Source organism: Haplochromis burtoni, unplaced genomic scaffold, assembly GCF_018398535.1.
Source record: "Haplochromis burtoni strain Fernald_Lab_line unplaced genomic scaffold, NCSU_Asbu1 Contig_294, whole genome shotgun sequence".
NCBI lineage: Eukaryota > Metazoa > Chordata > Actinopteri > Cichliformes > Cichlidae > Haplochromis > Haplochromis burtoni.
The window spans coordinates 147,294-203,315 of NW_024582655.1; the positions used below are offsets into that span (position 1 = coordinate 147,294).

General features: G+C 40.9%; 4 protein-coding genes across 5 annotated transcripts in view; 3 read left to right on the forward strand and 1 right to left on the reverse strand.

Moving 5' to 3' along the window:
• The window catches only part of nudt9 (nudix (nucleoside diphosphate linked moiety X)-type motif 9), a 7,067-nt gene extending 4,806 nt beyond the window's left edge, over positions 1-2,261 (forward strand). The window contains exon 8 of the mRNA XM_005940805.3: positions 433-2,261. Coding sequence (XP_005940867.1) covers positions 433-578 — 146 coding nt within the window. The 3' untranslated portion in view covers positions 579-2,261. The remainder of the gene's footprint in view (positions 1-432) is intronic.
• Positions 2,262-3,900: 1,639 nt separating this feature from the next.
• On the forward strand, positions 3,901-10,217 carry si:ch211-11k18.4. The gene is made up of 12 exons (XM_005940809.3): positions 3,901-4,187; positions 4,877-4,988; positions 5,882-5,975; positions 6,231-6,285; positions 6,500-6,640; positions 7,046-7,206; positions 8,044-8,142; positions 8,270-8,415; positions 8,754-8,925; positions 9,008-9,120; positions 9,251-9,335; positions 9,542-10,217. Exons 1-12 carry the CDS (start codon positions 4,070-4,072, stop codon positions 9,599-9,601), a joined length of 1,356 nt encoding a protein of 451 aa, XP_005940871.1. The 5' UTR covers positions 3,901-4,069; the 3' UTR covers positions 9,602-10,217.
• A 1,836-nt stretch (positions 10,218-12,053) lies between these two features.
• Positions 12,054-21,175, forward strand: rabep2 (rabaptin, RAB GTPase binding effector protein 2). The gene is made up of 12 exons (XM_005940810.3): positions 12,054-12,326; positions 15,650-15,805; positions 16,192-16,274; positions 16,347-16,697; positions 16,869-16,964; positions 17,054-17,152; positions 17,470-17,583; positions 18,310-18,388; positions 18,500-18,511; positions 18,608-18,762; positions 18,926-19,042; positions 19,810-21,175. Exons 1-12 carry the CDS (start codon positions 12,278-12,280, stop codon positions 19,912-19,914), a joined length of 1,416 nt encoding a protein of 471 aa, XP_005940872.1. The 5' UTR covers positions 12,054-12,277; the 3' UTR covers positions 19,915-21,175.
• Positions 21,176-22,033: 858 nt separating this feature from the next.
• atp2a1 (ATPase sarcoplasmic/endoplasmic reticulum Ca2+ transporting 1) lies at positions 22,034-42,723 on the reverse strand. 2 transcript variants are annotated; one of them, XM_005940812.3, is made up of 26 exons: positions 42,569-42,723; positions 42,340-42,476; positions 41,306-41,323; positions 40,784-40,866; positions 37,685-37,789; positions 35,456-35,594; positions 34,780-34,860; positions 34,604-34,689; positions 31,535-31,690; positions 31,263-31,404; positions 29,926-30,092; positions 29,748-29,836; positions 29,563-29,665; positions 29,340-29,471; positions 27,420-27,545; positions 27,078-27,296; positions 26,847-26,958; positions 26,542-26,765; positions 26,236-26,456; positions 25,916-26,118; positions 25,676-25,761; positions 25,369-25,502; positions 24,032-24,149; positions 23,697-23,814; positions 23,168-23,215; positions 22,034-22,325 (listed from the first exon to the last, which is right to left on the reverse strand). In XM_005940812.3, the coding sequence occupies exons 2-25, from the start codon at positions 42,455-42,457 to the stop codon at positions 23,211-23,213; spliced, it is 2,985 nt and encodes a 994-aa protein (XP_005940874.1). In that variant the 5' UTR covers positions 42,458-42,476; positions 42,569-42,723; the 3' UTR covers positions 22,034-22,325; positions 23,168-23,210. The 2 variants fall into 2 exon arrangements, with proteins under 2 accessions (XP_005940874.1, XP_005940873.1); XM_005940811.3 differs by lacking the exon at positions 23,168-23,215.
• Positions 42,724-56,022: the final 13,299 nt, after the last annotated feature.

A 56,022-nucleotide genomic window follows, 5' to 3' on the forward strand; every position in this document is an offset into this window, starting at 1 on the left:
ACGATTTTGATAGTCGACGTAATCGTGACTAGTCGACAAATCGTGGCAGCCCTAGTTACCAGCTTTGTGTTCATATGTAAACACAAGAAAAGACCATACATGTGTCTTGAATAGGATAGGGATTTGTGTAGTTGACTTTAGGCTAAGGTTTATATTGTTAGCTGGTAATAATGTGGTGATGTGTTTCGGGTCATTTTACAGAGTAACGCGATAGTAATGTAACAAATTACTTTCTTCATTAATTAAGTAATGCACTGCAGTATTTTGAAGAAATGTAACGAGTAATGTGTAATGCATTCCTTTTTTTTTTTTTTTTTTTGAATAATGACTCCACCACTGGTTACATCCAGCTTTTAATTACAGTCTATGTTCTCAATACGTTTGCAAGGTGTTTTGCAGGGAAAAAGTGAAATCTCTTTGTTTTAACGTCAGGTAACAGCGTGAGTGAGCTGCCACTGGAAGCTGGTGATGACGCCGGACAAGTCCAGTGGGTTGACCTTGACTCATCTTTCCCCCTTTATGCGAACCACTCCCATTTCCTGGAGATTGTTGCCAAAGAGAGGAAAGCGCACTGGTAGCTAAAAACGAATGAATGCTTTAAGAGAGAAGGAAACTTAAAAGCCTTACAGCCCCTTGGTGTGGTGAGAGGGCTCATCAACTGAAGTAGCATGGCATTTTATGTGAGCCTACTCACACTGATTGATGTACAAAACCCTAACACATATTAATTTATATTAAAACTCCCAAAGATGTACTCTGCAGTTTAAAAGAGATAGCCTGCTAAGCATGCTGTTTGAGATACTAAAAGAGAACTATTGTACATTTAGATTAAACCCTTTGACTGACTGCTTCCAAGATAGTAAAAATAAGCCTGTAAGAACAAGAGGAAGCACAGATTATGCTAATGTATTCAATGCTAACAAGTATCACATTAACCAAACACAATGATCTCCCGAACATAACAGTACTACTAAATTAATGGAAGGGGAGAAATCAGAATAAAGAAGTGGAATCTGGCTTTGATCTTTACATGTGAAAAGGATATGATGATGGTGATGCGCAGGAGCAGACATGGTTTCGAGTGGCAACAGACGGTGGATGTAAAACAGCATTTTGCAATCAGCAGGCTGCCTTTCCAAATGTACACATCAAAACGTGTCATCTCACAGGTCGGGAAACTTATCAGGGAGGCAGTGATGAATTATGCATGAAAGATCTTGAAATCTGTGTGAGACAAACACTAACACCTCTGTTATTTAAAGGTACTGCAGAATGGAGGGTCCCAAAATGAATTGAATAAATACATCATTAATTATGTCAATAATGGGTTCAAATTGGAAATGCATTAATTGTTTTTTATTACATGTTTTAAATGAAACTCTATTTTGAATGATTATTTTGTAATAAGTTTATTATTTTCAATTTCAAATAATTAATGACAAATGTCAATAATTATTTATTCATCTATTTATCTCATTTTTTTTTGCACTCATGTCTTCTATTCTCAACAACCAAAAATAATTATTTATAAAATCCCGTTAGGAGTGGCAGCTGCTTTGTCTTCAGAATGATTTTCCATATTTTACAAGGTATGATATAATTTCTTTTTCCTCTGTGTACCAAAACTGGTGAGGACATCAGTTGGGCTTATCAAGCATTAACCTTAATCAAATTAGGGCCCCAAGAGTTCCAGGAGGCACCACAAATCCTATAAAACTATTTTATTTGCTCTCCGACCACAATGTCACCCATGTAAGGGCCAATTCTGCTGTTTAAATTTCACTTCAGTAAGCATATGATGCACTATAGGCCTAAAATTATGGGCTGGATGACAGCTTTTTGGCAGTAAAATTCTGCACAAACACTTTAATTATTGGTATCATTAATTGCTCGTCTTAAAGCTTTACAGGTTCTGTAAAGTATTTTTTTAATATAAGGTGTAATGTGAAAATTAGCAGGGGTTTACTTATGAAACTTGCACTGATTAAAATTATTATTATTTTTCAAATGTTTGTCTGCATAACTTAAAAATGTACATTGTTGTGAAAGCGTGAGTTCAATTGTATGGGTTTCCTCATTAAATATGCACCATTATAAAGTAGTTACTGTGTGCGCAGCGTCAGCTGGTTTCAGCTCACACAGTCACACCAGAAACAGTTTCCTTATATGTTTTTGTTTGTGCCATTGAGAGCTACACCAATGTTTCATGTGTACTTTGCATTCTATTCATGTGAAAATAAATTCCCACATATATTAAACAAGTTAAATGTGTTTGCCTCACACTGTGTTGCTGTGTGCACTCTATGTTGTATGCGCAGTGATCCCTTTTTCCACCAACATAGTAGTGCAGGCCCTCACAGCTTCTAATGGTTAGTACAAACTGATGTTCCAACCATTTTATTAAGCACGTATCCAATTCAGGGGTGGAGCTAGAGCTTAAACCTATAGCCAAATAATGACTCCAATTCTAAAAAACATGGGGATGCTGTATAAAATGTAAATAATAACAGAATGCAATGATTTGCAAATCTTATAAACCTGTATTTCATTCACTGTAGAACAGAGAAAACATATCCACGCATCATTTTATTGTTTCATGTAAAATATTGGCTCATTTTGAATTTGATGGCAGCAACATGCCTCTAAAGAAGATAGGGCAACAAAAAGACTGGAAAAGTAAGAGGAACTAAAAAGAAGCAACTGGAGGAACATTTTGCATTTAGGTTGAGTGACAACAGGTTGTGATTGGATATAAAAAGACTGTATTAAGAAAAACATCTTAAAGTTTCACCAATCTATATAAAAACTGCATCTACAAAATTAAGGAGTAATTTAAGAAAAAAATGTTCTTCAATGTAAAATTGTGCATTCTTTAATACTGTATCATTGACAGTACATGATATCATCGGAAGATTTTGAAAATCTGGAGAAATCTCTGTGTGCAAGGGTCAAGGCCAAAAATCAATCTTGGTTGCCTGTGATTTTCAGGCCCTCAGTGCACTAGATTTAAAACAGATATAATTCTTGAATAATTCTTGAATGAAACGGGCTCAGGAACTCGTTCAGAAAGAAATCATCGTCTGTGAACACGGTTCACCAGACTATCCAAAAATTTAGGTTAAAGCTAAAAAGAAGCCATATATGAACATGATCCAGAAATACTGCCTTTTTCTTTGGGCCAATTCTCACTTAAAATGGACTGGGCCAAAGTGGAAAACGTCTTCTGTGTTCGGACTAATTACAGTTTAAAATTCACTTTGAAAACATGGAAACTACATCATTTGGACTAAAAGTAGTAGCTGTACCATCTGGCTTGTAAACAGCACTCAGTTCAAGAGTATATAATTGCTTATGAAACTGACAGCTTTCACACTGGAAAGGTCGCATACAGTTTTTTAGAGTAACACGTACTCCCACTCCCACTCAGAATATATCCTTTTCAGAGAAGACCTTGCATAGTTCAGCAAGACAATGCTTTGATTTAATCCAAGGAACTTCTTGGTGTGAGTCGACAGTGTTTTTAAAAATCCAACCAAAATGTCTGGACCACAAACATGTCTACATTAATTTGCACAGAGCCCCACAAAATAGGGATCAGGTATCCTTAAAAGTCTTTTTCTGCTATTACTAACATGATGCTTACAAATTATTTTTACATTCAAGGTGCAGCATGTGTGAACGTAAATGTCCTTGGCTTTGAAATACTCGTTTACTTATGTTTTTAAAATTGCAGATATAACTTGCTGTGGTTTTAAACACAAGGGAATCTAGTTTAATTATTAAAGTTTCCCTAATGAAATGTTGTGTTTATTAAAAAACAGCTCTACATATCATATGGTATGTCTGTCTAACCAGGAAATGTTTGGCGCTTCCCCTCAGACATATTCCAAACTTCATTACCCATAATCCCGTGCAACAAAAGCCGCCCAAGCTGACGACGTGGCCAAGGTACAGACCGGGGCGATTCAAACGAGGCAGACCGGCTTTGTTTGTAGCTAGTTCATTGAGGTGGAATTCATATGCTTGCTGAAGTTTGTGTGAATCTTTTAATTCATCACTGAGTGTAACGATGTCCGGGAAAATCAAGAGCCGAAGTGCTGCAAACTCAGACTCGATAACCGGCGGTGTGTCCTGCGATGAGCGCATCTTGCGGGATTGTCATGAACTGTACACGGATCCTGACAGCGGTGAGTTGGCTGACGTACAACTCGTGGAACTGACAGCATCTCACCTGACGCCTGCACCTTTCACCTGTTTGATATTAAAGTTGATAAAACAAACTCTTTGCTGCACCGCGGGGTAGCTAGCTAACTTTGTACATAACGTTAGCCTTTCCCAAAGCACGGGGAGCTAACCGTTAGCTGAGTTAGCTAGTGAGGATTTTATATTTGCTGACGATGCGACTGTCAACATTAATGCTGGTTAAATCAGTCACCCACTGATGTGACACTCTGTTTGCTATTAATAAGTCAGTTGCATAGTTGTAATGTAACTTCAAATATAGGTTTACAAGGCACACTTCTGGATCTGGATCTATCTCCAGTATTGGCAGCACAGGGTTATCCTGTATATTGAGAACGTGTGCAACATTTCAGCTTAAAACCAGATCTGCCAGTTGACTCATACATCTCGCTGATATATCTCAAAGATAATGACGAGACAAAATGCCAAGTGAAAAAATGTGAATGACGAGAGAAAGAAGACTATCACCTAGTTAAATGGCTTCCTTTGAGTAGTTGAGAACTTTGATATTGTCCTTTACATGCCAAATGTCACTTATCATTTAGATCTGCTCATCCCAACACAGCACCATGATTTTTCTCCTTTCCCACAGAAGCTAATAAACCATCTGTGTCCTACTCTCTGTTATATTCAGGGTTGATCACAGTGGCCGAATCGGTTGGTGTGAAGTTGCTGCCGCCCAGAAAAAAGATCACAGTGCTGCTGATGGGGAACCACTCTGCTGGGAAAAGCTCCTTCATCAACTGGTAAATATATACTATGGATAAATATTTGCACAAGTGCAAATAGGTGGCAGATTATTAACCACTTATCCAACTGACAAAGTAATGGAAATCTGGTGTCTGGGATGAGGAGACTTCTGTGTTAAATCTATGCCGTAGGTACGCGTAACCGCAAAATCCTTCCGCAACCCTACACCTTCAGGACTCATAGATGTTAGCAATTTCCTGGAAGGAGATTTTCCCAACCATTAAAATAGATATTAGGGAATGTGAAAAAATGGAGGAACTTGACGGGCAAATATGTTTAAAACTGAAAATTGGAAGTAGGACTCAGGAGGGACAAAGTCTCAGGTGTTTCTGTTGTGGCATCCACTGCATATAAAACACTGGGACATAACTGCATAACCTAATATAAAGCATTGCAATCATTACCAATTGTAATGACAGCAATGGCTTGCAGAAGTTTAAATCAGCTGTTAGAGGGAACTTGGTGTTCATCCTATTTCTTTCCTGATGGGGATGTTGTGCTTCATGTTAACCATGTGCCCATGTACAGGGAATCGGTGCACAACTCAGAGTAAACTCAGTGCCAAGGAACAGGCACTGGAGGCCCTCATCAGACTAAAACCTGACCAAGGTGCCTGTTGGCTTTCCTTTAATTTGTTGCCCAGTTGCACAGCAGTCAGACTGAATAAAGCGCATGTGTGTGTATCCTCTGAAATTACCAGTATTTAAAGAGTTACAATTACTTCTAAATGTTCTCGGATCTTCATTTGACTCATGTCTGAATCTGAGTTGACTAAATTATCCTGTCCATCTTTATCAGTGTCTTTAGCATTCAGTTACGCCCATCATTCTGGTTTTTATACACTATTCAGATTAGCAATAATCAAGATCTTTCTGTTCTTATTGTTCAGGTACGTGGAAGAGCACATCCAGCGCACTGGAGTAGCAATTGAGACCCAAGGCTTCAGCTTTGTTACAAGTGGACGCAAGAGAGAGTCTCTCACAGTAAGTGCTGCAGTCCATTTTCTGTTTTTGAGACAGGGCTATGGGTGTTTTCAAAAGGCACGTCTCATTCCCACCGTGAGCCATTTCATCTTTAAAATGTCAGCTGTCTGCTCCTCGTAATAGTGATTTATTACTGTGGATTAAAATGAGTTCGTCTTTTGTGGTTTCAATGTTCTTGGAGTACCTGATGTCCTGTTTTGCAAACTATCTGTGACAGATCTACTTCTGCTTTATTTATTTATTTATTTATTTTAGGGAAACGCCACCCTTCATCTGTATCCACACTTCAAACCTCTGCAGGAGTTTAAAGGTGAGAGATTTAATATGCCCAGAGATTTGCTATGGACAGTGTTTTGGCAGTTTGCCGTTTTATTGGAATTCATTTAAAATGATTTGTATGTACCAACAAACAAACAAAAAATGATTAAAGCGCCCAGTTGAATAGAAAGAGAAAACCTTTTAGAGTAGTAGTTCTTATTAATGCTAGGCACTCACTGTAACTGTGTTTCTGAATTCTTCCCCAGGTGTCTCAGAGTACTTGAGCACAGAGATCTGCACGTCTCGACAGAAACGGTTCAGCTTGGTGACGTTTGTTGATTCGCCAGGCTTGGTGGACGGCGATATGAAGTATCCGTTTGACGTGGACGAGGTCATCCTGTGGCTGGGTGGGTTTCTGCTGTTGTCTTGTGGTAGTTTTAAGCAATCTTCTTTTGGTAATGCAGAAGGAGAGCGGTAGCTCTGTGAAACCAAAGATACCTGAAACAAACAAAACTAAAAGCACACTCAATTTGGAGTCATTTAGATGCTTGTGGGCCTCTCCATTATAATGAATGACCAGTCAAGTTTTTATCTCTTCATTAGTACTTTTAATTTACCCTAGTGAGCTTTGTGAGTCAGCTTTGCATGCTTCGACACATCTTTAAGCAATTTAAGTTCTTAGTTTGACTAAATAACAGGGAAATAGAAATTCCACACTTGTTGGGATTACGACCCAGTTTATAATGCGATGAGAATAAATCCACAGGGTTTCCTCAGTAGTAAATAATGCCCCTTTTCACTGTCGCTCTCAGGTGATCTTTGTGACCTAATTCTGGTCTTCTTTGACCCCATGGGTCAGGCTCTGTGCAAACGCACCCTCAACATTGTGGAGAGCCTGAATGAAAAGCATGGAGACCGGCTGCGGTTTTACCTGAGCAAGGCTGACGAGGCCGGAGGAGAGTCGGACAGACAGGTACGTATACTAGCAGCAGCTTCTGTAGGAGAGTCAACGCTTTGAACAAACAAAGTTACATCATTCTCTTTGTATTAGATAATTCCTTCCCACACTCTGCAGTGCAGTTTCTAAGTATGCTGACCCGGTGTGTTTTGCCAGTCTAGCGAATAAAAAAAAACAACAACAAAAAAACCCCAAAACCTGCACTGGGTATGGAAAAATGATTGGGTGATGCTTTTGCTCATTAATCTTGCATTGAAGAACACCCCTCTGATTACTTTCAGGTTATTTTCTGTGTCACCAAGGTGGCTCCCTGTTCTGGAGCCTGGTTTAAAACTGTCTGAAGTGCCACATTTTCTTTCACCAAGGGATTTCTGTGAGTGCGACACAGATTCCCTGCCAAAGGGAACTGTTGTATATACGCAGCCTGTTGAGCCGTATCTTACCAAAGTTTGTTAATATCCATCAATACATTCATCCATCCACAGAAAAGGAAACTGATAAATGTTTTTGTGGTTGATCCTCATATGCTGCAAAGTCTGTTTTACGCTGATGAAATTGTAGCTAATAGAGCACAGATTTCAGACTTGAGTATATTTGTAATTTCTAATTTCATTTCGATCTGTTTAGGATTAGGATTTCCTAATTTGCAGTAAGATAATACTTGTTTAAACACGACATTGTGCAGTCACAGTATTCATGAGTAAGTGAATGGTGCATTTCTAACTTTGTTTGCATGACTAAATAACAGAAAAGCACCACATACAGTCGATAATCTCCCTATCAGTAGCAGAAAAATTGCATCTTTGTTCTGTCTCCTCCTGACTCCTGTGTCTTTTGTTACTGCTCTCTCAGAGGGTGATGATGCAGATTGTCCAGGAGCTCTGCAAGCGGCCCGGACTCAACAAGTGTGGGTTTGACATGCCCACCATCTACATTCCTAATCCAAATAAGGTAAAAGTGATTCTTTCATCTCATCTGTCTGCCTTCCTTACTCTTTCTACACACACACAATTCACCAGTTGTTATAGACTACTGTTTAGAAGAAAAACAATCCTCCTGTTTGTCTTCCTGCTGTCAGCCAAGCCGCTGCGTCAACCAGATTGAGGAGGTTTGTCGCACCATCGAGAAAACTATCAACCAGACGGTCCAAAACACACTCAACTCTCTGGAGAGGGACTGCGAGCTCATTGTTGAGGCTATCGCAGACAAGCTCAGTAACGACAGGTAACACAGAGGAGACACTCACTTTGTAATTCACACTGCACTGACCACCTCCTCTGAAAGGCCACTTTCACCTGCTCCCTTATTCACAAGGTATTGCCACAGCAGGAGGTTCCTGACACTGTTTTTCTTGCACACGGTGCCCTTTTGGCCAATAATTTTAACATCGATTTAAGAGTTTGTGCGTTCACGCCTTTTAATAGCCATACATTGAGCTTGAATTAAAGTGTAACCATAAAGTTTGACGGGAATCCTTCAGTAGGAGTGCTCAGAGGAACGTGTGAGTCATATTTTTGTTTGGAATTGCCTTCGGAGAATAACCTGACCATCTGTTCACGCAGGCAGACCACTGTTGAGAACCGACGCGCACGCTGCAAGAGCTGCTTCCTGACTCTGCTGGGTTTCAGCGTCCCTCTGGCTCTGATGGCGTTTCTGCTGCTGGGCGCTCTGTCCCAGGACCTGCTGGAGGCGGCTCTGGGCCGAGAGGGTACAGAGGCGCTCTCCCTCTACCTGGTCAGTGGCCAAGCACGCTCGTCATTCATAGTTGAAACTGTTGCATATGGTCTTCACATAAGGCTGCTCTTGTGTCGTGCAGACGCCCGCGGTGAAAGTATTTGACTCCCTGTCTGTGGAGCAGCGGCTTTATGGCTGCGCTGGGCTGGTGCTTCTGTCCTTCCTCCTGCTCATTATTGCACGCTTCATCTTCAGGTAGGAAGTTTCGCAGTGTCATCACAGCCTTTTAGACTTTTTCATCCATCAGTACCCGAGGCACTTGCATGTCCTCATGTTATTTGTTCACTGCGAACCTCATCACACTTCTCCCTTTGATTCTTTGCAGAACTCAACCCACTCTATCGACCAAACAGAAAAGGCAGCTGCAGGAGAAGCTGGAGTACGTGCAGGAGGTGGTCAAGACCAAAAAGGTAGTGTGTATGTGTGCGGATAGGGATGCACTGATCAGATATCAGTTTGCTGACCGCTCCAACCACACTAAGCCTAAGCAAAGAAATCTGTACAGGTGCCAGAACTGAAAAAAGTTGGATCTTTGCATCCCTGTATGAGTGTGACTGCTTCTGCTGGCATGAAGTGGATTATTTTGGGATTTTAATGGTTGATTCTCTTCCTGTAGAAAAAGCTGTATGAAGACTACCTACGCCAGAGCGTCAGCGATCACGACATGGGCTTGTAGAGACGCATGCACGCAGATATCCCCACTGTCACGAAGGACTAGACGATCACTTTTCCAAGATTCCACACCAGCCGCCGTGCTCTGCAGACCTCTTGGTGGTGAACCATCCAAGTTCTGGTGCTGTGAACTGTAAAGCCACTTTACCCATTAGATGATGTTATCTCTGTTAACCACACACTACCTGCAGATGAAATGAGCTGTTGTTACTGATGACTTCTTTGTAAACATTTTATATACATATATCGGTGCCTCTTCTCTGAAATGATTTCAGGCTTATACCACTTTAAGATATTTAAACATTTCAAAACTATTTATAATATTTCTGTATGAGACCTAAAGCGCTGTTTTGTGTGAGTCACTTTCTATGAGCTACTGTTTCTGAGGACCTTTACCAGCGTTTTTTACAGTGCTTGTGACTCGTTAATGAATCCATTTCCCATCATGAATGTCTGCAGGTTGTGTAGGTTGGCTCATATGTAGAATATCCAGATGTCTGCACGCATCTTGATGCTGCAGTAAGAGGTGTTACCTGTGACCAATCAAACCTTTTGTATTTTCTTTCTACGTCGTGAACATGTTTTAAACTTGAATAAATAAAAAAGCAATGTTCAATACATTAATGGATTATACTTTTTTTTACTTTACTTTTCTTCTTAAGCGTAAGGTTTAAGGATTTTATGTAATATTGTGACATGTTAGTGTTTTAAAGCTTTTTTCCTTGTGAACTTGAAGTTTGGACACAGATGATCTCTGTTTACAGTCCCAGTTTCTATTGAATGGAAGTCAGGATATGATGTCGTGTCTCGGTTTTGAATGTTTTGTTTTTGTAAGAACCTGTGAACAACAGTGCCAGTTATAAAACATCATCGCAACAGAACCACATCAGGATTCCAGATAAATACACCATAGACTTGTGTGGTATCAGCATTTTAAGTGGTTTCCAGCTTGTTTTTCTAGTATTTTTTTTTTTTTTTTTTTTTTTTTTTTTTTTTTAATAAAAGCAAAAACAGGAAACTACCATGGGATATTTCCTGTTCAGTTATGCTTTTGGTACCCAAAGGAAACAGGTGCTAGGAGACCAGAGTGCAAAGTTTTGCTCAGAAAATGTAATTTCCTCTTTTTAAAAGGTTAACCATTGGTTTGACCTGTGAATGCCACTTCGTCAGTGTAAAATAGTTTCTTGCAATTGTATGAATGCCTCATAATCTAACGGTGAATATGTTTCTGTTGCTTCCTGACATAATGTATGTCAATAAGTACATTGTAAGCCTTTCAAAAGAAGTCTAGTGTTACCATTTTGGGTCGTAGTCTTATTCTTTCGGTTGTTCCCTTTAGGCCTGCCTCCTCATCCTACCCCTAGTATCTTCCTCCTCAGTTACGCCAACCCCCTGCATATTGCTTCTTTCCTTCTGTCAAAAATCACCCTGACACATCTCCACCCACTCCACCCTGCCTGCAGTTCTTCACTTCTCTCCTGTACTGTCAGCTGCTTTGGATGGTTGACCCCACGTATTTAAAATCATCCACCATCACTACAGTATCTCTGCTCCTCGCAGCTTCATCGCTACACCACGTTAAAAAAGTATTTGCTCCCCTTTCTGATTTTTTTTCTTCATATTTGTGACATTTAAAGGTTTCAGATCATTAAAATCTGTTGAGCTGAGGAAGAAAATCGTTGATATCTGTCAGTCTGGAAAGACCCAAAGACTTCTGGGAAAATATTCTGTGGACTAACGAGTTGAAAGTTGAACTTTCTGGAAGGTTTGAGTCTTGATCGATTTGTGTAAAACTGACAGAGTATTTCATTGAAGCTGTGGCGTATTTGGTTATGGAGCAGGACTACAGTGTATTTACCAATACAGGTGTAAACCAAAGGTATTCGATTTTTTTAAAATTCGCCTACAAAGATCAGCAATCACCTGTTTATTTTCATTTCACTCATTTGAGTCTTTTCTGTAAGCACACCTGGTTTTTTGGTTTGACTTTGGTTAACTAACATTACCAGTATTCCTCCAGCAGAGGGTATACTTATTTTGTATAAACTCTGATTCATGTTTACAGTCACACTTACTTTGCATTCTTTCCTATTTCTACATAAAATGAATCAGATACTCCCACGGTGGCTTTTGCAGCTAAAAAAAACACATTTTTGTGAGATTAAAAGGAGCATTTAATCACCTCCACATAAAGTTGTCTAAGTCAGTTTGTTAAGACAATAAAGAGATAATAATCTTAATTAATATAATAAGTAATGTGTGTTTGATGATATTCTTGCATATGGACTGAAATGTGGATCAAGCTATGGTTCACTGATCTCCAGGGTCATAAGCCCGGGCATATCAGGATGTACAGTAAAATCTCCAGGGAGGAAGCAGCAGTAATAAAACTCAAACCTGAGCACCACGACATCTTGATATTAATGCGCATTTAAAAAAACCAGCCGAACTAACAGACTAAACACTGGAGGCAAACAGGGACAGGCATCTATGCACAGGAAGGAGGTTGACGTGTTTTCCGCAGGCTTAGACCGGGGAAAGTTGTTTCCTGAAGTTGACGCTGTGCTTATCATTTCCACACTCAAGTCCTGCTGCTTGCACAAAAATGATCAAGACGGATTTGCCACTGTTTTGATTAGCTTTTCTTCTCCCCCCTCCCCTGACATCCCTTCCTCTTCTGATGATGGAGCTGCCAGACGAGAAGATGAGCTCCAAGAATGAAGACACAGGTAATTAAAAAACAAAGCAAAACTTTAATCTGCTTCACAGCTAGCTACTATCACCACATTCACCATCAGTGTAAGCTACGAGGCGACACTGGCCGCTTTTCCGCTTTAAACGTAGTTAAGTATTCATTTTAACTTGTTGCTTGTCTTCAGCCGGAACCTGCTGTTGTTGAAGGGGCGCTGGGGAACGTAGCCGGGAGACGGCCTGTTAGCATTACTGCCCATAGAAATGAACGGACGATGCTAACCGCTGGCTAGCTCTGTATTAACAATTACTTTTGTCCTCGAAAAAAGAGGGAAAGTGGGTTTTAATGTTGTTTAGTTGCCACTTCAATCATACACATTGGTGTTATTGCAGCATTAGAGCTAAAACCACTAGGTAATTTATGACAAATGGTAAATATAACAATGATTATAGCCCTGAAAATGTAACTGAAAGTAAAAGAAGCCTTCATTAGCTGGCATTTTGTTAAAGTAGTCGTATTATCCAGTGCACACGATGTCACTGAAATATTATTACTTGCATTAAAGCATGAGTTTACCTTTCAGGTGATTTAATAAATAGTAGGAGGCAGCAGTGCACAGGCTGTTTTGCATTACAAAGTCACATAGATGTGGTGATGAACAGCGTGCGTGCCCTTGGAAAGCGCGTCGTGCGGAATGAAGTTCACATGAATGTACACCCATCTCCTGGTGTCCTTGAATGCAGCATTTGAGTAAGTTTACAAATCAGCTTGTAGGTGTAGGGTAAGTAGTAAACGTCAGTGCAACAAGTGCTTGCTGTAAATTTCTCAAGCAACACAGGTGTCCTACAAATAACTGTAACCTGTATGAGATTGTCTAAAAGTAGCAAAGTATAAAGTTTCACTCGTCCCTTTTCCAATGGTGCTGTAAGTTACTGCAAATTTCGGTATCGATCCCAATACCAAGTAAGTACAGGGCCAGGAGTGATACTTTTAATTTATAAAGGAAGCTAATGTAGAGGGGAGGAATGTGTTGAGGTATATTTTTTTCATCCTCCCTCCTTTCAAATAAAAAATATACTGTAAACTGAAGCTGTCTTAGAGATTGTAGAGAAATGCTGCTCATTTTTTTTTTAAGTTAATAAATACTTTTTAGGTTTGAGTTCCTGTGTGTGAAAGTGAGCAAGTTGTCGAAAGCAATTTAATACAAATAAAAGAATAAATGGTTAGACTGAAAGCTAAACTAATCAGTGATGTGGTCCAAGCCAGCCCCTTGGTCAAATCAGATGTTTTGTTGTTGATTTTATGTAAAAAGCCTGCAGCAAGACACTTTAAACATGTGTCTTCCTTCAGATGTTAATGCAAATATTTCATGAACTTACTTTTAAAAAATAAATATACTGGTGTTTACTACTGGAGTTTAGGTCTTTTACTGAGTACAACCACTTTGATTTCACAGATTTTACAGGTTACAGAAGGAGCCAAGTCCTGTAATTTTCAGACAATTTCAAGTTCTGAGATATTTTTAGGCTCAAACTATAGATTTCCAATAATGTGTAAGTCAGATATCTCTGCTGACTAGTTACTGTGGCCAGTTGGTTTTCACTTTCAGTTCCCTGATGGACTGAATGATTCGAATTCCAAATCTGTGCAGTGTTTCCTGTGTACTTCCACCCTATGCTGAACAGTTGTCAAAATACCCTTTTCATCAAACTGCTTTTTTTTTTTTTTGTTTGTTTCTTCAGACATTTGACCGAAGAGATAAGGTTTAACCCAATAGGTCCGGAGCAGCTGTGTCCAAATGACTCCAGCTTATGGAGATTTTTTGCATACTTCGGACATTGGCTTTTGTGACCGCGTCATAGATAAGGCTTCCTTTCCTCTTCCAGACCATGTTTTTCAGCTCTGTGTAGCAACAGTACAGCATAACCCACCCCTGTGTCAGCGAAACTTTCCTGGAAGTCATTATAGTCACGTCGAAGCTTTTCCTAATTAATAATAGTTGTCTGCATGAGATCGATCATCATTTACAGTTTTTTAAAGTTTCCAACAGCCAAAAAAAGTCCATAAAATAACTAAGTGAAAACAAAGAATAGAACTTATTAGGGCTGTTGGCATTAACGCGTTAACGGTGACAGCCCTAGATCTTATCGATCAAATGATTGATTTTTGTGTGCTCGAGCTTTAGCTTATTACACCTGCATTCATATAGCACTTTCTAAATGCCCATGCTTTTAGGACTAGATTCCAGAAAAACCAAAGAAACAAAAATAATTGAATAAATTCATAATTAAATTATGAAATTAAAAGATAAACAGCAGACCAAACAAATAGTGCATGAGCACACTCAGTTTTTGATTTGTTTACAACCTGATTTGTTTACAACAAGCAATCCTATTTGAGCTTTTGACCTAAATCAATTGAGCATGGATCAAGACATTATGAAACATGTAGTTCAAATGAATAGTCCATCAGCCGTTTCCTAACAAGGTTATTGTAGTTAATAAAGCTGAACAGAATACTCAAACTAGGAGGGGGAAAGCATTTTAGTCACTATAGATACGGAAATGTGGTCACATTTGTCTACACAAGCAAACTTGAAGGGTTAGGTACAGGGATGTTTATATTGTATGACTGTTTGTTTTGTGTGTGTGTATCCTCATGCACCTAGTAGCCCATGTTTGTTGAGTGTTAACAGAAAGGTTAGAGCACACTTTATCAGTTCCTAATGACGCTACTTGACTTATTTTAATCTGTGGTGACTCAGCTGAAGGTTAATGAGCTCATGATTATCTGATATTATGTTAAAAAGCTGGTGTCTAAACTTTTGCACATCCTGTAAATACTGCTTATTTTTCAGGATAATAAAAAATGACTGAGTTAAGTTTATTATTTGCTAGCTGAAAGAGAAATATTCATTTCATTTCATTATTTTTTTTTTTAACCTCAGGTTTTGATTCAGAAAAATCAAAATTTCTAACTTATCTCAAATCTTTGCGTAAAGGTGTATCTCCAAATTTGAGATTTGAGCCCTGACATCCAACTGCTAAAACAGATTTTCTTCTGTTCAGAAAAGCGAAAGTATATACCGTAACTGTAATTTGACATGTTGATAAAAAATAATTGTTTTTAAATTTTTGTGAAACGGTAAGCTTGAAATTATGATTGATAACAACAATAATTATACTTTCAGTTAAAAGCTCAAACATATAATCCATTTCATTGGACTAACCGTTACAGAAACATAAACTGTTTTAGGGCAGCTGTTGCACAGACCTTTCATTGGCTGGTGGTCTAATAAATTTGTTTAGCTCTAACTTAATAAAGGAAAAGCACAAAAATGTGATGTCCTGTCATTTTCAGAGACGAGCCTGCAGGCCCAGCTAGCAGACTGCAGAGCACAGGTCGAACACTGGCAGGGTGTGGCGACGATCTGTGAGCTGAGCAAACAGGAGGAACTGGCAGAGCTGCAAAAACAATGCGATCAAGAGATCCAGTCACTGCAGGAGGCTCTCAGAGGTCAGTGATTGTTGTGCGTTGGCCTGGCCTGGATTTCTTTGTGTGCACGGTGCAAAATATTGCATAAGCACAAAAGCCCAGATTTTCCTTCGTCTTTTTTTAAACAAATCTCCAAAAAACTAAAACTGGACATCGTGGGTTTCCCATATAAATTATTGAACAAGTTTAAATGTAGTTTCTGGCACTAATATTTATTCAGTAATTTGCTCCAAGGTAGAGCCAATAGCTTTAAGAAATATTGGACAAAAGTAGCGCAAATGGATGTATTTTTATGAATTTCTTTTTTTGAGTGTGATGAAAAACCGATTTTGTAATCGTGTTAATGTCCCAATAGATGAAAGCTGAACTCGCAGATTATCATTATGTGTTGTCACTTGTGTTTTCAGAGACAGCAGCTCAGTACGAGGCCAGGATAGCTGTTCTGCAGTCTCAACCTGTAGAGTGGAAGAGATCCAGTGGACCCCACATGGTCAGTGTGTGCCCGTGTTGCTTTTCCTCCTGGTGTCTTGGGCTCCCTTCATGTGATTTTTATACTTGTTAGATCAGTGGAAGGAAGGGAAGGGTGGATGCCGAACACGCGTCAGTCGTCAACAGTCTGACTGAGGACGAATCGGCGCCATCGACGCACAGCCATCCACCAGAGCTGGAGGCGGTGCCGGAGGGAGAAGGTGCTGCACTTACAACAGAAGGATATTTTTCACTAAGGAACTGTGACTCAGCCTCGTTGTCCTCTTTCTCCTTGGACACGCCGTCGCTGCCCAGAAAACACCACGCTCAGGACGACACTGACTCGCTGGTCTCCACGGGTACTTTGGTGCCTGAAGCCATTTACCTGCCACCAGCTGGCCACCGGCTGGTCACACACAGTGACTGGGACGCGCTCAATGCTCAGGTTTGGATTTAACCGTTTTTTTTAATTATTCTGCATATTTGTTGCGCTACTTCTTCAAAAAGCCCCCTAAAATGCTGTGTAACAGCTTCAATGTGAGCAGATTTAATGTCTAAGTAGCTTCCAGTCAGCACCTGTGGTCTAATGACTTTGCATTGTGGCTTTTTCGGTCAGTTGTCAGAGCTGCGAGGGGAAGTGAGTCGCCTGCAGGCAGAGAAGGAGGAGCTGGAGAGAGAACTGGATACCCAGAGCAACCACACGCACAAACAGGTACAGGAACATGCTCTGACTGTGTGTGTCTGTATGTATGTACATATCTATATGTGCATTAACGAGTGTATGTATATGTGTGATCTTAGGTATCAACGCTCCAGTCTCAGGTCCAGGCTTCAGAGTCTCTCCTCCAGGATTTGCAGAAATCTTTCAGCCAGTCACAGAATGCAGTCCAGAGCCGGCTGGTGAGTAACATGAAACACTCAAACAACATATAGTGAGCTGTAGATTTGCTGTTAGGTTGGTTTGGTCAACTTTTAACAGACCCAAGCGAGTTTTTTCCATTTGTTTACAGTATTACACACTCAGCTACATATTTACTAAACAGAAATTAACTGGCAGCGTTCATTTCCACAAACAACTCAAGTGTACGATGACTCAATCATCCATCACACTCTAGACTCCAGTGCTTGTTTGTACCATTATCCATGAAGCGATGTGAATGTTATTAGGATGGCAGGTTCCAACTTACATTTGTTTGTTTGCTTTGCTTTTGGTCCAGGCGGAGTTGTCCCTTTCTCAGAGGAAGATGTGCAATGAGCTTTCCAGACTGAAAGGAGAAGAGGTTGAGGAGGATGTACCAGACACCGGCTCATCCTTCTCAGCAGCACTACATGTACAGTCTTTGAGTTTTTATTGCTTAGTTTGCTGCAGCAAGCAACACTTGAAACTCGACGATGTTGTTATTTTTAAACGTGAAATTCAGCACAGACAGTGAAATATTTTTAGGACGTTTATGGCATTTTACACATTGTCAGAGAGCGAGAATGGAAACTCTCGAGAAGCTTGTCTGTCTGTTTGGATTTCCTCTTTGTGAAGTAGCGGCTTTCCTTATTTAGCGTAGTTGTGGCAGATCACTGGAAATATTTCAGACCTCTCACTTTGTCAAAGGAGCTTGCAAAGAAAAGCATCTGGACTTCTTTAAGTTACTTGAAGACGTTTCACCTCTCATCCGAGAAGCTTCTTCAGTTCTAAGGTCAAATGGTGGAGAGTCCCAGATATAAACCTAGTGGGAGAATCCCCCCACAGAGGGACAAAAGGACCCCCCTGTGCCTCTGTGGGGGGATTCTCCCACTAGGTTTATATCTGGGACTCTCCACCATTTGACCTGGATGACTGAGAACCTTCACAGACAGACCTCTCACTTTCACTTCCGGCATTTTAAGATTGTAGAGAGAAGTTTAATTTTCTGGCAGAATAATAACTGTGTTTGTTTAATGTGTATAATTAGCAGAGGTGGTGGTCAGGTTGTATGTGTGCTCGCCCGTATGCATTAAGACGTTTAATGTTTGCTTTTTGATGGCGTCAGTGTGACTTCATTTTTTAAAACTCTAACCTGCAGGGGGCGCACTGTGAAGAGCGCCTTCGCATTGAGATAGTCAACCTGAGGGAGCAGCTGGACACACGGACAGAGGAGAGCGGTCTGTGGATTATTTTATTACCTGTTGAATCTGCTGTGTTGCCTTTCTTGTACTTAAAGTTTTTTTTCCCTTCTCCATCTGCTTCCTTCTACTTGAAACTGATGTCATCAGAAGTTTTAGAGGGTGAGTGACCAGCTTATAGCTTTAGATTAGTAGGTCTTCTGATGGATGTATTTATATAATTTGTATTTTATTATACGTATTTTTTTTAATGTGCAGTGCAGTTTTCCAGTCTGAAGACCGAGACAGAGAAGATCCACGCTCAGAGGGAGCAGTTGCAGGCTGAGCTGCTGGCGTGCCGCACTGAACTGGAAGCCCTCCGGGTGGCGCTCTCTCATGTGCAAAGCACCAACAAGATCCTCAGCAGCGAGAAAGTAATTGCAGCCTGCTTTTAGATCTATAAGCTTTGTTGTTCTTTTGGTGGTTTGTTTTCATTTTCAGCATTCACCATTAGGAGCTTCCTTTTTTTTAAAGTTGAGAAATATTAAAGTCAAACAAACAGGGATTTCATGTAACTGTTATTTCTGTGTTTGTCAGGCAACTCTGAACCAGCAGTGTCTGGAACTGCGGAGCCAGGTGATCAGCCTGCGCTCTCAGGTCGACACCAGCCAGGCTGTGCAGCGAGACTTCGTTGAGCTCTCCCAGTCACTGCAGGTAAGAAACAACCATCAGTGGTCAGCTTAATCTGCCAGGATCAGTTGGGGATGAGGGGAGGGAGACGGGACAAAAAAACCACACTGTGGCGGAGAACCAGAGATGAATAATAACTAATGATTACATGCAGAGATGTGTATAAACGGAGCGTGAAAAAGGTGAGTGAAGAAGAAACACTGTGCACAGTGCATCATGGGAAGCCCCCAGCAGCCTAGAAATTTTGCAGCAAAACTAAAAGAATGCTGAGGGTCACCTGATCCAGCCCTAACTGTATGTAGAGAGGATTTAAAATCAATTCTGGATTTAACAGTGAGCTAATGAAGAGAAGCCAGTTTGGACGAAGGACTCCCTTTCTAGTTCCTTTCAGTACTTTTGCTGCAGTGTTTTGGATCAGTCATAGCCTTTTCAGGATTTTTTTTTTAAAGGACATCCTGATAATAATGAATTACAGTAGTCCAGCCTTGAAGTAATAAATGCATAAACTAGTTTTTCAGCGTCACTCTGGGACAAGATGTTTCTAGTTTTAGAGATATTGTACAGATGCACGAAAGCAGTGTTACATATTTGTTTAATAAGCGCACTGAAGGACATCCTGGTCAAAAAGTTCTTCCTCACAGTGTAACCGGAGGCTGATGAATTATCTGGTTAGACACCATGTTTCTGTGGTGATCTGTCTTATCTAAGAATAACAGGAAAACTGTTTACATCAGGATGCTGCACATCATCGACTTGCTGATTTTTATCTGCCTACTTATCTCCCCTTTAAGGTGAAGCTGGAGTTAATTCGGCAGGCAGAGAGTCTGGAGCAAGTCAAGGAAATCCTGGAAGAGGGACATGGTGAAGATAACTCCCCACCTGTGGACACCCCTTGAAATGCATTGGAACCAAAGAGATGAAACATCCCAAGAGTGACCAAGAAAGCTAACCATGGCTACATGAAACACAGAAGATCTGATGGAGTGACTGCTGGAACGATGCTGCTAGCACTCATGCTGCGACACTGGAAATACTCCTAAACGGAAACATTAGGTCTCGGGGAGGTTGGATTGGTGTCAATGAAGGAAAGTGGTGCTTAATGACCAAAGCAAAGTCTTCTCACACTCGCTCATGGTTTTTCTTTTTTTCCTTACGTCTAGTAACACATTTATTCCTGTACAAAGACATTTGTAAATATTCTGTGTTTGTATATCTGACACGACTCCAGTGAAACACTCAGGGGTCCAACACTATCAGTGATTAATATGCAACTTATCAATATTTTTGCATCTCTGTGAATAAGGACCTCTCTTGGCAGTGGATCGGGTGCAATAATGAACTGACGCCACTAAATCTGCAGCATTTAGATGTGACTTTTAATACTTATAAGGATGAATTTGCTCAGCGTTAACATTCCTGTTTTCACTAAAACCATATTAGCTTTTAGACTCAACATTCTGGGTTTTATGATTAGGAGAGTGTCAGTAAAGAAATATTAACGTGTAACTTTGACCATTTTATTTGGTGCGACTGCACATTAGAAACTGATGGCAGGTTGTCACATCTTTAACATTTAAGTTTATAATTAAATCATGTGGTTGAGTTTCTTAACCCTTGGCTTCAGAGCAAGTTTACCGGAAACTGAATGATGCATATCAGCTTGTTACACAGTGTAACTGCACACAATGCAGTAGGTTAGGAATTAAAATGTGATTTAATGTATTTGGAAGTTGTTGCTGCTCTTGAAATTGAAGCTAAACCTTCATCTCTACAGGAAAATCCCAGATACTCCAACAAAGATCAGATAATACTGTGACTTGTTTTATTGTATTAATGACAGCACAGCCAGAGTCACAGCCCAGTCTCTATCCTACACTTACACTTAATCAGATAACTATGTAAACCATCTGTGTATTTTAAAACTGTGGAGTATTACCTGACAATGATTACACTTCCTTGAACTGGATATTTGGTTACTCGAACATCCTGGCTGTGCCGGAAGCCCTTTGCTCCTAAATGTTAAGTCAGCAGGTTTCCCAGATTGATGCCACCCTGTTGTCTTTTAAACTGACCACATTATTATTTCTGTTGTGCTTTATAACAACCTGTGCAAAAAATAAATGTCGCCACTGGGAAGCGAGGCATGTCCTAAAGCTACCAGAGTGCTTGGCTGTCTGTACCTTTTACATCGCGGGCCACATACAGCCCTCTTAGATCTTACTGCAAGTGTGCCGGACCAGTGTGAAGACTTTTAACTACACATTTATTCCCTGAGATATCTTAAGATTCTTTTCAATTCTATTTTATTTATATAGCACTGAGTCACGACAACGGTCACCTCAAGGGCCTTTGTATTAAAATGTATTAAGTAAAGTGCAATTTTAAGAAATGCTGCTGTAGTCAAACAGATCTCTGAGCTTAGATTTTTAGAAATAAAAGTACAAAATTACAAGAAAACATTGATAGCTCATTGCTCAGACTGTCCTGTAATTATAAATCCGAAATCCATCCATCTTATTCTACTTATTCCGAACTGGGTCGTGGGAACGGCAGCCTAAGCAGAGAAGGCCAGACCTCCCTCTCCCCAGTGACCTCCAGGCTCATCCATTCATTCAGTCCCTATGAAGGGAACCAAATCGAGGACATCAATGTAGCCAGCCCAACATAGGGTTACCGGAGACCATTCTGAAGTGTACTTTGACGGTGGGAGGTCTTTACCAGCAGGAGAAGCTGTAAAACTTGTGAAAATACAGTTAAAAGTCCAGAATTCACACCGTCTTTCACCTTTTCCAAAGCTGTGCTCTAGGCTGGATTGGAGTCATGTGGAACCTGAATTCTGCATATTTTGCAGGGGAATGAAGTGGCAGATCTCAGTAAATAATATAGAGGGAGTATTTTTGTAATGATCCAAAGTCTGCTCAAAATGGGTGAAATAGCCCTTTAAAGCCATAATCTTGTGTTGCTCGTCTACTAAGAGTAATATTTCAAAAAAGATGGTATTCAGAAAACTGACGGTTACTTTAATACACATCTTTATTCTTTAAGAATAAAATCAACACAATAGTTTTAATAATTCTTTCACTATATATTATTTTCAGTACATACACAGACAAAAATAGTTTTCAGCTTTTTTTCGGTGTATCATCAGATGGCTTATATGTTTGTATTCGTGCCACTCTGGGTTTTTGATCAAGTGACATGTTGCACGCTCTCATTCAGTTGGAGCGCTCAGCCTTTCTCTCCATCCTCTGTGTCTCGGTGCCTCTCTGCTTCAGCCACTCCGCTTCTCTTCACCTCTAGACTTTGCCTGGAGGGACCAAACAAAGGCTTGTTTGGTATAATGTAAAGGCATCAGGGATAAATGGGTGTATTTAAAGTTTTTAAAAAAAAGTTGAAGCTAGCTTGAGGTCAAAAGTTGGACATTGTGAGAAATAAGGCAATTTGCTTTGTTTCCTGGAGTAAACTAAAATCCAGCAGTTAACTCTTGCACATATGTTCTGTGGATTAATGGAGACTGTTTAATGGTTTTAAAGAAAAGCTTGTAGCGGGGTCTTTTCTGCTTAAGGGCAAGAAAATTGCTGTCGTAGTTATGTTTAAGTTTGAGTGTAGATGAAATAGGATTGAGCCAGAATTGCTGGTTCTCACGCAAACAGTCTGCCTGTGATCTCTGATGCTGCACATATGTGCACTTAATTTTCTCACAGTGCACTGCTTTATTCCTCAAATATCCAACTTGCTTTTTAGCTTGTGTGTAAGCAATAGCCAAAAACTAACTTTTCTTTTTAAAAATCACAACAACGAGGACTGATCTGAGAAGTATTCAGTATAATGCTTTAATGTTCACATTATGCTTTACCTTTTTAGCATAAATGCAAAAAAACTCTGATTGCAGGAGAATGCACGGTCAGAGCATGCCACATGTGCTAACCTGGATTTTACTATTTTTTTGTGTTAATCTAAAAGCTACTTAAAGCAATACGTTTAGCTTGCAGCGACAGCTTCCAGCTGTAAACACAAATCATGCATTAAAATTTGATTTCATGGCAAATGCAGCTTCACTCTGGGTCCACAGACATTAGTCCAGAAAGTCTTTTAAGTCTTGCAAGATGCAGCGTGCTTAAACCTTTAGCTGGAGTCAGAGGGGAGTACCTTGTTTTGTTACAGGGGTATGGAGGAGGAGGGGGGAAGAGGTTTAGGCTGGATTGTCAGAAAGGGAACAGTGAAGAAGGGCATCCAAGGAGAGGAAGATTAGGTAAAAGTCATCAGAGGAAATAGAGATTAGAGGGAAAAGGGTGGGAGACATCGCCATGGATTAAAAAAAAAGAAGAGGGAACAGGTTAAATGTTAAAATACATTTAATTGGGAGGAAAATTATTCTGCAACCATCCCTCCTAATTTCACTTTTGTTCATTAAAAAGGGAAAATACAGGAGAATGTAGCTATTCCCAGTTTCTGGCTACAGTGTGTTGCAGCATCATGTTTATGTTTCATTCATAGATTTAATCTGATCTGCAGTAATTAATGTGCAACATGATCATTTTAAAATTACAAACAGCTGTCCCGTGAGACTAATACTGGGCATTTCCTGGATCATGAATCATGAATATTTCCAAATATTTGTTACCCTGCGTGTAAAGGAGGCAGAAAAATGGAACAGCGTTTGTCAAGCAGGTCTTACCGTCCAGATATGTGCGAGCCACAAATTTAAGAAGCTCATCGAGAAGGATGACTGGGATGGAAAGCTTCAGCACGATCATCCACTGCTCCACGTTCAAGTGAGTGAGCTTGAAGATCATCTGTGAATCAGCAGTGGCATGTTAAAACTACTGAATGCCACTAAGCTGGAGCTTATTTATCTGTCAAACCTGAAATACATGTGTTTCTTCTTCAGTGCTGTAGTTTCTCTCAGTTATATGTGCAACTAGCATTTCAGGAATGAAACTGGGAGAGAGGAAATGTGTGTGTGGAGATATAAATGGAGATGTGCGCTGTGTTGCATGAGGCCAGACTCACGGGCAGGGGGTCGATGTAGATGATCATGAAGTGAAGGGACATGGAGAGGCTCATGGCAGCCACCAACCAGCCGTTGCTCCAGGGGGGCATGCGCACCAGAGACTGGTTCTCAGACAAGCTGGTGTAGAGGGAGCAGGGACGTGGGGGAGGATAGGAGGAAGGCAGAGCGGATGGGGTACGTTAATGCAGACTGAAAATGTAAAAGGGCATGAAAAAGTGTATGTGTGGAGGCGACTGCATAGTAATGTGTTTGCAAAGTGCTTCATTGTCTCCTTATTATAACTACGGGAGCTACGACACAGCTTTCATGTTTGGAAAAGGTCAAAATGAATGAAGCCTTTATTTGTCACTTGCAGTTGCCTGCAGCGAAATTGGACCTTTTCCAAAATGAACCCGTCAGCTTCTATTTTTCTTTTTTTAAAGTGGACCTCATTTGAATTTTACCTCTTTGACAGTTTAGTCAGTGCTCAATCCTTTAAGAGTAGCTGATGGAAATATTTTTATATACACTAAAAATGGAAAAGAGTTGACTGAAGGTTTAATTTGACCTCTTTTTTTTTTATGTTACAGTTACATGTTTCAGATCATCAAACAAATTTTAATATTATACAAAGATAACCTGAATAAATACTGCAGGACTCCCTTTCCCGCAGTTCTTTAGATGTTGTTCTGGGTCATTATTTCACTCTTGCAGTAATTTTAGTTGGCTGGTCACTCCGGAAAAGGTTCATAATAAATTTTCTTTATTTGTAGATAATGGCACTCGCTACTACTCAGCTACCATAAATTATCGTAACTTATTCGGATAGCCACACTGTTTTTATAATTTGGACCAATTTGCACATAATCTGTGCACCACCACAGTGGGTTTAAGCCCAAACAAACAATCCTGACATTTAAAATGATGGCAGTTTGTCAGTTTAATTTTGAGCATCTGTAAATAGGAGATTATATATAATTCAAGAAGAAGAAGAAACTTTTAAGCGCCTTTATTTCCAAGGGGGTTGCCACAGCAGATAACTCTGCTTATTTGATCAGGCAGATTTTTACATCGGATACCCTCTGAGGAATTTGTATCTCCTCCTGGGATTGAACCGGGGATCTTTTGCTTGTTGGATGAATGAATAGCTAATGCCACATTTTTGTGCTTGAATTAAAACTGAACATCTTCACTTCAATAACATCCAAACTATTTGGTTTGGAATCCACTGTTATGGTTACAAAGGCAAAACTACAAAATGTCCAAACATTTAATGAACTGGTGGCACATTTGACTACATCATAGTTTTCAGGTGGATGCACCCACAATGCCTTTCGGGTTCACGGTGTAGTCAGACCTGTTCAGAGCGTTGCACATCTCAATGGTGACCAGTACAGACAGAGCCATGGTCATTGGTGGAGCAGACTCAAATACCTCACAGTGGACACCATCAAAGTCCTCGTTGTCCTCACTGCACTGCATGAAGTGAGACTGATGGAGAGAAACAAACATAAATTGCCTTTTTTTTAAAACTATTTCGGCAGCGCTTTTGAAAGAGGCTGAGATGGTTCTTTATGTTTGAAAAGATCAGCTGTAATTTTACACGAGGAGTCTCAGGAGTATTTTAGAAGAAAAGTTCTCAAATAAGATGATTTGATACTAACCAGCTGGTGGAAGGTGACCATTGGACCATCATCACTGTACAAGAACCACCAGGCAGCTGCTGCCACTGTTGCAGCTCCAACATAGCCTGGAAGAAGTATTACAAAACATATGCCCATGAAAACTATGAGTCGACATTTAAAGTCTTGAAGATGATTGGTGTGTTATGCCATGTTGCGATAAATCCTTGAAAAACTCTACTGAAGGAAGCTGCTGGTCGTGTCTGCAGTATCAGTATATACCTCCAATGGCCAGATATCTAAAGAAGAGCCAGCCAGAGATGAGGGGCTCTTTGGGGGAGCGGGGGGGTTTGCCCATGATGTCCAGGTCAGGCGGGTTGAAGCCCAGTGCGGTGGCAGGCAGACCGTCAGTCACGAGGTTGACCCAAAGAAGCTGGACGGGGATCAGAGCCTCAGGAAGACCGAGTGCAGCAGTCAGGAAGATACTGAAGAGGTGAAAAAAACAGAAGTCAATCTTTCGCCTAGTTTTAAGTTCTTTCTTATGCAGGACAAGAACTCACGTTGAACTTAAGTGTCAGTTAAGTGAAGCGTAATGCGCTCACCAGACGACCTCGCCCACATTCGAGGAGATGAGGTAGCGGATGAACTGCTTCATGTTGTTGTAAATGGCTCTGCCCTCCTCAACAGCAGACACAATGGAAGAGAAGTTGTCGTCAGCCAGGACCATCTCAGAGGCAGACTTGGCAACGGCAGTGCCAGAGCCCATGGCGATGCCAATCTCCGCCTTCTTCAAGGCGGGGGCATCGTTCACTCCATCACCAGTCTGGGTGAAATGGGAGGAACAGCATGTTAAACTTGTCACATCAAGCACAATAAACTCATCAAAGGTTCATTTCTTTTCTCCTCACCATGGCTGTAATCTCATCAAAGCCTTGTAGGAACTCTACAATCTTAGACTTGTGGGCTGGTTCAACTCTGGCGAAGCAGCAAGCCTTTCGAACGGCCTTCTTCTGGTCATATGGAGCGAGGTCATCAAACTCACGGCCGGTGAAGGCCTTGCCTGTGACATCCTCATCCTCAGTGAAGATGCCAATGCGGCGGCAGATGGCCACAGCCGTACCTTTGTTGTCACCTGGAGTGGTCGGGTTGGTCAATCTTTGCTCGATTTCTTTTAAAATTAGACTGCTGATCTGCATCTGATATGTATACTGACCAGTGATCATGATGACACGGATACCGGCGGCCTTGCACAACTCAATGGAGCTCATGACTTCTTTCCGAGGAGGGTCAAGCATACCAACGCAGCCAACAAAGGTCAGGTCCGTCTGGGGATAAGAAAGAAAGGTTTGAGCTATGCCTGAGCTACAGCTGAGCAAGAAATGAAATGCTCAAGTCTTCCATTAGGGACTACAGTGACTTCATGTTTTTGTTTTCACTCTCCAACCTCGTAGTCTGCAAACTTTGTTGAGTCCTCCAAGTTCATCTCCTCCTTCCTCAGAGGTGTGTCACATGTGGCCAGGGCCAAACAGCGGAGGGTGTCGCGTCCGGTGCCCCATTCCTTGATGACTGACATGATGTGGTCTTTCACCGGGCCAGTCAGCGGTACACGGTTAGTACCCACACGAACATAAGTGCAGCGGTCAATAACTCCCTCTGGAGCACCCTGAAGACAGGAAATGCAATCATTCGTTTGTGATTCTTAAACATCAAATTGTCTCTTTTGGAGCTTTTTCAGAACAACTTTTTCAAGTATTATTTTCATCTTTGGCTCATGTTCCACGCTCACTTTGACAAACATCTTGTTTCCCACAGGTGCTTTGGCCGACTTAGCAGGACAGCAGTAGACTGACATGGACTTTCTGTCTCTGGAGAACTCCAGGGTGAACTCCTTTCTCATCAGATGCTTGATAACCTGTCAGAAAGTGAAGGGAGGAAGGTGAACTGGAGAAACCTCAAACCAGGCCCTGCATATTACACATAAACATTTTAAATATTGCACCTGCCATACAGTTGTTGCTTTTTTTGGGGCTATCTGGGAGCTTTTATGTATCAGAATATAATAAAAAGTTAACTGGTCCCAATCCTAAAATGATTTAAACTCAACGTCAGATGAAAAACGACACAGCGCTTAGTGTCATTATCTGTGTCACTTTTACGTAGTGTCATTATAATAAAACCCAAGCCAAAAATAACTGTGGGTACTCTTTCATCCTTTTTGAGGTCTGGACTTCGAATAGATAACTGTAACACCTTGATTCTGTTCTCTTTAAGTCTTTCTCTTGTTGATTTGCTGCAGTGCTTGAGGTCATTGTCCCGTTGCACATCCCAGTCAATCTTTAGCTGTGACATTTGACTTTAGAATACTTTGGTACACAGAAAGTTCATGGTCAACTCAGTGACTACGAGGTGCCCAGGTGCTATGCCTGCAAAATGAGCCAAAATCATAACTCCTCCACCATGGTGCTGACAGTTGGTTTGAGGTCTTTGAGCTGATATGCTGTGTTTAGTTTTCAGCAGATGTGATGCTGTGCATTACAGCCAGACTTCTCCACAGTGGTCTCATATGTTCAGAGGACATTGTTCCAGAAGTCTTGTGGTTTGTTCATATGCAATTTTGCAAACCTAACCTGAGCTCCTATGTTGTTTTTAGACAGAAGAGGCTTTCTTTTGCCAATACTTCTTAACAAGCCATACTTGTTCAGTCTTTTTCTAATTGCACTGTTGTTCAAATTATTTAGAAGTGGCTAATGTGCTAATGTGCAGCCAAATCCATTATTCTCAAGATCATTGCCGATGTGTTTCCTCCTTGAAAATTTGTAAAGACATGCCTCAATGCTCCAAAACTGCCAGAACTGCTGCTTTTAAAGAGGTGCTCACATTTCCTGATGATCAGTTAATCAGGTGCATTTGATTAGCAGCACTTGGCTGTCCCTGACCCTCTTGATTCCCATGGAAGCAGTAAGGGTATGCTTAGTTATTCATTTTTTCTGAATTTTTATTAAATAAATATTTTCGTGGCGTTATATCTTATGTGTCATTGTTCGTATGAGAATGTATTTACTTTCCACCAGCATGTCGTACAAAGGGGATATTAATTTGTCTTTAAATATTTTGAAAAGGTCTAGTGGAATTCCATCTGGGCCGGGAGTTTTTCCCATTTTTAATTTATCAATTGCGATCGACAGTTCATTCATAGATAACTGAGAGTGAAGGGGTATTTATTGAGTCAAAGAAGGATTCTAGTGATTCTCGAGTCGTATCTCCTGTTGAGGTATATAGTTGTGAGTAATAGAGTTCAAAGAGTTCATTTATTCTATGAGGATCTGTGGTGTTTTCGTCTGCAGTTCTAATTTCATTTATTGTTTGTTCGTTCAGTAGCGTTTTTATGCGCCATGCTAAAAGTTTTCCTGCCTTCTCCCCCTGGTCATAGTAGGTCTGTCTCAGTCTAAATAGTCCTGGAGAATGTATTTACATGATTTTATAACCTGGTAAGGCCCAGACATCATCATACTTTAAGTTGATATGGGAAACTTGTTAGCTCATTTATGTGTTCATATTTCATGCTGCAACATGGCAAACCAATATATTTAATTTCAATATTGACTCACTTTTTTTTTACTTTTAAAGCAAATGTCATGTAGGTTAGTAGGCTGACTGTATAAAGAGTAACTTGCTACATACTGTATCAGATATTTGACAGACTTACGGAACAGCAAGCGTTTGCCCTCTCCACCTTGGACAGGCTGCGCACTTCAGTGTTGAACACATTCATCTTCTCCACCAAACAGCACAGGGCCGTCTCAGTGGCCTCACCCACCTTCTCATAAATGCCCTTGGACTGCATCAACGAGACAAGGAGTTCATTAAAAATTGCTAAGTGCATTTTAATAAGGCTGTTCAGCAGAAGCATAAACTCCTCCTCCACAGACCTCGTTGTAGTCCAGAGAAGAATCATTGCACAGTGCACAAATAGTTGCCAGCTCAACCAATCCGTCATACTGTCCGCACTTCACAAACGCACCATTCTTTGTTCTGGTCAAAAGAGACACAACTCGTTAGTTTTGTTTGGTTTTTAGGCCGTTTATGGCAGTCGTGTGCTGATTCTGTCTCTTACACTTCTCCCTCTGGGGTGTACTTTGAGCCCGAAATGTCAAACTGACAGAGGGAAACGCTGTCGCCTTCAACTTTATCGATGACGAACATCTGCGTGGAAACATGGCAAAAAACGACATTTTATCAGATCTCCTTTTATTTGAATGAAAACGTGCGAAGGCTTATTTGTGTGTACCCACCTTGGTCACACACATCTGGTTGGTGGTGAGGGTGCCGGTCTTATCGGAGCAGATGACCGAGGTGCAGCCCAGGGTCTCCACAGAAGGCAGGCTTCTGACGATGGCGTTCTTCTTGGCCATACGACGTGTTCCCAGCGCGAGGCAAGTGGTGATGACAGCAGGCAGGCCTGTGACGAGCAGTGGGAGAGCTTAATCAGAGAAGCCCTGAACAAATTGAGGTGCTTTAAAACAAGAACGAGTTGAATGCTGGACAAAACTTGATTGAACTTTAGAGATGAGGACAAATGTTGGATTAAAAAACAGCTGGACTTCAGGGATTCTGCCACTTGGCAGGGTGACAACAGTGGGGGTCCCTGCACAGCCCTTAACACATCAGCTGGACCGCATCCAGAATACTGTGCTCTCCAATGCTACTCCTAAGGGAAGGGCTGGTATGAGTCATTCAGCACTCTAGCACATGGAGGGTGATCTGTGTTCACATTCTTGGCAAAAACAATGGTGTGGTCAAGGTCTGGAGATTGTCCAGTTTAGTGACATTATCGCAGCATCTATGTGTGCATATTATGTTGTTCTTTTGGCATCATCAGGTTGTGCTCTCCAGTTAACTTTGGCACAATTTACAGCTGACTGATGGGGAGAATGTCCCCATCATCAAAATGAGAATGTTCTTGCCTCACAAAGAAGATGGTATATGAACGTTCAAATGTTTTACTAAGAGCTGAATTCAAGGAGGTTTTGTCTACACAAACTTTAATCTCACATTTTTATTTTCAGTTTAATAAAACTAGTGTGCAAATCAGAGATGTACTGGTCATCAGCTGCTTCCTGAGGCATACACCTGTTTCTGTCAGTTCCAATCTGGTCCTTAACTTTGAAAACTCAGCTTAAGAGGCTCATGGAGAGTCTCCAAAGCCTTCTGCACTGTCTGCTGGATAGGGAGTGGCAAGAACCGGCAATAGCCAAGGCAGCTTTATTTGGAAGGTTGTTAGTGTCTGATTCAGGGTCCTATTTCCAACCATTAAGATTGAACAATGCACTGGACTTTAAAGGGTTGGTAATTTGGAAATTTCCATCTAACGTCTTCATACAATAAAAACTGAACTGAAATGAGCAAACTTGCTCTGAAAACTAATACATACTGATACATACATACGTTACGACGTCTTAATAAGAAGAACATGAATGAAGGTGTCTTATTTATTCCTTTTCATACGCAAAAAAGATTACTTAACAAAAACACTTTTGAACAGACTGGAAGCAGCATCGCAGATGAGCTACATGACGTGAATGTTTCATGTGGTTGAGCAATCAAATAGACGTTAATCCCGGGGGCTTACCTTCAGGAATAGCAGCCACAGCCAAAGCCACAGCAATCTTGAAATAATAGATAGCGCCGCGGATCCAGGAGCCTCCATGGACGGGGTCATTGAAATGACCGATGTTGATTATCCACACGGCCACACAAATCAGGGAGATGACCTGCAGGACAAGCAGCAATAGGGGGACGTATATGACATTAGTTGTAATTTTCAGTCTCAAGCCAGCAATATTAAAATGTTTAAGACATGACATGAAATTAACTGTTGCAGAAACTGCCCGTCTCACCCACCTTTGAGAGCTGCTCTCCAAACTCGTCCAGTTTCTGTTGCAGAGGGGTCTTCTCCTGCTCGGTGGCAGCCATCTGGTCGCGAATCTTGCCGATCTCGGTAGAGACACCAGTCGCAACAGCAATGCCAATGGCTTTACCGGCAGCAATGTTGGTGCCCTGAACAGAGATTCAAAAGAGAGTGACATGACTACTGGAAAGATGGATGGAAAATCTGGACCTGAAATACACAACTATGAGGCTGCCAGTGAACTCAGAAGTGATGACTGAAGGGTTAAACATAATGAGTGTGGTAACATTTTGTTTTGACACTACTCATCCTCATCATGAGGTCAAATATTTATTCTTTATTATAATTTGGTTTATTAATAACTTCAAAAGTGCAAATGATTTTTTTAACAACCTAAAATGAATTTTGTGTAGTGTTAATTACAAAGGGTACTTATCTTAACACAATCAGTTGGTGAATATATAAACAATACCATATAATTGCTAATGCTAATGCTAATGCTAATGCAAATGCAGAAATGCCTTAAACCTAGGGGGACTACTATGAGAAAACGGCGCTGCTGCTCACTCGATTGGTGACCTTTGTTAACATTTTCTTGATGAGTTAATGGTCTCAATCTGCGGGTTGCTTGTTCAGTATAATGTAGCAAAGAAAAGTACGGTCCCATTCATAATAAAATAGACAACTAAGCAGGCTATGTTCTTTGTTCCCCACTCAAATCTAACCCTTTGTTATTCTGCATTTAGTTTACCAGATATTCAGCAGAGTGTCCAGCTTTTCTGGTAACTAAATTTACTTTTACTTTTATTTTTATTTTTGTGGGGTTTTTTTTTTCAGTTTGTAAAACTAGCATCCAAATAATTCTGAAAATGATTACCATATCCATGTTGCTAAACAAGCTAGCAGTACATCAGGGGTGGGCAATTCCAGGCCTCGAGGTCCGGTGTCCTGCAGGTTTTAGATCTCACCTTGGGTCAACACACCTGAATCACATGATTAGTTCGTTACCAGGCCTCTGGAGAACTTCAGGACATGTTGAGGAGCTAATTTAGCCATTTAAATCAGCTGTGTTGGTTCAAGGACACGTCTAAAACCTGCAGGGACACCGGCCCTCGAGGCCTGGAGTTGCCCACCCCTGCAGTACACTGTAGCAATGTGTATTTATTGGTTCTACAGTCTCTTATAGATGAGAGTACATCCAATATCGGTAGATAGATATCTATAGAAGCTTCATGACAGCAATTAACAAACCTGCACATGTTTTTTGATTGATGTTATACATATAATTTTTGATACAACCTCTGGCTATGAAGGAAAAAATATGTATTCCCCCAGTGATTGCTAGGGTTATGGTTGCGAGCAGATTGCAGTGATTACTTGTAGTTTGCATGGAAGACACCAACTTGTCTGCAAACACTTGCTAACTAGCTGAACGGTAGTGAAACTTGAGAAACTGCAATGCAAATCGGACTATCTGCATTCAAAATAAATGTTGTACCTCAGTGCTGCAGCCAACATTTTTTGAAAAGGCGCAACTTTTACACTGAAAGCAAATGGTCCCCACTTCTAATTTGTGTTACACTTTTCAGTTTCACTGCCGCTCAGAGTAGAGTCAGTGCAAACTATGAGCCTCTGTAGAAATCTGCTAGTGACCAAGAAGGGAAGGAAGTTACAAGGAAGTTTTGTATGGAGTATTCTCTGACCAGTTTTCACCAACGGGTTTTTGTGACTTTTCTATACATTTTCCCCATCAAAAAAATCAAAATACATTGCACAATACCTTTCAAAGTAACAAAATGCAAAAAATATGTTTTGATGTAGCAAATATGACGCAAATTAACCTCCTAGGACCTGGCGTCCGCATATGTGGACATCACATTTTGGGTTATTTAGACTAAAATACTCAATTTTGCTCTACATGGGCCTGATATCCACTTACGAGGACATTATACTGCTACTGTTCTATCAAAATTTGAAATGATATCCTCATATGTAGCTCTTATTTTTCTTAAAAACAAAAATAAGGTAAAAAAAAAAAGGATAATTCTTTGCTATTACATTCGTCAGGCCCCAATATGCCCAAATATCAAAGAGAAATTAAAAATGCATGTCGTGGAAGAGTTTGGGTCTTAGGAGGTAAAAAATTAATATATACAAATTAATATTGCATTTAAAAAAATTGCCACAAAGTTAAATAAACACTCAGTTGTGCTGGAAATTTGAATTTTCTGACAATTATTTCAGGGTTCAGGCTTTAAAGGATTAACAATCAATTTCAAGGCAACTGGCCTCAACCTACACGTTTTCCTTAGCGGCCAGGAGTTGCTCAGTTTCTAGAGTGGACTCAAGTGACTATGTCCATTTTTTATATATATAGCCAGCATGCTACCAGACTGATATTAGCTTGGTATTTTCTACAATGGCTGTATTTGAACGATTGTTAAATATAGTCTCTGGTAAAGTGTGTTAGCTAAAGTATAGCAGTGTATCAGTTTCTGTCACTTATAGACATGAACCATGTTAGTGAATAAAGGATCTAATGCTACTGTAGTGATGTAATAAAATAACATATTTACAAAAAGAAAATCTAAAGAAAATGTTTATCTTCCATTTATGATAGAGCAATAGACAGTGATTGGAAATTACCTTAAGTTTGGGACAGTTTTTGATGCAGACACAGTATCAAGACCCCTGCAGGTGTTGAATTAACTGAATCAGCCATTAATTTAATTACGTAGGTTCTTTTTTTTATTCTGAAATGTCAGAACTGGCTCACTAAGTAAGAGTTAATTGCTTAATACTTTTAAGCAGAACAGATCACGAAGTCAGCATGACGGTGATAATGAAGTGCCACCTGTGCTGACATCCAAAATGACGTCCAAAATTTCTCATCATTACACCTAGGGTTTTCCCAACAATGACATGCAAAATGTCTGCTGTAATGGTTATTTTCATGGAATAATGAGGTCGAATTGGAAGTTAAATCAGTCAGCAGGTGGGTTTTGAGACGCCCGATGGAAATATAAAGGTCAAGGAGAGGAGAAAGCAGGAAAAAGACTCACAGAGAACAACATGTTCTTCTTGTCCTGGTTGACGGCTCGGGGGTCTGGGACTGGATCTGTGTGCTTGATCACGCTGACAGACTCACCTGCAGAGATGAGCGGTCAGGGAAGGCGACGGAAATTAGAAAAATTAATTAATTAATTAATTAATTCTTTGTCTGCGATAAAACACATACCGGTAAGAATGGACTGGTCCACACGCAGGGTTGTAGATTTGATGGAAATGATCCTGATATCAGCTGGCACTTTGTCACCAACTAGTGTTCACGTAACAAACACATACACAAAAGCAGGCCCTTCATTAACATTTGTTTCTTTAGTGATTTATTGGTTTGGCAGTATTACAGTGCAAAGACAATCTGACTGCAGTGTTACAGCTGGCTGGAGGAGGTGGGGAGGAAGGGGGACTGGTTTTAGCACTCTGGATGGATAGTGTTGTTGTTGAAAACCGATACCACAGTAAGAGTCAGAGGGAGAGGGAGACCTTGGGGAGATCATGAAATGAAAAGAACAGGTGTACAGCAAACAGAGGGGAGAGACAGAGGAGTGAGTGCTTATACTCAAGCTTATTCCTTCACTCACCCCCCAACTCCTTTTTCTCTGTCACTGCCTTATAAGGGGCCATGTTGATTTTGAAGGACAATCTTGTATTCACACACTTGCAAAGTTGAGAAGTTCAGATTTCAAACACTTGAATTTAAATGACACATTACGGACAAGGTTTTGGAATTCGACTAGAACAAGCTTATGTGTAGACTGCTTTGGGGAGTTAATCTCATCTTAATTCTGATCACATTTATGGATTTTCAGTGGCTAGATGGGCTTTGAATAAATGCAGCAGATAAAGCTTACCAGAGACCTCCACTACATCACCAGGAACGATCTCCCTGGCCTTGATTCTCTGCACGCTCTTCCTGTCTGCCCTATAAACTTTCCCCATTTCAGGCTCGTACTCCTTCAGGGCCTCGATGGCGCTCTCTGCATTGCGCTCCTGTTTCAAACGTGCACAATGAGCAAACACATAATCATTCCGGCTCCTTGATGTTCGAGTCCTTTGCATGATAGTTGTCACATGTGACATGTTAAAGGTCAGTTTTTAGATAGATAAAAAGGCTTTAATCAAAAGATCATTATTTTAAAAAGATGCTCAGTACATATTTTTTTAAATGACCTGAATAGAAATGTATTTAAATATAATATATTTTGATAGGATAACAAAAAAAAGCTTAATAAAGTCTTCAGGCAAAGTGTCCTTGGCAAGTTGCCCCAATGCATGAATGAAACAGGGTAAGTGTTTGGGTGTGTGTTAGATAATGTGTCCAGAATGGGAAATTGTGGAGTTATTTAGTCAAAGAAGAGCTTGGTGTGCATGTGTCCACATCACCTTGTTGGTACAAATATACTATTTTATGCCATTGAAACTGCGTTATCATATTTTTTACAGATAAAACTTAAGAAACGGGACCGTATGATGTGTGATGTGTCGGGCTGCTAGTAACAAAGTGACAGTTAAAAATTGGTTCAGCTCTTGAGGTAGGTGCATAACAAAATAAAAAAAAATCATCCCTGAAAATGGTCACGTACAAGGACAGGACTGAAAATTATTGTAAAAGCAAAATAAATTTCAAAGAAAAAAAATTAAAAGACCTTCGAAAGCACAGAGAACTGTTGCTTTAAAACATTTTAAGAAAGTCTGGCATCTTAGAAGCAAAATATAAATGAGAGGTAGCTCTAAAGCTGGGTAAAAATAAGTGAATGAATTAAAAAAAATATCCTGTATTTTCTGTATGTGTTTGATTTTATGTACATTCCTAAAGCAAAAGTTGTCTTTGTTGCCTTTGTTGTAGTCCCACATTTTCAGCCCTGGTTTTCCTGTTTCCTGTGCCTGTTATTAAAAGAAACTCACACAGGCATCAGTGAATTCAAATCCCAAAACTTTTTGGTATGAGGTTACAGTGCTAACTACTGCACCACTGAGCCATAATAAATATTAATGAATGTCACTATATGTCGTAATGTTTGAGGGCAGAATGCACAGATTTTCTTTTATTTTAAGACAACATACTTATAAAAACAAGCGCTTTTAGCCTTTTTTTCATAGTTTTTTGAGCACCCAAAGTTCCTGTGGCAGATAATCATCAGGCACTGGCATTAGTAATGAGGGATAAGGTTGCTGATACCAGTGACTGACTGATGGTTGAAGGCATTGTTGTCCATTATCATGAGGTTTTCCTGATGTTTGTATTTTATTAAAGTCCATCAGCTTAAATAATCAAATTTAAAGAGAGGTTGTGCAACCATAATTTTGCAGGACTTGTGCTGCAGCAGGTTGAAGTCCTTAAATTCAACATGACGAACAAGAAACGACTGTGAGCTTTTCGAAGTCGTTTCTTGTTCGTCATGTTGAATTATTTCCCAGTAAAAGCAGACGGCGCAGAGAAGTCAGACAGCCTGATGTCAGGCTGTGGTTTCTTCCAAGGTTGCCCCCGACTGCCTCAAAGTGTAAAGCCCAACTTATGCCAGCTGCCCTCCCTCTCTCCATTCTCCTCCTCATCCCCCATGTGTGAATCCTTGTGCATAGTTTCCAAATGACTGCCGCAGGGTTGATATGAACCTCTCAACCACACACGCACAAAACGCAAGCCTGCGGTAACGTGATCGTCCCTCTGTATTTTTACTGAGGATTGCAAAGTGTGGATTGTAACGCAGCAGTTTGGCCCTTCGAGGCAGGAACGGGACCCGGTCCGTGGCCTCTCTCCACGCGCCCTGTTGGCTTAACCTTTCACCTTTTCACCTCCTGTTTACGTCATGCCTCTCTTTCTGGCTTTGCTTGATCTTTGAGATCTAAGGAGTGTGTGTGCTCTCTGTAAAGGACACAAGGCCTGAGCAGGCCGCCGATGTGCGTGATTTATTGGACGTGACTGTTTCTAAGTATAAGAGTCTATTTAGGTGTGTGTATGTGGGCAAAAGACAGTATTCAGGAGCAGGTATGTGGCCTTGGGATTGCAGTTGTTTCTGAATGTGTGTGTGTGTGTGTGTGTGTGTGTGTGTGTGTGTGTGTGTTTATGCGCGCTCACTGACCTGCCACACTCCAACAACAGCATTCGCGATGAGGATGAGGAGGATGACAAAGGGCTCGACAAAAGCAGTCACAGTTTCTTCTCCTTCCTCAAACCAAGCCAGCACCTGAGACAGTCACACACAGACAGAGTCCAAAGTTGAAGGAGTTGTTGTTTAAAATTAGATGATGAGACACTGAAGTTGTCAAAATGAAACCCTTAAAATTCTAATTATGATGAAACTTTATTTCTAAAAAAACAAAAAATCCCTAAAATTTCCTTGAGGAACAGTTGACTAGCAGATCTTACGCTCAAAATCCAGGGATCACAATGGCAGAATAGTAAACTCTCATAATTGACCCTTAAATTACAACAAATATTTAGCATTTGTACTTAATAAATTAGTTAATTGAATCAATTTTTTTTTCTTTCTCAATCACTGTTCAAACATAAATTTTAAAGGAGTGTACAGGAAAGAAGTATCTCCCTTTTTTGCAAAATACATGGGACAATTAACCTACTTCATTATATGGCCCACGCCACAACAAATACAGTGTACTTACAATGTAAGATGGGGAAGTGAATTAATTCCAAAAAACAGTATAATTTCTCCCCACAACGTAGGTACTACTAAAAATTACTTATACATGACTTAAAGTTACTATCACCATAATAATTTGCAATAACCTGACTTTTAACCCCCATTTTTAGTGTGCCTCTCATTTGTAGGTCAGTATAATTATACTGCAATTTCTAAGAAAATATTTAATTACAAGGGAATTACATGCTTAATCATTGGCCACATTATAATGTGTTACCAAAAATATACAATATCTGTAAAAAACACAAACTCTAAGACAGTTTTCTTTTTCTTTTACAGAGGTGCCCGTTCATCACGCCGACACTTTCCTCTCGAGTTAAAATGATACATTGTTACTATCGCTAAGCCCGTGATACAGAAGTGTCTTTACGTTTGTTGTGCACCTGTCGCTCAGGGTGAGAGTATTATCTTTTACTGCTGAGTAGCATAAACATAAACATATATTTGTCACGGCTCGGAGCTATTTCTGCACCGCTGTAGGATCAAATGACATTATTCTTTGTCACTGTTGCGCCGTACGCTATCCTATGTGTGAAGTTCTCCACATGTGACTCTTCTAAACCTATATTCGCGCACGTGTGCGCCCCTGTGAGCCCCTGTGAGCGGGAGCTACATGTTACTGATGCTGGTGTGTTTCGGAAAGGCCTCGTGTTGACACTGACACAGATTAGTTGCAGGCCACCGGAGCACGGACCCAAGCGGAGAGAAAAGAGTAAAGCCCTCCCATCCTTCCTTTGTAGCATTTAGCATTTAGCTCAGCATCACAGTCTTCCTTGTTTTCCATTCGCCTGCTTTTCAGCTCACATGTTTTCTCACCCCCCCCCCTTTTTTTTTTTTAAAGTAGGCTTGATTGCTTGCTCTCTCCAGTCTGTCTTCACTGTGCTTCTCTTCAAAGACACAATCGATCTCCAGACTGAGCGTCAGGGCCTGTCAACACCTTGCAGTGGTCAAGCATTCCTGTGTGTATGAATAGGATGACCATGTATTTGCAGTATTTAGTGTTCTCTCTTTTAGAAACCATATATGACTCTGAATCTATTGCGCTCATTTGTCATTGTAACAGACAATGCCATTGTGCAATCCAATCCCCAGCCCCCCGCCCTCGTCTCTGTCTCTCACTCTCTCCTGCTGCAAGCAATCCCTCGTTCCTTCCATCCCTGACCTTTGTCTAAGGATATAGTTTCTCGTCCTGGCTTGAGACTTTCTTAAAATAAAGGTCCTGCCATGCACATGCACTGCCACTCTCTTTTCGTCTTTCTCTTGTTCTCTCGCTATTTCACACGCAGCATGTCAGGCCTTCTAAGGCTATAGTGACAGCTGTAGAGGGAGCCCTGAGGGGAGCAATCGAAGATTAAAACAATGTGAAGAACCTAGTCGCCTTCATAAAGCTGCACTGGCGAGAGCAACAAGGAGGGGAGAGGGATTCTTCGTGTCAGTGAGAATGGCACTAAAGGTAATCTAATAACGTGATGATACGAATGATGTTTTGTGAGCTGAAGTGTGTGTGTGTGTTTGGTAAAGAGTCAAAAGACATGCAGCCCCAGATCCCAGACAAGCCCCCAATTATGTAAGAACGACGTTCATAAACAGTAACATAAAATTAAGGCCTGAAAGGCAACAAAACAGGGGTGTTTAACTTCAGTTGCCACATATTCTTAAGTTTAAATTAGAAGTGGAGTCATCCACATGAGCATGGTTAGCTCTAGCTGCAAAAAAATGTTAACATCTTGACATAACTCTGGGATGTATTCAGCACTGGTAAACGAGAGAAAATGTACCCTAAGGATTGCTATACTGCTACACTCTGTTTCTCACAGTGTAAAGGAAATACGCCCACAAATCTGGCAGAGTTCAAGAATGTTTCAGGCCTTCTCAGGTGTGAGCACCAAACGGACACTCTTGGACTTTTAGTGTTCGGCTTCTGGGAACTGCAGAGCGTTGTAACACAACTCAACACTGACTACTGCTGCTGTAGGACAACGAATGCTAACTAGACTTTCTAACTGCTCAACCTCAGCTTAATGCAAAATAACCCATCAAACACGTGATCTGCCAGATATCTAAAACTTGAATTCCTGGGAGAAAATTTTCACATTTTGAGGCAAATTGGAAAATTATGCAAAAGAGTGAAAAGAAAACTAATTAAACACATGGTGTCTGAAGAATAGGAAGAGATTAGAGAATCTACTACATGTGGTGTCCATCACTGAAATTACAAACACAACTTTTACAAGCACTGCTGAGAATATATCCCGTTCATTAACTCATTGTGTTAGCTAGTCTTCGTCTGCTTTTTCCATTTCCTTTTGGATGGATCTGGTGTTAGTAAATGTAAGACAGGGATGGAAGGGGCACCTCTGCACAAATAGAAAAATACATATTTTCACTACAAGATAATAAAGAATGATTTATGAACTTGTGCAAGCTCCTTGCTTTGAACACTTCATGAATATTACATAAGTAGGTGCTTTGCATTGGATAAATGGATGGTCACACAGGGGGTTGCATCATGAAACTCACAAAAGAGATGCAGGCTGCCAGTAGAAGGATTCTGACCAACAGGTCCTCGAACTGCTCCACCACCAACTCCCAGATACTTTTGCCTGATAAACACATTCAAATAAATAGACATAGCCCATCTATTAAATCAAATTCAATGTTGATACAGTGTTAAGAATTCCTGTTATTATACATGTAAGTCTGATAAACAAACCGGATTAAATGGAAAAGGCAGTGACTGTGATTTAGGTGAAAACACATATTTGATTAATGATGACTGACTCTTTGTTTTAATATCCTCCCACCACTTTGGGCTGCTCCAAACCCAGCAGCAAAGACTGTTGCTGTTTTAGTTTGAGTTCATTGCACAACAGATGTGGATACAATCCATTAGTTTCTGTGGTGTATATACATCATTGCTAGACTGGAGTCAGTAACAAGTGATAAACACACACACAAGGGAGCAGTCATGACAGGAAGTGAAAGGAACAGCTGGGATGTTAAAGAAAGCATGCAGGTGTGTAATGTTTCGGGTTGGCTCACCTTCCTCTGCTGGCAGCTCTGTTGGTGATGAGAGACAGAGAACATTAGTAAAGCACAACACTTACTACATTCGTTCTGATATTTGCAGAGTGAAACATGCAGCCAGGTCAATCGATATGACCGTAAAACCATCAAGTACAAAATACACAGTATAAAGGAAGCATTACATTGCACAATTTACACTTTCTTCACCAAACTGAGGCCCTGCTCCAACAAACAATAACACTTTACTCCAAAATGCATTCTCAAAAAACATGATTCCTCTTCATTTTACTGAATGTAGGACTTTTCCCCCCCAGTGAATTAAATGTGAAGCAGAGGTAGGAATATTCATGATTTTCCAGTTCCTGTTATTTGAACCCTTAAGCCAAGCAGTAATGTGGGTACAGTTACATTCATGCCTATGCTTTCCCTGCTGTGATAAGCAAGAAAAAAAGGCCTCTGATGCTTTCTTTATAAAGCTCAGTGAGACTGTAAAAACTCAGCGAACTCCATCTGCTGAGACAAAAGTAAATATCTTGACTTTGAGTCAAAAAGGGACTTTCGTGCGCTCAGTTTCAAAATACAAACAAATTACCCTCAATCTAAACTAAAACCAGTAGCAGTTGTCAGGAACTTGACACCCTGAGGCACCTGCTCCACAAACATAACTCCTGCTTTGTGTCAGTCGGATAGTTTCCCTTAATTAGACCAGCATCACAAAGTCACACACAGCTTTGAAACCGACACTGCCGCTACTTGTCCTCCTTCACCTTCCCCTCCCATTTCCCTCAGTGTCTCTACTCCTGCCATTTTATCTTGTTAACCTCCAAGGTACTCCGTATGTATGCCGCCTCTCATTCAAGCTAAATCTGATGCATGTGCTGCTGGACCTTCCCATCATGTCATTCACCATCATTTTCTACTGCTATTTATTTCCACTCTGTATCAAAGGCTTCATCTAAGTGCTCCATCCATCCATCCATCCATCCATCCATCCATCCATCCATCCATCCATCCATCAAGCCACCCATCCATCTTTTTGTTTCCCTCACCGTTGTAGCCATACTTTTCCAGGCTCTTCTTAACCTGCTCAGGTGACAGCCCGGTGTCCTCAGTGACGCCAAAGTAGGCCAGAACGTCTTCCGACTCTTTGGTGTGTGCGTTCTCCATCCTCACTTAAACGGAGAGGCTTCGAGACAAAAGGGATAGAAAAAAAATGGAGAGAAATTACAGCTGGCCAAACACTGAAACGTAAAACAAATGATGTGGAATTCTACCCACCACTTTCTTGAAGAGTGGGATTAGGATTAAAAACTGGCAACCCCCTGTGCGTTCACACTTGCTCTCTCTTTGCCCCCTCTCTCTCTCTCTCTCTCTGGGCTGTTGCTCTCCTCTAGGAGCCCTGGACCGACAGAAAGTGCAACCCTGCAAACTGTCCTCAAAAGTTTTATAGCGATGAAAAAGTTGCCCCATTGGTGCTTGTCCACCATGCACCCCCCTCTCATTGGATGAGAACGTCACAAATAGGTGGGCATGGATGGCCCCCGTGGTAAAGAATAGGCAGGGGGGGAGGGGGGGAGGTGGAGGGGGTAGAGGGCAGCAACTGCAGAGGGGTCCCAGCATGCTGGAAATAAGATGTGCATAAGAGAACATGCATGGTTAGCATGGAGAGGCAACATAAAGACTGTCTGAATGGACACTGGTGGGCACGTGTATGTCCACATGTCTGTAGACACAGGTGGACACTTGTTCACTCAGTGAATGAACAAAGAAACGTAAAAGACACTGAGAGATGTCGACTTTTCAGCAGTGGAAACATATTTTGAGTACCTGATTTTTAAGCAGTTCCCAACTTTCAGATCTGGACTGCTTGGAGGCCCCTTGACTTGTTTCATTTTCGTTGAAAATTTTCATCTTCTTAAACTTCTCAGCTGAGAAATTATTAAGTGGAGGAGATGAGACTGAAAACTAAAACTGAATGGTCATGCATCCCACCCTTCAAATAAAGCTCACAGTGTGATCCAGGCACGTGTACGTCTTCTACCAGCACGAGATCACCTAAAGAAAACTGATGCAAAGCGGTAAAATATCCAGTGGTTTGATGAATCAGAATCTTAGGTTGCTGATGGATATTTCAGAGTTCATGTTCTGTGTTAATACAGAGGCGCACCTGTTGATACATTTAATTAATTATTTAATCAATTGTGGCTTTTCAATATGCCTGCTCTGCACTATTTTAAATATAGGTTTCTACAGTTTGGTAATCAATATATTTTTATTGTCATTTTACACAGCCAACATTTTTTTTAAACTGGGCTAGATAATAAAGTTAAACCCATGTGTTTATGGAGAGTGTCACCTTTTCTTTTACTTTTACCTTCAAGGTTCTTTATTTGTCAAATGCATAGTTATACAAGTATAACACACAGTGAAATGTAGCTCTGTAAGGTAATCTAGGTGTGATTGAAGTGAAAACCTTCAACTTTAATTCAAGGGTTTTAACAAAATACGACATTTACTTAGGAGTTATGGCCACTTTGGTACACAGTTTACTATTATCAGAGGCTCAAAGGAAACTGCTGCTGTACTGCTGTTACATGTAACATTTTAATGAATTAAAATGTTTTACATGAAATGAATTGATATTTTATTAACTGTGTATATATTTAACTATTATTTCCATTTGTAATTAACTGATGATACATTTAATTAATTATTTAATCAGATGTTTATTTCATTTCGCTGTTGTGATAATATGAATTTTAAAAATGTGGGACTAATGAAGGTTATCTTGTCTTGTCTTGAGCAGTTATGACAACTCAAGTGGAGCAATTTGAAGAAACACTCCTTGAATGCAGTGAAGATTAATTCTTTTTTAATAAAACAAATGTACTTGTGGACTGACTCAGAAAGCAGAGGAATGACTTTTATAGTTTTATGATGAATTTCCATCCATCCATCCATCCATCATCCATCCATCATCCATCCATCCTCCCTCCTCTGTCCATCCATCCATCATCCATCCTCCCTCCTCTCCTCCCTCCCATCCATGCATCCATCCCTCCCTCCTCCCTTGCCATCCATGCCTCCTGCCATCGCTGCCTCCTTCCATCATCGCATGCATCATCCATCCTCCCCTCCCTTCCATCCATTTGCCATGCAAATCCCACCATCCCTCCCTCCATCCCTCTCCCTCTCCCATCCATCATATCCATCCATCCATCCATCCATCCATCCCATCCATCCATCCATCCATCCATCCCATCCATCCTCCATCCATCCATCCATCCATCCATCCATCCCATCCATCCATCCATCCATCCATCCATCCATCCATCCCTCCCATCCCTCCATCCTCCCTCCATCCATCCATCCATATCATCCATCCATATCCATCCATCCATCCATCCATCATCCATCCATCATCATCCATCCATCCATCCATCCATCCATCCATCCATCCATCCATCCCATCCATCATCCATCCACTCCATCCACCACTCCATCCTCCATCCATCCATCCTCCATCCTCCATCATCCCTCCATCCATCCATCCATCCATCCATCCATCCATCCATCCATCCATCCATCCCATCCATCCATCATCCATCCATCCATCCTCCATCCCTCCCTCCATCCTCATCCTCCATCTCCCATCCATCCTCATCCATCCATCATCCATCCATTCCTCTTCCTTCCCTCCATCCCTTCCTCCCTCCTCCTTCCATCCATCCATCACCTCCATCCATCCATCCCTCCCTCCATCCATCCCTCCCATCCATCCATCATCCATCCATCCCTCCTCCATCCCTCCATCCATCCATCCATCTCATCCATCCATCATCCATCCATCCATCATCCATCCATCCATCCATCCACCATCCATCATCATCATCCATCCATCACATCCATCCCCCATCCATCTCCTCCCATCCCTCCATCTCCATCCATCCATCCCATCCCTCCCTCCCTCCCTCCATCCAGTGCTTTTCCAATTCAGAGTTGCAGTGGGTGCTGGAGCCTATCCCAGCTGTTATAGGGCGAGAGCTGGGATACACCCTAGGCAGCACGGCAGTCTATTACAGGTGACTCCACTTTATATTTTTAAATCTATTGTAATGTTTCACTATGTATCACCCCATTCTCCACCTTCCCTCCTGTCGTATTATAGCACTCCGAACCACAGAGCACGACACAGGGGCTTGTTTTTGGTTTATGTGTGAGGTCAGAAATGGTCATTCTAGGGGGGGCAGGTGCCATATTTGAGTCCAGTGCTCAGTTCTTATAATACATCCACGGTCCCAACTGGTCTGGTCTCGGTTACCTTGTCGTCACATATATCACATGACAAAGCAACAGGTGTGAAAATGCATGTGCATGCCCATGCTGAAAACATAATGCACGGCCAAGTGTAAACAGACGGGAACCCTGCTGGGACCTGTTATCAGCTGCAAATTGACTTACACGTCTTTAAAACCAGCAATGGCAAAAAAAAATGTTTTGGCAATTAGAGGCTGCAGAAATAACCTGTTAACACACCACGGGCTTCATGTTTCTTTTTAGGCCGATACGGCCAGGCTTTTAACAAAAAGGTTGCTTCTGTGTTTCAAGACACCTGATATGGTAGAAAATTCCTTAGATCCTGTACTATTACATATTATTACACCACCTGCACATGAGTAATAAACACTTCATGAATGTCAGACTGAAAGATGCTCCGTGTTTGGTCTCAACCACCTGTAAAGGGAACATTTTTTTCTCTTTCTTTGATAAATATGAATATTTGGCCCTATTTACGGCCTTGTGTTTGCATAAAGAAAAAGAACTACCAAACACAAACAAACACAGTGGGGATACATCAGTGTATAAGCTATGTTTCAGTGTGCTATGAATCCCATTTGTCCATTATGGTCTCCTGCACCAGCTGCATTCGCAGCTCTGTAAGAAAGAGCACTCCGTTTTCTAAGAAACATTTGTCCTCTGGTTCTTAGGCTGAAGGTCAATAACATCCATAGTTAAATAGAGGCACACTAGATTCAGTTTAGCTTTAATTCACAGTGTTTTTTATTTATTTATTTTACTTTGGTAATGTTATATCATTTTGATTTTTTATTGCTGTGCAGCACTTTGGTTAATGTCTGCAGTGTTTAAATGTGCTATAGAAATAAACTGACTGGACCAAATTTGATCTATTTGGGCTCTTTGAAGTTTTTAGGGGAGAATAACTGACCGCTGCTTCTGAAAATGAAAGTGTACAGTTAAGTTGAACAGCTAAACAGTTCAACAATAAGATGAATGGTCATTTTTCCATTTTAAAGTCCAACATTCATAATTATGAAAATCCAAGAACTAAATAAAAATATAATTTAGGCTTAAGTTTTCAGATCATACTTTCATCTGAGTAGCAAGAGATGGTTTCGACATACGCAGAGGAGGGAGAGATGCTGAAGATGGAGCTGTCAAGCAGGAGGAAAAGAGGAAGATCACAGAGAAGATACACAGATGTAGTGAAGGAGGACAGGCAGAGAGTTGGTGTGCCTGAGGAGGATGCTAGGGATAGGGTGAGCTGGAGGCAGCGAAGGAACCCTTAAAGGAAGCAGCCAGAAGAAGAAGCAGAAGACATTCAGCGGACTATAATGAAATTACCTGCTTGTAATTTATATGGTCAGAAATGAAGGATTCACACGTTAATGCTGTTTTAAACACTCTTGTAAAATGTTTCACAGGTTCTAAAAACATGTAGATATTGTATAATAACTTCTTCGTAGTCTTAAGATAACAAAGGTCATTATTGTGAACTCAGATGTGGCCACCCACTCTCATAAGTCATACTTATGCAATACTCCCCGACTTCCTCTTAACTCCCATCTCTCTAATCTTTACCATCATTTTTCTCTTTCTAACCCTACATTTACAGTCAGTCTTGCATCTGTCTATTTCCATCTCCCCTGCAGGCTGCGGTCTGTGTTGGAAACCCTCCTTTGTGTGCTACACTTGTAACCCTCGATGCTGTTGTGGGCCCGGCTGTAGCAGTGCAAAGCTCAAGGTGGCTCACTGACATTTAGCTCAATCTCCCCCAGGGATCAGATTACTGCGCCTCGATCTAAACACTGTGCTCTAATACTAATAAAACACAGCGGTGATAATGCTGCACCGCCTGCGGAGAGGCACACACGCACACACTTGTGTGTGCTTGAACAATGAGAATGGGATTTCTAGAAGACACGTTAAAGATCATTACATGGAAAGAATGATTAGGCGTGTTTCATGCGTGTAAAATCTTTTTACCCGGCTGTGTTTGTGATGAGATTTTAATTAGAAAGAACATTTTTACTGCAGAGACAGATTACGCAATTTGTTGAGCTATTTTTGGATAACCACTCAACTTGATTACACAAGCACAACTCAGTGGTGTAAATGTAAAATGCAAGATTTTCTTCCTATTATTTTTTTAAAATATAAATAATCTGCGTTTTCTTTCCAGCGCTGAACAATAAGATTTACTTTGGTTGAGTTCACGCTTTCAAGGTGCAAGCGCTCACAGGGTTGAGTGGCACGACTGTTGACTTAAGGATATTTAAGTCCTGCAGCATCACGGACAAACAGAAGGGGCACAGTTCTTCTACAACAGAATGTCCTTCACTGTCGACCCCTCAGTGCTCCATAGTCTGTTAAAAATCTCACCCCGAGACCTCTGCTGTTATCTCATTTAGCTAAAACAACATTTTAAATATGAAGGTAGTCAAAATGTAAGAGTATAATGATAAAATCAACATTGTATTCATTTAGCAAAAGTTTGCAAATCATGTTACGAGTATCTGTGATAAAGAAATATAATCAAATCCTCGTGTTTGATGCGCTAGATGCAGTATATTTGATTTGAGTGCTGTACACCCTGGTGCTAAAGTCATTGTTCAGTGATTCGCAGGTCATACAATATCACGAATATACTGCATTAATACACACTTTGATGCAGAAAACTTCAGAGTGGCTCAAATACCAATTGGTGGGTTGATGGTTCACCCCCCATCTCCTCAGGTCAGCATGTTAAAGTATCCTTGGACAATATACAGTTGCCCCTAATTGTGTGTGTGTGTGAATGTTAGATAAGATGCTTTGGTATTGAAAATACTTGTATGAATGTGTGTGTGATTGAGTGTTTGAGGGCTTTGATAAAAAGTGCTTTGAATCCTCTTTAAAAAATTTCATTTTCCTCTCTTAAACATCTGTTTTATTAGCTTGTTTGTTTGTCCTTTCACCTGAAACAGTTACGTGCTTAATGATTTGTAGCTGGGACCGGTACAGTTTAGGTCGTGATGTAACAAGTGTGTGTGAGAGCTCGTTGGCAGGCGGCTCAGTGTGGGAGATGGGCACGTCAGGGCTGCCTGCCTGCATGTGGCTGCTCATCACCATGATACATACAGGAAGCACCAGGGAGGGAGGATGATGAGGGCCAAAAGTAGCAGCAGCAGCAGCAGCAGAGTGTTGTACGTTTGTGTGTGTAGGTACTGCATCGTATTATTAGCTGAGGAAGGGCAGCTGTGGTTTGAAGTGCCTCACTGTAACTGTACCTATAGCAGCAGTTGTGCTGCTCTGGTATAAATAGTGCAGTGGGCATGTGGGCAGGCGGCTGTGACACAATGGCAGAAATTCGGTGTTCTTTCGAAGAGATTTGAGAATGTGACATGTTGCAAGCGAAAATCCCCCGCTCTAGATGCTACACTGGAGCTTGAAGGTTGACTCAAGGTGGAGATGACCGTGAAGCACTTTTTCATGCATTATGTTATTAAATTAATCTGGTAATATTCACTCTTACACCTGTGTAGAAATGGAGATGATGCGGAAAGAAACCAAGCAAATCAAATATTGCAGTGCTGCCTAAAGAACACAAAACATAACACCTTTTATAGCGCAGTAATTTGGGATTTTAATAGTTTTTCTTTACGCGTTACACACATAACACGTCGTTCTCACACAGCTATGGAAGCTTTTTTCCACCACTGAAAAAAATCACCACATCCAATTTTGGGTTATTGTCTCAAAATTTGAAATTGCTAAGAACCCAAATCTGAAATTGTGAGACATCAAGGAGAAATTTTGATATAATAACCAATAACATCTAAACTCAATTTTTACAACATTTTCAGCTCGTCGATCTCCAACGTTTGAACTTTAGCTTTATATATCAAATACTTTCCACACCTTGAAATCTGAGGCTATTTGTTTCAAAATGACTCTCCCAAAAACTATTAAAGATAAAAGCCTAAAAAAATTAACTGGTCTTCCTTTACCATCAAAATGAATCAGACTCTGTCACTTTCAGGCCTTTTGTTCACACAATGAGATCTGAGGCAATGTCTGTTTTGTATGTATCAGATAGTGTATATCAAACACTTTTGATATAGCTTCATACATCAAAGTGTTTGATATATGAAGCTATAATAACAGAAACCAGCCCACTGAGTGAACAATGGGCTGTGAGGTCAGTTCCTTGATCATTAATATGCCAATTGTCATGACCATTGAGCATGCATCAAGACACATGAAGTAAAAATTCCACAGCATTCATGATATATGTCTAAACTTTATCATTTTGGACCAAATTCTTATGTAAATTGGAAATGTTTGAGCAGGTACTTCATGCTGATTTGATTTTTTCTCCAGTGGCAGAAACAAGCATCCATGCACAGGATTTTAGGACTTTAACCCAACTTTCCCAGGTGTAAGGCCCTCTGTAATTCATTGCACTATTCCAAGTCTCAATTTTTGCATCTTCACTCATTTTACTTTTTTCTGCATGTGGAGCGAAGTGACCTGTAAGTGCGGGAGCCCTGTTTGCTGTATGATAAGAGTAACACTTTACAATCTCTGGACTGAGGCACAAAACTAGAGACATACCAATGCTATTGTAAAATTAAAATAAAGACAACAACAGACACAATGTTGATGTATTTTTTTAAGCTGCTTCAGCTAAATAAACCAATAACTTGCCCTTCCAAGGCATCGCTAATTTGGCCTAAAATGATAGTTCTTTAATAATTTTTTGGGCCAAACAGTAATCCAAGCAGCTGGTCAACGCTTTGTCCAAATTCAAACCAAACAGTGATATCATTTAGAAGACCGACCGCTGTATCCCAGTTCATGATTGTGAATTTGCTTCGAACTCCTGCCATCTCAATAATCTCCAGTCTGTGATTCCTTCCCTCTCCTGCATCCACTTCCTAACTCCTCTGCCACGTGCCCCGAAACCTGTCCCTGGAAGTAACTCAGCGTCAGGCGCTCTCTTAACTGAGTGTGTCCCTGAGAACATAAAGTGTGGACGCTCTCCAGGCTCTCGTGTTGCTCTCTTATGTCACCAAATCTCCGAGTGAGCCCCTCGTCCTCCCACCTCTTTGGTCCAAGGAGAGAAGGAGCCACTTCCTCCTCAGAAGATCTGTTTGGACTTTGCAGTGAAGCCACATAAACACACACAACCAGACACACTCTCCACTGTGCCTCCAAGATCTGGTTGTGATTTGTTTACAGAGGCCACTCCACTCTTGCATTAGATTTATGGCATCAATTAATAGCTCGGTAGCAGCTACTGCTCTGCTTGTATTACACTTTCAAATCTCCATGACTTATGATTTGATACATCTTCTTACGGAGCGGGTCAGCTTGTTTACAACAAATGTAAATTTGATTAAGTCAGAACGGGCAGTGATGCTCTCAGATAACTACAGGATAGTCCATCAGCTCCTCAATCACACAGGGCGAGGCCTTCACTTTGAAGGGAAGCGCTGTTCACACTTACAGTCGTATTTTAAAATGTAATCAAGATGCCTGGGATTTTCAGCGTAACGAGGCTGTAACACTGAGGTGGCGTTTTTATTAAGCAGTTTTCCTTGTGAAAGTAAGAAAGTGCACTTTCCCCCATGAAGATGACCTCCTCTGTGATTTTAGTGGTCATTTTTGACGACTTTTAGCTGATTTGAATAGTTTCTGGGTTTTTCCAAGGGTGGCTGCATAGGCAGAGGCCGCCCTCACTAACCTGGCCTAAAATAAGACAAAAACCAATAAGAAAAGAGCTTAAAGGGCTATCCCCGAATGATCAATAGTATCTGAAAAGTGCATAATCAATTAATTACATCGTGATTATGCCTTCATTTAAAAAAAAAAGGAAAATATTATAATGAATAAGTGTAGTGAAGCAAAAACGTGGGGAAAAATAAATAGATAAATAACCTATAGAACTGCTTTCTACTTCTCAGTTAATAACAAAGAAATGTTTATCAAATTACTGCTGTTATCATTTTCTTTAATGAGTATGAAGACTTTAAATATTATATCTTAATTTGTGTTTTTTCTACCAGAAGAAGAGAAGAATTTTCTGAATGGGCCTCGGAGCTGTGACTTCAGCTCACGCTGCAACAAACAGAAAATGCTTATGCTAATGAGACAATGAGCACATGTGCATTGTGTGCCCCCGTGCTCGGCGGTGCATCACCCCGTTGGAGCAGTCTGACATTCTTGGAGCTTGGGAGTATATTTAACCCTGTGGCTCCCCTGCCAGGATGGCCCCTCCATATACGGCCCTGAGCGCGGGCAGGCCGAGAATGTCTGTGTGCAAAGGGTTGGAGGAACGGCGGCGATGACAGGGTGATGGATGAGATTTGAGCAAAGATGGAGGGAGCCCGCTGTGAAGGAGCCGAGAAGGAGAGCGAGGACAACAGAGCACGGCGATGTACAGAGTTTAACACTCTCTGCTCATTTTTTATTGAATACCTGTGGCAGACTCATTGTTTCTGCAGAAACAGGGAGAAAGCCACTACGCTGAAGAGTCCTACTGTTTTTTTATTTAATAAAAAATAATAGAATGCACAGACCGCACATTACATGCACTCCCTTAACTATTAAACAAAGACAATCCTGAAAAATGTGTGAAAGAAGCTGTTTGAAGGATGGATGCAGACTGTGATACACAAAATACCCCCCAAATGAAACAACAGCCGCGTGAGAGAAGGTATAAATGTGACCTTGCAGACACAAGTGTCAACTTTTCTGAGCATGTCACAGTATGTTCAAGTGTGAGTGAGGCAGGCAGACAGACAGACAGACAGAGTGTATGGTATGCACTGGACAAGTGTGCGCACCAAGATGCAATTGCGAGTGCACAAACAAGCGTGTGTGTGTGACAGGTGTTTAGCTGGAATGGTGCTAAGCTTTAAGTACTCTCCCAACCCAAGCCCTATTCCTGGTGTACACAGACACACAGCCACAAAGACACAGGCACAGACACACACACTCTATTAAACTATTCATCAGTTGCACATTATTTTAACTATCCCTGGAAAACAGTCCAGTATGTATAGTATTTTTGTTGAGCTTTGTCTTGTTTATAATCCAACTAACAAGATGAAGCTGATCTCTCTCAATCATCCAAGTGAGCTAACACAAATGGGACAATTTCAGTTTCAATATTTCTTGAATGTCTCACAGAAATTCTTCGAATTTGGCATAAAGGATGAACTTCTTAAGTCACCATCGCCTTATCAATCAGGTTTCGGAGATATCTCAATAATTCATACAGTAACAGTAATTATGAAAAAAGATCAGAGATGTGAAAAATTAAGAGCACCCTTACTGTTTCCATGGGAATTACGAGGGTCAGGGATGGCCAGGTGCTGCTAATCAAATGCACCTGATTAACTGATCATCAGGAAACGCGAGCACCTCTATAAAAGCAGCAGTTTTGGAGAATTCAGGTGTGTTTTAACAAAATTTCAAGGAGGAAAAACATCAGCAATGATCTTGAGAACAGCAGATTTGGCTGCACGTTAATCTGGGATGGATTATAAAGCCACTTGTAAATAAACTGAACAACAGTACAATTAGAAAAACACTGAACAAGTATGGCTTGTTAGGAAGCGTTGACAGAAGAAAGCCTCTTCTCTCTAAAAGGAACATAGGGGCTCAGTTTAGGTTAGGATTTGGGTTTGTTGTTTAGCCACAGGATCTTGCAGTCATTGAGTCAACCGTGAACTTCTCTGTATCCCAAAGTATCCTAGAATCAAATGTGAGGATATCTGTCCGACAGCTAAACTTACTTGTTTATGCCTCACACCCCTCTTGGGATATAAGCAGTCGACAGAAGTCCTCCAAAGTGCTCAGTCTTGAGCCACGACCTTAATCTGAGGCCAAGTGTATCCCAATTTCTCGGTATCCTTTTGGTGGTCTCTCCACTGTGTATGCTTTGGCCTGCCTCCATGGCCTGCTTCCATGTCAGGGTTTGTCTGGTAATCTTGTTGCCTGGTTCCTCAGCTTATGTCCTATCCTTTGCCATCTACTTCTTTCTATCTCATCCACCACAGGTACTTGTTTTGGTTTTCCCAGAGGTAGTGATTGCAGATCTTGTACATTTTTCTTAGGCAGCTATTGATGATCTTAGAGATTCTGCACCACAGAGCAACACTGATTTCACACTGGAGCTGAAGATGATCCGCTCGGTGTGTTGCTGACAGCTAAAGCTTGACTAAAATTGTGTTGCGCATCAGGACAATGACCCAAAGCACAGCAGCAAATTTATGGCAGAATGGCTGAAAAATAAAAGAATCAGGCTGTTGCAATGACCCGTCAAACCTACTGAAATGCTGTGGTACGACAATTAAAACCATTGACTGCAAACCTCACTGATATAAAGTAATGCTGTGAAGCAGAGTGGACCAACATTCCTCCACAATGATGCGAGAATTTATGCATGGGTTGGTGCTTTTCCACTTTTCTTTACTCTATTTGAGCTCTCAAAGCACTTCCTTGCTACAAGCTTCACTCACACACACATTTATACAAGAGCCTTTTTCTATGCCTAAGCACTTTTAACTTAACATTCACACGTGTGCTTTGGTAACAAGGGGTTATGTATCTTCTCCAAGAAGAGGAGCTAGAGACTGAACCAGATTGGTAGATGACCTGCTCTACCTCCTGAGCTACATCCACATAGAAAACATTACCTCAAAGCAGTTCTTTTCTGTGATAGTCATCCCAGTTTCAGGAGGATACAGCGTCAAACATTAAAAGTAATCTGGACGTGGGCTTTTAAGCCTATCTGCATGTCACTTGTCTACTGCTCTCATACACCTCAAAGAAATTAAAAGACAGACGACAAATTAAATCAGAACTTTCTCACACGTGGTTTCTTGTCAGCGGTGAACTGCGGCTTATTTACTGTACATGCAGTCAGCACCGGGGAATAGCTGAATGCGGGATCACTGGATGTCGGTGCAGAGGCCTCTAAGTCACCTGCAGTATGCGTGGAGCTCAATTACCGCACTGGTGATTGAATCAAAAGAGCCCAGTGACGAAAGATGAGTCAAGTAAATAATATGAGCGTCCCTCTGGAACAGCTCACGAGGGAGCTCATGATGAACAAAATCATAATAATAATAAAACACATGCCATATTTAAGCATTTTGCAAAATAACTTTTGTTTAAAAAAAAAGTGAAACAGGTTATAGGGTCGTTAATAATCTGCATTATTAAGGATGTAATTGACAGTGCAAGGGGTCACCACTACAAAGGACTGCAAAAATAGTTAGCTGAACAGCAGGTCCCATTTCTCCAGAGCCAGTTGACAACACTTCCTATTAATAGTGAGGATTGTCCTTGGGTATTTTTATAAAAGGAGTGTGAGTGTGCGTGCATGAGGAAAGTAAGGCAGAAGGGGATGAGGCTTTCTCGGAGAAGACAGATAGGAAAAAGCTCGTATTACAGCAGCCTTACGCACCGCTCTGCTAATGCGTCAGACTTCGCTCATCCCAAAACCTCCTCCTCCTCCATCTTCCTCCACACAGCTAATGTCACTTATTCCATGTAGCTTACTTTTTATCTGTAATTTTCTCCACTGTACTCTCTCTTACACACACACTAAATCCGAGTCTATTTTTAGTGTGCTGTGGGGTTTGAAGGTAGAGTTGTGTTGACCCCTTGTCTCACCCCAGCTCCAGGCCTTACAAGGACCCTCTGGAGGACACGGTTGTCTAGCAACCAGCCTGTGTTTGCACCTAAGCTGTGAAGGTCCACCGCTCAACCCACACCTGCCCTTCATCATCTTAATTATCGCCACCCCCCATTCGTCTTCATATCATCGTCGTTATCTTTATCGCGGTGTGCTAATACAGGAAGAGCGGCGTAAAAGATGTGCTATTATTTCACCGGTTGTTGTGCGGAAATCGGAGAGTTTACAGCTGGCAGCTGGCTTGTAATGATCGCCCGAGGCGCTTGAACGTTTTATGCGCCAGCTGTAAAGATGCATGCAGTGCTCTCTAGTGAAATTAAAATGTGCATCTGGCTGTGAAAAAGGCAGCATCACGAGAAGAAGATAAATTCTTCCAAACACTCTGCTCAGCTCACACTCTGCCTGCAGTACTGCACAATAAACCTCCATGCTTGCATCAGATGTAAGATGCTGCAAATTTTCGTATTGAAAAATATTTTCGATACTTTAACTTACAAAGGTTGCTAATGTAAAGGAGAGCAGTGCGTCGTGATTTATGAGATGAATCATCATCACTTTGCAGTTTCTGAACACATTTAATTAACCACTAAGTCAAGGTGCTTTTTATTTTCCATAATAATTTATTAACACAATAAAACACACCTCTCAGCTTTTTTTTGGGAGGGATTTGTGAACTTTGCTTCTGTTGTTTAAATGTGCTGTACACTATAAATAAAATGGACCTGACAGTCAACACAAAAAG

What these genes read in the sequence shown, in the direction of transcription:
- si:ch211-11k18.4 (XM_005940809.3), top strand. Translation starts at nt 4,070, where the DNA reads ATGTCCGGGAAAATCAAGAGCCGAAGTGCTGCAAACTCAGACTCGATA. An exon ending in ATTGCACGCTTCATCTTCAG is followed by an intron (nt 9,121 to 9,250) that starts GTAGGAAGTTTC and finishes GATTCTTTGCAG; the next exon opens with AACTCAACCCACTCTATCGA. An exon ending in AGGTGGTCAAGACCAAAAAG is followed by an intron (nt 9,336 to 9,541) that starts GTAGTGTGTATG and finishes CTCTTCCTGTAG; the next exon opens with AAAAAGCTGTATGAAGACTA.
- rabep2 (XM_005940810.3), top strand. Translation starts at nt 12,278, where the DNA reads ATGATGGAGCTGCCAGACGAGAAGATGAGCTCCAAGAATGAAGACACA. An exon ending in ATGCAGTCCAGAGCCGGCTG is followed by an intron (nt 17,153 to 17,469) that starts GTGAGTAACATG and finishes CTTTTGGTCCAG; the next exon opens with GCGGAGTTGTCCCTTTCTCA. An exon ending in AGATCCTCAGCAGCGAGAAA is followed by an intron (nt 18,763 to 18,925) that starts GTAATTGCAGCC and finishes TGTGTTTGTCAG; the next exon opens with GCAACTCTGAACCAGCAGTG.
- atp2a1 (XM_005940811.3), bottom strand. Translation starts at nt 42,457, where the DNA reads ATGGAGAACGCACACACCAAAGAGTCGGAAGACGTTCTGGCCTACTTT. An exon ending in CAAAGTTTGCAGACTACGAG is followed by an intron (nt 26,959 to 27,077) that starts GTTGGAGAGTGA and finishes TCTTATCCCCAG; the next exon opens with ACGGACCTGACCTTTGTTGG. An exon ending in TCTACATCGACCCCCTGCCC is followed by an intron (nt 23,815 to 24,031) that starts GTGAGTCTGGCC and finishes GCTGATTCACAG; the next exon opens with ATGATCTTCAAGCTCACTCA.